Source organism: Scyliorhinus torazame, chromosome 29 (assembly GCF_047496885.1).
Source record: "Scyliorhinus torazame isolate Kashiwa2021f chromosome 29, sScyTor2.1, whole genome shotgun sequence".
NCBI classification, from domain to species: domain Eukaryota; kingdom Metazoa; phylum Chordata; class Chondrichthyes; order Carcharhiniformes; family Scyliorhinidae; genus Scyliorhinus; species Scyliorhinus torazame.
Genome location: NC_092735.1, coordinates 25,876,963 through 25,949,051, shown reverse-complemented (window position 1 = coordinate 25,949,051; position 72,089 = coordinate 25,876,963). Strand labels below are relative to the sequence as shown.

The following is a 72,089-nucleotide window of genomic DNA, read 5'->3' as shown; positions in this document are numbered from 1 at the left end:
GGGAAACTTCTTCAGAAGATGTAGGGAGATGATTACTTTAGGTAGATGGTTACTGTAGGTAGATAGTCTCTATAGGTAGATAATTACTGCAGGTCGATTGTCTCTGGAGGTAGATAATGGGTCTTGATGGGTATTGAAATGCAATGAAATGAAAATCGCTTATTGTCACAAGTAGGCTTCAAATGACGTTACTGTGAAAAGCCCCTAGTCGCCACATTCCGGCGCCTGTTTGGGGAGGCCGGTACGGGAATTGAACCCGTGCTGCTGGCCTTGTTCTGCTTTACAAGTAGAACAAGCCAGCTGTTTAGCCCACTGTGCTAAACCAGCCCTACCTTTGTAGGTAGACAATTACTGTATGTAGATAATTACTGTAGGTAGATGGTCACTGTAGGTAGATAATTACTGTAGGTAAATGGTTACTGTAGGTAAATGGTTACTGTAGGTAGATAATTACTGTAGGTAGACAATTACTGTATGTAGATAATTACTGTAGGTAGATGATTACCGTAGGTAGATTATTACTGAAGGTAGATAATTACTGTAGGTAGATAATTACTGTAGGTAGATGGTCACTGTATGTAGATGGTCACTGTAGGTAGATGATCACTGTAGGTAGATAATTACTGAAGGTCGATGGTCACTGTAGGTAGATGGTTACTGTAGGTAGATGTTTACTGTAGGTAGATAATTACTGTTGGTAGATGGTCACTGTAGGTAGATGGTTACTGTAGGTAGATAATTACTGTAGGTAGATGGTTACTGTAGGTAGATGGTTACTGTAGGTAGATGTTTACTGTAGGTAGATAATTACTGTAGGTAGATGGTTACTGTAGGTAGATAATTACTGTAGGTAGATGGTTACTGTAGGTAGATGGTTACTGTAGGTAGATGTTTACTGTAGGTAGATAATTACTGTAGGTAGATGGTTACTGTAGGTAGATGGTTACTGTATGTAAATGGTCACTGTAGGTAGATGGTTACTGTAGGTAGATGGTTACTGTAGGTAGATGTTTACTGTAGGTAGATAATTACTGTAGGTAGATCGTTACTGTAGGTAGATAATTACTGTAGGTAGATGGTTACTGTAGGTAGATGGTTACTGTATGTAAATGGTCACTGTAGGTAGATGGTTACTGTAGGTAGATGGTTACTGTAGGTAGATGTTTACTGTAGGTAGATAATTACTGTAGGTAGATCGTTACTGTAGGTAGATAATTACTGTAGGTAGATGTTTACTGTAGGTAGATAATTACTGTAGGTAGATCGTTACTGTAGGTAGATAATTACTGTAGGTAGATGGTCACTGTAGGTAGATGGTTACTGTAGGTAGATGGTTATTGTAGGTGGATAATTACTGTAGGTAGATGGTTACTGTATGTAGATGGTTACTGTAGGTAGATGGTCACTGTATGTAAATGGTCACTGTAGGTAGATGGTTACTTTAGGTAGATGATCACTGTAGGTAGATGGTCACTGTAGGTAGATGGTTACTGTAGGTAGATAATTACTGTAGGTAGATGGTTACTGTAGGTAGACAATTACTGTAGGTAGATGGTTACTGTAGGTAGATGGTTAATGTAGGTAGATGGTTACTGTAGGTAGATGGTCACTGTAGGTAGATAATTACTGTAGGTAGATGGTTACTGTAGGTAGATGGTCACTGTAGGTAGATAATTACTGTAGGTAGATGGTTACTGTAGGTAGATGGTCACTGTAGGTAGATGGTCACTGTAGGTAGATGGTTACTGTATGTAGATGGTCGCTGTAGGTAGATGGTCACTGCAGGTAGATGGTTACTGTATGTAGATGGTCACTGTAGGTAGATGGTTACTGTAGGTAGATGGTCACTGTAGGTAGATAATTACTGTAGGTAGATGGTTACTGTAGGTAGATGGTCACTGTAGGTAGATGGTTGCTGTAGGTAGATGGTCACTGTAGGTAGATGGTTACTGTAGGTAGATGGTCACTGTAGGTAGATAATTACTGTAGGTAGATGGTTACTGTAGGTAGATGGTTACTGTATGTAGATGGTTACTGTAGGTAGATGGTTACTGTAGGTAGATGGTCACTGTAGGTAGATGGTTACTGTAGGTAGATGGTCACTGTAGGTAGATAATTACTGTAGGTAGATGGTTACTGTAGGTAGATGGTTACTGTATGTAGATGGTCACTGTAGGTAGATGGTTACTGTAGGTAGATGGTCACTGTAGGTAGATAATTACTGTAGGTAGATGGTTACTGTAGGTAGATGGTTACTGTATGTAGATGGTCACTGTAGGTAGATGGTTACTGTAGGTAGATGGTCACTGTAGGTAGATGGTTACTATAGGTAGATGGTTACTGTAGGTAGATAATTACTGTAGGTAGATGGTTACTGTAGGTAGATAATTACTGTAGGTAGATGGTTACTGTAGGTAGATAATTACTGTAGGTAGATTGTTACTGTAGGTAGATAATTACTGTAGGTAGATGGTTACTGTAGGTAGATAATTACTGTAGGTAGATGGTTACTGTAGGTAGATAATTACTGTAGGTAGATAATTACTGTAGGTAGATGGTTACTGTAGGTAGATGGTTACTGTATGTAAATGGTCACTGTAGGTAGATGGTTACTGTAGGTAGATGGTTACTGTAGGTAGATGTTTACTGTAGGTAGATAATTACTGTAGGTAGATCGTTACTGTAGGTAGATAATTACTGTAGGTAGATGTTTACTGTAGGTAGATAATTACTGTAGGTAGATCGTTACTGTAGGTAGATAATTACTGTAGGTAGATGGTCACTGTAGGTAGATGGTTACTGTAGGTAGATGGTTATTGTAGGTAGATAATTACTGTAGGTAGATGGTTACTGTATGTAGATGGTTACTGTAGGTAGATGGTCACTGTATGTAAATGGTCACTGTAGGTAGATGGTTACTTTAGGTAGATGATCACTGTAGGTAGATGGTCACTGTAGGTAGATGGTTACTGTAGGTAGATAATTACTGTAGGTAGATGGTTACTGTAGGTAGATAATTACTGTAGGTAGATGGTTACTGTAGGTAGATGGTTAATGTAGGTAGATGGTTACTGTAGGTAGATGGTTACTGTAGGTAGATGGTCACTGTAGGTAGATAATTACTGTAGGTAGATGGTTACTGTAGGTAGATGGTCACTGTAGGTAGATAATTACTGTAGGTAGATGGTTACTGTAGGTAGATGGTCACTGTAGGTAGATGGTCACTGTAGGTAGATGGTTACTGTATGTAGATGGTCGCTGTAGGTAGATGGTCACTGTAGGTAGATGGTTACTGTATGTAGATGGTCACTGTAGGTAGATGGTTACTGTAGGTAGATGGTCACTGTAGGTAGATAATTACTGTAGGTAGATGGTTACTGTAGGTAGATGGTCACTGTAGGTAGATGGTTGCTGTAGGTAGATGGTCACTGTAGGTAGATGGTTACTGTAGGTAGATGGTCACTGTAGGTAGATAATTACTGTAGGTAGATGGTTACTGTAGGTAGATGGTTACTGTATGTAGATGGTTACTGTAGGTAGATGGTTACTGTAGGTAGATGGTCACTGTAGGTAGATGGTTACTGTAGGTAGATGGTCACTGTAGGTAGATAATTACTGTAGGTAGATGGTTACTGTAGGTAGATGGTTACTGTATGTAGATGGTCACTGTAGGTAGATGGTTACTGTAGGTAGATGGTCACTGTAGGTAGATAATTACTGTAGGTAGATGGTTACTGTAGGTAGATGGTTACTGTATGTAGATGGTCACTGTAGGTAGATGGTTACTGTAGGTAGATGGTCACTGTAGGTAGATGGTTACTGTAGGTAGATGGTTACTGTAGGTAGATAATTACTGTAGGTAGATGGTTACTGTAGGTAGATAATTACTGTAGGTAGATGGTTACTGTAGGTAGATAATTACTGTAGGTAGATTGTTACTGTAGGTAGATAATTACTGTAGGTAGATGGTTACTGTAGGTAGATAATTACTGTAGGTAGATGGTTACTGTAGGTAGATAATTACTGTAGGTAGATAATTACTGTAGGTAGATGGTTACTGTAGGTAGATGGTTACTGTATGTAAATGGTCACTGTAGGTAGATGGTTACTGTAGGTAGATGTTTACTGTAGGTAGATAATTACTGTAGGTAGATCGTTACTGTAGGTAGATAATTACTGTAGGTAGATGTTTACTGTAGGTAGATAATTACTGTAGGTAGATCGTTACTGTAGGTAGATAATTACTGTAGGTAGATGGTCACTGTAGGTAGATGGTTACTGTAGGTAGATGGTTATTGTAGGTAGATAATTACTGTAGGTAGATGGTTACTGTATGTAGATGGTTACTGTAGGTAGATGGTCACTGTATGTAAATGGTCACTGTAGGTAGATGGTTACTTTAGGTAGATGATCACTGTAGGTAGATGGTCACTGTAGGTAGATGGTTACTGTAGGTAGATAATTACTGTAGGTAGATGGTTACTGTAGGTAGATAATTACTGTAGGTAGATGGTTACTGTAGGTAGATGGTTAATGTAGGTAGATGGTTACTGTAGGTAGATGGTTACTGTAGGTAGATGGTCACTGTAGGTAGATAATTACTGTAGGTAGATGGTTACTGTAGGTAGATGGTCACTGTAGGTAGATAATTACTGTAGGTAGATGGTTACTGTAGGTAGATGGTCACTGTAGGTAGATGGTCACTGTAGGTAGATGGTTACTGTATGTAGATGGTCACTGTAGGTAGATGGTCACTGTAGGTAGATGGTTACTGTATGTAGATGGTCACTGTAGGTAGATGGTTACTGTAGGTAGATGGTCACTGTAGGTAGATAATTACTGTAGGTAGATGGTTACTGTAGGTAGATGGTCACTGTAGGTAGATGGTTGCTGTAGGTAGATGGTCACTGTAGGTAGATGGTTACTGTAGGTAGATGGTCACTGTAGGTAGATAATTACTGTAGGTAGATGGTTACTGTATGTAGATGGTTACTGTAGGTAGATGGTTACTGTAGGTAGATGGTCACTGTAGGTAGATGGTTACTGTAGGTAGATAGTTACTGTAGGTAGATAATTACTGTAGGTAGATAATTACTGTAGGTAGATGGTTACTGTAGGTAGATGGTTACTGTATGTAAATGGTCACTGTCGGTAGATGGTTACTGTAGGTAGATGGTTACTGTAGGTAGATGTTTACTGTAGGTAGATAATTACTGTAGGTAGATCGTTACTGTAGGTAGATAATTACTGTAGGTAGATGTTTACTGTAGGTAGATAATTACTGTAGGTAGATCGTTACTGTAGGTAGATAATTACTGTAGGTAGATGGTCACTGTAGGTAGATGGTTACTGTAGGTAGATGTTTACTGTAGGTAGATAATTACTGTAGGCAGATCGTTACTGTAGGTAGATAATTACTGTAGGTAGATGGTTACTGTAGGTAGATGGTTAATGTAGGTAGATGGTTACTGTAGGTAGATGGTTACTGTAGGTAGATGGTCACTGTAGGTAGATAATTACTGTAGGTAGATGGTTACTGTAGGTAGATGGTCACTGTAGGTAGATAATTACTGTAGGTAGATGGTTACTGTAGGTAGATGGTCACTGTAGGTAGATGGTCACTGTAGGTAGATGGTTACTGTATGTAGATGGTCACTGTAGGTAGATGGTCACTGTAGGTAGATGGTTACTGTATGTAGATGGTCACTGTAGGTAGATGGTTACTGTAGGTAGATGGTCACTGTAGGTAGATAATTACTGTAGGTAGATGGTTACTGTAGGTAGATGGTCACTGTAGGTAGATGGTTGCTGTAGGTAGATGGTCACTGTAGGTAGATGGTTACTGTAGGTAGATGGTCACTGTAGGTAGATAATTACTGTAGGTAGATGGTTACTGTAGGTAGATGGTTACTGTATGTAGATGGTTACTGTAGGTAGATGGTTACTGTAGGTAGATGGTCACTGTAGGTAGATGGTTACTGTAGGTAGATGGTCACTGTAGGTAGATAATTACTGTAGGTAGATGGTTAGTGTAGGTAGATGGTTACTGTATGTAGATGGTCACTGTAGGTAGATGGTTACTGTAGGTAGATGGTCACTGTAGGTAGATAATTACTGTAGGTAGATGGTTACTGTAGGTAGATGGTTACTGTATGTAGATGGTCACTGTAGGTAGATGGTTACTGTAGGTAGATGGTCACTGTAGGTAGATGGTTACTGTAGGTAGATAATTACTGTAGGTAGATGGTTACTGTAGGTAGATAATTACTGTAGGTAGATGGTTACTGTAGGTAGATAATTACTGTAGGTAGATTGTTACTGTAGGTAGATAATTACTGTAGGTAGATGGTTACTGTAGGTAGATGGTTACTGTAGATAGATCGTTACTGTAGGTAGATGGTTACTGTAGGTAGATGGTTACTGTAGGTAGATAATTACTGTAGGTAGATGGTTACTGTAGGTAGATGGCTCCTGTATGTAAATGGTCACTGTAGGTAGATGGTCACTGTAGGTAGATAATTACTGTAGGTAGATGGTTACTGTAGGTAGATGGTTACTGTAGGTAGATGGTTACTGTATGTAAATGGTCACTGTAGGTAGATGATCACTGTAGGTAGATGGTTACTGTAGGTAGATGGTTACTGTATGTAAATGGTCACTGTAGGTAGATGGTCACTGTAGGTAGATGGTTACTGTAGGTAGATGGTTACTGTAGGTAGATGGTCACTGTATGTAAATGGTCACTGTAGGTAGATGGTCACTGTAGGTAGATAATTACTGTAGGTAGATCGTTACTTTAGGTAGATAATTACTGTAGGTAGATGGTCACTGTGGGTAGATGGTTACTGTAGGTAGATGGTTACTGTAGGTAGATGGTTATTGTAGGTAGATAATTACTGTAGGTAGATGGTCACTGTATGTAAATGGTCACTGTAGGTAGATGATCACTGTAGGTAGATGGTCACTGTAGGTAGATGGTCACTGTAGGTAGATGATCACTGTAGGTAGATCGTTACTGTAGGTAGATAATTACTGTAGGTAGATGGTTACTGTATGTAAATGGTCACTGTAGGTAGATAATTACTGTAGGTAGATGGTTACTGTAGGTAGATGGTCACTGTAGGTAGATGATCACTGTAGGTAGATGGTTACTGTAGGTAGATGGTCACTGTAGGTAGATGATCACTGTAGGTAGATGGTCACTGTAGGTAGATGATCACTGTAGGTAGATCGTTACTGTAGGTAGATAATTACTGTAGGTAGATCGTTACTGTAGGTAGATAATTACTGTAGGTAGATAATTACTGTATGTAAATGGTCACTGTAGGTAGATGGTTACTGTAGTTAGATGGTTACTGTAGGTAGATGGTTACTGTAGGTAGATGGTTATTGTAGGTAGATAATTACTGTAGGTAGATGGTTACTGTAGGTAGATGGTTACTGTAGGTAGATGGTTACTGTATGTAAATGGTCAATGTAGGTAGATGGTTAATGTAGGTAGATGATCACTGTAGGTAGATCGTTACTGTAGGTAGATGGTTACTGTAGGTAGATAATTACTGTAGGTAGATCGTTACTGTAGGTAGATCGTTACTGTAGGTAGATAATTACTGTAGGTAGATAATTACTGTAGGTAGATGGTTACTGTATGTAAATGGTCACTGTAGGTAGATGGTTACTGTAGGTAGATGGTTACTGTAGGTAGATGGTTACTGTAGGTAGATGGTTACTGTAGGTTGATGGTTATTGTAGGTAGATAATTACTGTAGGTAGATGGTCACTGTAGGTAGATGGTCACTGTAGGTAGATGGTTATTGTAGGTAGATAATTACTGTAGGTAGATGGTCACTGTAGGTAAATGGTCACTGTAGGTAGATGGTTACTGTAGGTAGATAATTACTGTAGGTAGATGGTCACTGTAGGTAGATGGTCACTGTAGGTAGATGGTTACTGTAGGTAGATAATTACTGTAGGTAGATAATTACTGTAGGTAGATGGTTACTGTATGTAAATGGTCACTGTAGGTAGATGGTTACTGTAGGTAGATGGTTACTGTAGGTAGATGGTTATTGTAGGTAGATAATTACTGTAGGTAGATGGTTACTGTAGGTAGATGGTTACTGTATGTAGATGGTCACTGTAGGTAGATAATTACTGTAGGTAGATGGTCACTGTAGGTAGATGGTTACTGTAGGTAGATGGTTATTGTAGGTAGATAATTACTGTAGGTAGACGGTTACTGTAGGTAGATAATTACTGTAGGTAGATGGTTACTGTAGGTAGATAATTACTGTAGGTAGATGGTTACTGTAGGTAGATAATTACTGTAGGTAGATGGTTACTGTAGGTAGATGGTTACTGTAGGTAGATGGTTACTGTAGGTAGATGGTTACTGTAGGTAGATAATTACTGTAGGTAGATAATTACTGTAGGTAGATGGTTACTGTAGGTAGATGGTTACTGTAGGTAGATGGTTACTGTAGGTAGATCGTTACTGTAGGTAGATAATTACTGTAGGTAGATGGTTACTGTAGGTAGATAATTACTGTAGGTAGATCGTTACTGTAGGTAGATAATTACTGTAGGTAGATGGTTACTGTAGGTAGATGGTTACTGTAGGTAGATCGTTACTGTAGGTAGATAATTACTGTAGGTAGATGGTTACTGTAGGTAGATCGTTACTGTAGGTAGATAATTACTGTAGGTAGATGGTTACTGTAGGTAGATGGTTACTGTAGGTAGATAATTACTGTAGGTAGATGGTTACTGTAGGTAGATCGTTACTGTAGGTAGATAATTACTGTAGGTAGATGGTTACTGTAGGTAGATGGTTACTGTAGGTAGATGGTTATTGTAGGTAGATAATTACTGTAGGTAGATAATTACTGTAGGTAGATGGTCACTGTAGGTAGATGGTTACTGTAGGTCGATGGTCACTGTAGGTAGATAATTACTGTAGGTAGATGGTTACTGTAGGTAGATGGTTACTGTAGGTCGATGGTCACTGTAGGTAGATGATCACTGTAGGTAGATCGTTACTGTAGGTAGATAATTACTGTAGGTAGATGGTCACTGTAGGTAGATGGTTACTGTAGGTAGATGGTTATTGTAGGTAGATAATTACTGTAGGTAGATGGTTACTGTATGTAGATGGTTACTGTAGGTAGATGGTCACTGTATGTAAATGGTCACTGTAGGTAGATGGTTACTTTAGGTAGATGATCACTGTAGGTAGATGGTCACTGTAGGTAGATGGTTACTGTAGGTAGATAATTACTGTAGGTAGATGGTTACTGTAGGTAGATAATTACTGTAGGTAGATGGTTACTGTAGGTAGATGGTTAATGTAGGTAGATGGTTACTGTAGGTAGATGGTTACTGTAGGTAGATGGTCACTGTAGGTAGATAATTACTGTAGGTAGATGGTTACTGTAGGTAGATGGTCACTGTAGGTAGATAATTACTGTAGGTAGATGGTTACTGTAGGTAGATGGTCACTGTAGGTAGATGGTTACTGTATGTAGATGGTCACTGTAGGTAGATGGTCACTGTAGGTAGATGGTTACTGTATGTAGATGGTCACTGTAGGTAGATGGTTACTGTAGGTAGATGGTCACTGTAGGTAGATAATTACTGTAGGTAGATGGTTACTGTAGGTAGATGGTCACTGTAGATAGATGGTTGCTGTAGGTAGATGGTCACTGTAGGTAGATGGTTACTGTAGGTAGATGGTCAATGTAGGTAGATAATTACTGTAGGTAGATGGTTACTGTAGGTAGATGGTTACTGTATGTAGATGGTTACTGTAGGTAGGTGGTTACTGTAGGTAGATGGTCACTGTAGGTAGATGGTTACTGTAGTTAGATGGTCACTGTAGGTAGATAATTACTGTAGGTAGATGGTTACTGTAGGTAGATGGTTACTGTATGTAGATGGTCACTGTAGGTAGATGGTTACTGTAGGTAGATGGTCACTGTAGGTAGATAATTACTGTAGGTAGATGGTTACTGTAGGTAGATGGTTACTGTATGTAGATGGTCACTGTAGGTAGATGGTTACTGTCGGTAGATGGTCACTGTAGGTAGATGGTTACTGTAGGTAGATAATTACTGTAGGTAGATGGTTACTGTAGGTAGATAATTACTGTAGGTAGATGGTTACTGTAGGTAGATAATTACTGTAGGTAGATTGTTACTGTAGGTAGATAATTACTGTAGGTAGATGGTTACTGTAGGTAGATGGTTACTGTAGATAGATCGTTACTGTAGGTAGATGGTTACTGTAGGTAGATGGTTACTGTAGGTAGATAATTACTGTAGGTAGATAATTACTGTAGGTAGATGGTTACTGTAGGTAGATGGCTCCTGTATGTAAATGGTCACTGTAGGTAGATGGTCACTGTAGGCAGATAATTACTGTAGGTAGATGGTTACTGTAGGTAGATGGTTACTGTATGTAAATGGTCACTGTAGGTAGATGATCACTGTAGGTAGATGGTTACTGTAGGTAGATGGTTACTGTATGTAAATGGTCACTGTAGGTAGATGGTCACTGTAGGTAGATGGTTACTGTAGGTAGATGGTTACTGTAGGTAGATGGTCACTGTATGTAAATGGTCACTGTAGGTAGATGGTCACTGTAGGTAGATAATTACTGTAGGTAGATCGTTACTTTAGGTAGATAATTACTGTAGGTAGATGGTCACTGTGGGTAGATGGTTACTGTAGGTAGATGGTTACTGTAGGTAGATGGTTATTGTAGGTAGATAATTACTGTAGGTAGATGGTCACTGTATGTAAATGGTCACTGTAGGTAGATGATCACTGTAGGTAGATGGTCACTGTAGGTAGATGGTCACTGTAGGTAGATGATCACTGTAGGTAGATCGTTACTGTAGGTAGATAATTACTGTAGGTAGATGGTTACTGTATGTAAATGGTCACTGTAGGTAGATAATTACTGTAGGTAGATGGTTACTGTAGGTAGATGGTCACTGTAGGTAGATGGTCACTGTAGGTAGATGATCACTGTAGGTAGATGGTTACTGTAGGTAGATGGTCACTGTAGGTAGATGATCACTGTAGGTAGATGGTCACTGTAGGTAGATGATCACTGTAGGTAGATCGTTACTGTAGGTAGATAATTACTGTAGGTAGATCGTTACTGTAGGTAGATAATTACTGTAGGTAGATAATTACTGTATGTAAATGGTCACTGTAGGTAGATGGTTACTGTAGGTAGATGGTTACTGTAGGTAGATGGTTATTGTAGGTAGATAATTACTGTAGGTAGATGGTTACTGTAGGTAGATGGTTACTGTAGGTAGATGGTTACTGTATGTAAATGGTCACTGTAGGTAGATGGTTACTGTAGGTAGATGATCACTGTAGGTAGATCGTTACTGTAGGTAGATGGTTACTGTAGGTAGATAATTACTGTAGGTAGATCGTTACTGTAGGTAGATAATTACTGTAGGTAGATAATTACTGTAGGTAGATGGTTACTGTATGTAAATGGTCACTGTAGGTAGATGGTTACTGTAGGTAGATGGTTACTGTAGGTAGATGGTTATTGTAGGTAGATAATTACTGTAGGTAGATGGTTACTGTAGGTAGATGGTTACTGTAGGTAGATAATTACTGTAGGTAGATGGTCACTGTAGGTAGATGGTCACTGTAGGTAGATGGTTACTGTAGGTAGATGGTTATTGTAGGTAGATAATTACTGTAGGTAGATGGTCACTGTAGGTAGATGGTCACTGTAGGTAGATGGTTACTGTAGGTAGATAATTACTGTAGGTAGATGGTCACTGTAGGTAGATGGTCACTGTAGGTAGATGGTTACTGTAGGTAGATAATTACTGTAGGTAGATAATTACTGTAGGTAGATGGTTACTGTATGTAAATGGTCACTGTAGGTAGATGGTTACTGTAGGTAGATGGTTACTGTAGGTAGATGGTTATTGTAGGTAGATAATTACTGTAGGTAGATGGTCACTGTAGGTAGATGGTTACTGTATGTAGATGGTCACTGTAGGTAGATAATTACTGTAGGTAGATGGTCACTGTAGGTAGATGGTTACTGTAGGTAGATGGTTATTGTAGGTAGATAATTACTGTAGGTAGACGGTTACTGTAGGTAGATAATTACTGTAGGTAGATGGTTACTGTAGGTAGATAATTACTGTAGGTAGATGGTTACTGTAGGTAGATAATTACTGTAGGTAGATCGTTACTGTAGGTAGATAATTACTGTAGGTAGATGGTTACTGTAGGTAGATGGTTACTGTAGGTAGATCGTTACTGTAGGTAGATAATTACTGTAGGTAGATGGTTACTGTAGGTAGATAATTACTGTAGGTAGATGGTTACTGTAGGTAGATGGTTACTGTAGGTAGATGGTTACTGTAGGTAGATCGTTACTGTAGGTAGATGGTTACTGTAGGTAGATAATTACTGTAGGTAGATAATTACTGTAGGTAGATGGTTACTGTAGGTAGATGGTTACTGTAGGTAGATGGTTACTGTAGGTAGATCGTTACTGTAGGTAGATGGTTACTGTAGGTAGATCGTTACTGTAGGTAGATAATTACTGTAGGTAGATGGTTACTGTAGGTAGATAATTACTGTAGGTAGATCGTTACTGTAGGTAGATAATTACTGTAGGTAGATGGTTACTGTAGGTAGATGGTTACTGTAGGTAGATCGTTACTGTAGGTAGATAATTACTGTAGGTAGATGGTTACTGTAGGTAGATCGTTACTGTAGGTAGATAATTACTGTAGGTAGATGGTTACTGTAGGTAGATGGTTACTGTAGGTAGATGGTTACTGTAGGTAGATAATTACTGTTGGTAGATGGTTACTGTAGGTAGATCGTTACTGTAGGTAGATAATTACTGTAGGTAGATGGTTACTGTAGGTAGATGGTTACTGTAGGTAGATGGTTATTGTAGGTAGATAATTACTGTAGGTAGATAATTACTGTAGGTAGATAATTACTGTAGGTAGATGGTCACTGTAGGTAGGTGTTTACTGTAGGTCGATGGTCACTGTAGGTAGATAATTACTGTAGGTAGATGGTTACTGTAGGTCGATGGTTACTGTAGGTCGATGGTCACTGTAGGTAGATGATCACTGTAGGTAGATCGTTACTGTAGGTAGATAATTACTGTAGGTAGATCGTTACTGTAGGTAGATCGTTACTGTAGGTAGATGGTTACTGTAGGTAGATAATTACTGTAGGTAGATCGTTACTGTAGGTAGATGGTCACTGTAGGTAGATGGTTACTGTAGGTAGATAATTACTGTAGGTAGATCGTTACTGTAGGTAGATCGTTACTGTAGGTAGATGGTTACTGTAGGTAGATAATTACTGTAGGTAGATCGTTACTGTAGGTAGATGGTTACTGTAGGTAGATAATTACTGTAGGTAGATCGTTACTGTAGGTCGATGGTCGCTGTAGGTAGATGATCACTGTAGGTAGATCGTTACTGTAGGTAGATAATTACTGTAGGTAGATCGTTACTGTAGGTAGATCGTTACTGTAGGTAGATGGTTACTGTAGGTAGATAATTACTGTAGGTAGATCGTTACTGTAGGTAGATCGTTACTGTAGGTAGATGGTTACTGTAGGTAGATAATTACTGTAGGTAGATCGTTACTGTAGGTAGAAGGTCACTGTAGGTAGATGGTTACTGTAGGTCGATGGTCACTGTAGGTAGATGATCACTGTAGGTAGATCGTTACTGTAGGTAGATAATTACTGTAGGTAGATCGTTACTGTAGGTAGATCGTTACTGTAGGTAGATAATTACTGTAGGTAGATCGTTACTGTAGGTAGATCGTTACTGTAGGTAGATAATTACTGTAGGTAGATGGTTACTGTAGGTAGATGATCACTGTAGGTAGATCGTTACTGTAGGTAGATAATTACTGTAGGTAGATCGTTACTGTAGGTAGATCGTTACTGTAGGTAGATTGTTACTGTGGGTAGATAATTACTGTAGGTAGATGGTCACTGTAGGTAGATAATTACTGTAGGTAGATGGTTACTGTAGGTAGATGGTTACTGTATGTAAATGGTCACTGTAGGTAGATGGTTACTGTAGGTAGATGGTTACTGTATGTAGATGGTCACTGTAGGTAGATGGTTACTGTAGGTAGATAATTACTGTAGGTAGATGGTTACTGTAGGTAGATCGTTACTGTAGGTAGATAATTACTGTAGGTAGATGGTTACTGTAGGTAGATGGTTATTGTAGGTAGATAATTACTGTAGGTAGATGGTTACTGTAGGTCGATGGTTACTGTAGGTAGATGGTTACTTTAGGTAGATGATCACTGTAGGTAGATGGTTACTGTAGGTAGATGGTTACTGTAGGTAGATGGTCACTGTAGGTAGATGGTTACTGTAGGTAGATAATTACTGTTGGTAGATGGTTACTGTAGGTAGATGGTTACTGTAGGTAGATAATTACTGTAGGTAGATGGTTACTGTAGGTAGATGGTTACTGTAGGTAGATAATTACTGTAGGTAGATGGTTACTGTAGGTAGATCGTTACTGTAGGTAGATAATTACTGTAGGTAGATGGTTACTGTAGGTAGATGGTTATTGTAGGTAGATAATTACTGTAGGTAGATGGTTACTGTAGGTCGATGGTTACTGTAGGTAGATGGTTACTTTAGGTAGATGATCACTGTAGGTAGATGGTTACTGTAGGTAGATGGTTACTGTAGGTAGATAATTACTGTAGGTAGATGGTTACTGTAGTTAGATGATAGCTGTAGGTAGATGGTCACTGTAGGTAGATGGTTGCTATAGGTTGATGTTCACTATTGTTGATGCTCACTATTGTTGAAATTCACTATTGTTGAAATTCACTACTGTTGATGTTCACTCTTGGTGACAAATTGAGACACTGGAGAAGGTTACTTTCAAACAACTCAGCCTTTACTGAATTAGACTGTGCTACAGAATCGTAACGCAGAAAGAAAGAGAGAGGAATATCTTTCAACTGGTCTTGCAGCTGGATTTCGGGACATGGCGGTATTTTTTTATCAACACCATCATTTAGAACTTCAACTGAAACCACATTCTCGCAACAAGGAGACAGTTACATCTTGCGTGACCGGCTTGGTGTACTTTACATTTTTATATGCATGCCACGCGCCCCCCCGCCCCCCAAACACTTTGGCGGGGCAAAGATGAATCCACTGCTCAGCCCCTCCCACAACGAGCAGGATATCTTGATGTGTGAGGAACTTCGAGATGTGGCTCCGATTCTAGTTCTCGCTGCTTTTGGTTATATGTGCATGCGACCTTTTAAAAAAAATTAACAAAATTCATTGAGTGTAGAATTATAGAATCCCAACAGTGCAGAAGGAGGCCATTCGGCCCATCGAGTGTGCATCGACCTTCTGAAAGAGAACCCTACCTAGGCCCAATCCTCCGTCCTATCCCTATAAAACCACCTAATCCTTTTGACACCAAGGGGCAATTTAGTGCCGCCAATCCTCCTAACCTGCACATCTCGGGACTGCGGGGGGAAACCGGAGCACCCGGAGGAAACCCGTACAGGCACGGGGAGAAAGTACAAACTCCATACAGACGGTCACCCGAGATTGGAATCGAACCCGGGTCCGTGGTGCTGCGAAGCAGCAGTGCTAACCACTGTGCCACATGCCACCCCATTCATCATTGGTTACTGAGAGAATCAGAGTTCCACCTTTAGTTTCTCCTCTCTCTCCCCCTCCGTCAATTTTCATCTCCCCCATCCTTAATTGAAGAAATAACAAAGAAAGGTACAGCACAGGAACAGGCCCTTCGGCCCTCCAAGCCTGCGCCAACCATACTGCCCGTCGAAACTGAAATCCTCTACACTTCCTGGGTCCGTATCCCTCTATTCCCATCCTATTCATGTATTTGTCAAGATGTCCCTTTAACGTCACTATCGTCCCTGCTTCCACCACCTCCTCCAGCAGCAAGTTCAAGGCACCCACTACCCTCTGTGTAAAAAACTTGCCTCGTACATCTCCTCTAAACATTGCCCCTCGCACCTTAAACCTATGCCCCCTGGTAATTGACCCCTCTACCCTGGGAAAACATCTCTGACTATCCACTCTGTCTATGCCCCTCATAATTTTGTAGATCTCTATCAGGTCGCCCCTCAACCTTCGTCGTTCCAGTGCAAACAAACCGAGTTTATTCAACCGCTCCTCATAGCTAATGTCCTCCATACCAGACAACATCCTGGTAAATCTCTTCTGCACCCTCTCCAAAGCCTCCACATCCTTCCGGTAGTGTGGCGACCAGAATTGAACACTATACTCCATGTGTGGCCTAACTAAGTTTCTATACAGCTGCTACATTACATGCCAATTTTTATACTCAATGCCCCGGCCAATGAAGGCAAGCAATCCGTATGCCTTCTTGACTACATTCTCCACCTGTGTTGCCCCTTTCAGTGACCTGTGGACCTGTACACCAAGATCTCTCTGACTGTCTATACTCTTGAGGGTTCTACCATTCACTGTATATTCCCTACCTGTATTAGACCTTCCAAAATGCATGACCTCACATTTGTCTGGATTAAACTTCATCTGCCACCTCTCCGCCCAAGTCTCCAGACAGTCTAAATCCTGCTGTATCCTCTGACAGACCTCATCGCTATCCGCGATGAACACTCTCCCTCATTTCACTCCTCTTCTCCCTCTGATCCCCTCTCTCCCCCACTCTCTGTTACCTCTCTTTCCCTTCCTCAGTTACCACTCTCCCCCTCTCTTAGTTACCCCTCTCTCCCAGTTACCTCTCTCCAGCTCCATCAGTTACCCTTCTTTCCCTCTCTCAGTTACCCATCTCCCGTACCTCATTTAACCCTCTGCCCCTCCCTCAGTTACTCTCTTCCTCAGTTGCCCCTCCCCGTTACCACTCTCACCCGCCCTCATTTACCCCTCACCCCTCTCAGCTATCTCTCTCCTCAAATAACAAAGAACAGTACAGCACAGGAACAGGCCTTTCGGCCCTCCAAACCTGTACATACCATGCTGCCCGTCTAAACTACAACCTTCTACACTTCCGGGGTCCATGTCCCTCAGTTCCCATCCTGTTCATGTCTTTGTCAAGATGCCCCTTAAACGTCACTTTCATACTTGCTTCCACCACCTCCTCCGGCAGCGAGTTCCAGGCACCCACTACCCTCTGTGTAAAAAACATCCCTCGCACACCTCCTCTAAACTTTGCCCAAAACCTTAAACCTGTAGTCCCGTAATTGACTTTTCCACCCTGGGAAAAACATCTGACTATCCACTCTGTTTATGCCCCTCATAATTTTGTAAACTTCCATCAGGTCGCCCCTCAACCTCTGTTGTTCCAGTGAGAACAAACCAAGTTTATTCAACCTCTCCTCATAGCTAATGCCCTCCATACCAGGCAACATCCTGGTAAACCTCTTTGATGCCCTCTCCAAAGCCTCCACATCCTTCTGGTAGTGTGACAACCAGAATTAAACACCATATTCCAAGTGTGGCCTAACAAAAGTGCTATACAGCTGCAGCATGACTTGCCAATTTCTATACTCAATGCCCCGGCCAATGAAGGCAAGTGTGCCGTATGCCTTCTTGACTACATTCTCCACCTGCGTTGCCCCTTTCCATGACCTGTGGCCCTGTACACCCAGATCCCTCTGTCTGTCAATACTCTTAAGGGTTCTGCCATTTACTGTATATTCCCTACCTGTATTAGACCTTCCAAAATGCATTACTTCACATTTGTCTGGATTAAACTCCATCTGCCATCTCTCTGCCCAAGTCTCTAACTGATCTCTATCTTGTATCCTCTGACAGTCCTCATTGCTATCCGCAATTCCATCAACCTTTGTGTCGTCCGCAAACTTACTAATCAAACCCATTACATTTTCCTCCAAATCATTTGTATATACTACAAACAACAAAGTTCCCAGCATTGAACCCTGCAGAACACCACTAGTCACAGCCCTCCATTCAGAAAGCAACCTTCCACTGCTAACCTCTGTCTTCTATGACCGAGACAGTTCGTATCCATCTTGCCAGCTCACCTCTGATCCCGTGTGACTTCACCTTTTGTACCAATCCGCCATGAGGGATCTTGTCAAAGGCCTTACTGAAGTCCGTGTAGACAACATCTACTGCCCTACCTTCATCAGTCATCTTCATCACTTCCTTGAAAAACTCGATCAAGTTAGTGAGACACGACCTCCCCTTCACAATACCATGCTGCCTCTCGCTAATACGGCCATTTACTTCCAAATGGGAGTAGATCCTGTCTCGAAGAATCCTCTCCAATAATTTCCACTGACGTAAGGCTCACCAGCCTATAATTTCCTGGATTATCCTTGCTACGCTTCTTAAACAAAAGAACAACATGAGCTATTCTCCAGTTCCCTGAGACCTCAGCTGCAGCCAGTGAGGATACAAAGATTTCTGTCAAGGCCCCAGCAATTTCCTCCCTTGCCTCCCTCAGTATTCTGGGTAGATCCCATCAGGCCCTGGGTACGTATCTATCTTAAATGTTTTTCAAGACGCCCAACACCTCCTCCTTTTTGATCTCAATGTGACCCAGACTATCTACACACCTTTCCCCAGACTCATCATCCACCAAGTCCTTCTCTGTGGTGAATACTGATAGGTAATCATTTAATATCTCACTCATTTCCTCTGGTTCCTGGCTCCTTGTTTATGTTCCTTCCTACTTTCCTTATATTCCTCACGGGCTTCCTCTGTTCCCAGCCTTCTAGCCCTTACAAATGCTTCCTTTTTCTTTTGGACTGGGCTCACAATATCCCTCATTATCCAAGGCTCCCGAAACTTCCCATACTTATCCTTCTCCCTCACAGGAACACGCCGATCCTGAATTACTATCAACTGACATTTGAAAGCCTCCCACATGCCAGATGTTTATTTACCCTCAAACATCCGCACCCAAACTAGGTTCTTCAGTTCCTGCCTAATATTATTATAATTGGCCTTCCCCCAATTAAGCACCTTTACCCAAGGACTATTCTTACCTTTTTCCAACAGGACCTGAAAACTTACTGAATTATGGTCACTGTTCCCGAAATGCACTCCTAGTGAAACCTCGGCCACCTGGCCAGGCTCATTCCCGAATACCAGATCCAGTATGGCCCCTTCCCTAGTTGGACTATTTACATATTGTTTCAAGAAGCCTCCTAGGTGCTCCTTACAAACTCTGCCCCATCCACGCCCCTAGCACTGAGTGAATCCCAGTCATTATAGGGGAAGTTAAATCACCCACCACAACAATCCTCTTGACTGTTGGGAGGCCTGTAGTAAAGCCCAAACATTGCGTCTGCACCCTTCCTATTCCTGAGCTCTACCCATATTGTCTCGCTGTATGAGCCCTCCGAGGTGTCCTCCCGCAGTACAGCTGTGATATTCTCCTCCCTCAGTTACCCCTCTCCCTCTGTTACCCTCTTTCCCTCCCTCATTTAACCCTCTCCCCATTAGTTACCCCACTCCCCCTCCTTCATTCACCCCTCTCCCCCCTCAGCTACCCCCTCCCCCTCCCACAGTTACCTCGCTTCCCCTCCCTCAGTTACCCCTCTCCCCCTCCCTGTTACCCCTCTTGCCTCCTCCAGTAACCTCTCTCCCCTTCTCTCAGTTACTGCTCTCTCTCCCTCAGTTACCCCCTCCGTCTGTTACTCTTCTCTCCTTCCCTCAATTACCCCTCTCCCCCTCCCTCAGTTACCACTCCCCACCCCAGTTACCTCTCCCCCTCACTCAGTTACCCCTCTTTTCCACTCTCAGTTACCTCTCTCCCCCTCCGTCAGTTACCCCTCCTTCCCTCTCTCAATTACCCCTCTCCACCTCCCTCATTTACTCCTCTCCCCCATTACCTCTCTCCCCCTCCCTCAGTTACCCCTTCTTCCCTCTCTCAGTTACCCCCATTTTCTGCTCTCAGTTACCTCTCTAATTTGGACTCTTCTTTTTTTCCGATGCTTTAATGTACAACACATCCCGTTGCGGTTCGGATTTGGTACTGAGGTCGCCATGTCCAATGATGAAATCATCGTCTGAGTCGTAGTCTTCAAGGACTAAATCATCTCTTAGGGCGGTGCTCACTGCTTGTTGCAGGGTTCTGCAAGGTTACTTTCAGCTACTGGTCGAAGTTCAGGCCTTGTGCTGTCGTTCCAGGTTAAAGAATTGTGTTTTCTGGCGGTAAAAGTTTTTTTCACTATTTTCGGACATTTCCCCTTTAAGTGGGCGTGGTCCGGGGCCTCTGACATCATGACGCTTGTGATGTAGAGCGTAGGAATGGATTGCGCATGCACAAATCGCTTTTCCTTTACTGTGCGCTCTTTGTGCAACTGCGCATGCGCAAACGGACTTTCCTTTACTGTGCGCGTTTTTCGGAACTGCGCATGCGCGGCTTCTCGTGCATGCGCAAAACACTGGTTTGCCGGATCGCGTCTTCTCGGGAACAGCGCATGTGCGGCTCCTTGCGCAAGATGGCTGCCAATCAAAATTGCTGTTTGCTTCCGTTGCAAGCCTACCTTTGCCTTGTGGTGAGTATAGGCTCCAGTTTTACCGATTTCTGTTGTGTTCACCTCACAGTAGTTTTCAAACTTGTCCAGGACTGTCTGGAAGTCTCTCTTGTCCTGCCCTTGAAGGAGTTGAAGATTTCTGTTGCACTTTCACCTGCAATTGTGAGTAGAAGATCTATCTTCTCAGCATCGGCCACGCCATCTAGGTCGGATGCTACCATGTAAATCTCAAATCTCTTGAATGCACGCCAGTTGGCACTGAGATTGCCGTGGTATCTGAGCTGCTGAGGAACCGGAATCTCGATCATCTTGCCTGGGTGCTGTTGCTGGTAGTCACGAGTCTTGCTGAGTTGAACTATATAGATTCAACAGGCACTCACTGGTACCATGTCGCGTTATGTACTCTGGGATAACACAGGCTGCAACTTGATGCAGCTTTGACCAAAAGATACTCCAGACTTTGAAGTAAGTTAAATGTGATTTATTGAACCATTAGCACAGTTCTCTATGAGTTCGACTCTCCTGCTAATCTTGCTATAGTAACTCAGTCTAACTAACCAGTCTGCTCTAAGCCACGTGGTGGGTGTGATGCTTCTGATCTGCCCCTGTCCTACTCTCTAAGTGTCACCTGTGGAAAGAGAAAGAGCATGTGTGCCCTGTCCTTTTATATGGGTTGTGTAATGCCCCCTTGTGGTAGTGTCACCTCTGAGTGTCTTGACTGCCCATTGGTCATGTCCTATTCTATGTGTTAATTAGCTGTATGTCTGCATGTCATGACATCTCTGGTGCTCCCTCTAGTGTTTACTTATTTGTAGTGTATTTACATTAACCCTTGTGTGTATACAGTGATGCATATCACCACACTCCTCCCTCAGTTACCCCTCACCCCCCTCTCAGTTACCACTCTCCCCCTCCCTCAGTTACTCCTCTCCCCCAGTTACCTCTCTCCCCCTCCCTCTGTTACCCGCTCCCCCTCTCAGTAACCCTTACCCCCTCCCTCAATTACTCCTCTTCCCCAGTTACCTCTTTCCCCCTACCTCAGTTACCCCTCCTTCCCTATCTGTTATCCCTCTCCCCCTCCCTCAGTTACCCCTCCTTCGCTCTCTCAGTTACCCCTCTCCCCCTCCCTCAGTTACTCCTCTGCCCCAGTTATCCCTCTCCCCCTCCCTCAGTTACTCCTCTCCCCAGTTATCCCTCTTCCCTCCCTCAATTACCCCTCTCCTCCAGTTATTCCTCTCCCCTCCCTCAGTTACCTCTCTCCCCCAGTTATCCCTCTCCCCCTCCCTCAGTTACCCCTCTCCCCCAGTTACCCTCTCCCCTCCCTCAGTTACCCCTCTCCCCAGTTATCCCTCTCCCCTCCCTCAGTTACCCCTCTCCCCAGTTATCCCTCTCCCCTCCCTCAGTTACCCCTCTCCACCAGTTAGCCCTCTCCCCCTCCCTCAGTTACCCCTCTCCCCCAGTTACCCCCTCCCCCTCCCTCAGTTAACCCTCTCCCCCAGTTACCCCTCTCCCCCTCCCTCAGTTAACCCTCTCCCCCAGTCACCCCTCTCCCCCTCCCTCAGTTAACCCTCTCCCCCAGTTACCCCTCTCCCCCTCCCTCAGTTACCCCTCTCTCCCTGCTCATGATCACTTTCCTGGTTCTCGGAATTTCTCACGCTAACAGCGGCTGAAATGAAGCAACAGACCAGCACAGAGAGCCCAACCCATAGAGTAACATTGGCAGGTGTCACATGATGACCCACCAGGTGACCAACCGCCATTCCACCAGGAATGGCAGCCCTAAGTATGGCTTCTCTTCTGAGGATGGGATTGAAATTCACGTCGCGACTAAGCGGAGAGCTACTTGTCTCATTCTTTAATATTAACATCTGCCACCTCAATTGGTGCTGCTGTCAAGAGATGGCACAGGACGGGTGTGGGTATGGGCCTCTTAATTCAACTTGATTTGCTTGACACACGGGGAGCCTTGGGCAAGACTCCCTCACGACTGTTGGTTGACCTGTTAGATTTTCTTGGGTTTCCGTCCAACTTGGAAGTAATAGAAAACCGAGAAGGTCCCAAAAAATGCGTAACTTAAGAGCAAGACTCCCGCATCCTGGGAAAACAGGCCTTGATCCACAGCTGAAGCCAGAATGACTGTGTAAGGAAACAGGGAGAATTAAGAGTTAAAGGACTCACTGAATCTGGAAAATCCCACCCATTTCTTCACCAAACTTTTGCTTTTTGTATTAACTCTCTCAAAGGCCTTGATGGCTTAGTCAGTAACGTTCCGGGCGGGGAGCCGGATCAATGGTTCCTCCCCCATTCCAGCACCCCTAACACAAAATCCAGGCTGACACTCGGCGTGGTACGGAGGGAGTGCTGCTCTGCCGAAGAGGCATAGCTCGGGTGAGACCCTAAATTGAGGCCCCCGCCCCGTCTTGCATTTGCGTAGCGCCTTTCACAGCCTGAGGAGAGAACCCCACAGCCAATGAAGTGTGGTCACTGTTGTCATGAGAGAGACACAGGCTTCTGAGGACTTCAGCTGGAGATGATGCACCATCGCTATACATAGCTCCAGATTGGGAAAGACACAGGTTGCCATGGCGACCCGGACCCCACGTGGGGTGCATTGGCCTATTTGGGTGGGCGGCCGGTGTGGATGAGATTGGGGTTCAACCCCCATTCCGGCTGGGATGGACTTGGGAGCTGTCTCCTTGCCCTGCCGGTCTCGAGGCGCTGTGTGAGGGCCAGCCTGCCTTCGGACAGAGAATGCAAGAAGAGGAATTCTTCATGCTGACAGGATTCAGGTCTGTCTCTAAAAACCGTCTCAATAAATATCTCTGCACAGCAAGTATACCTGAGTGCTAACTGTGTTTAAAAGTGGATTGAGAGCTGAGATGGTTTGTTGTTTGAGTGGGAATAAAGATAGCAGTTAAGGGTTATCGTATCACTGTATTGATAAGCATTGTTTAAGGGGTCATTGTAAGCTATTTTCTGGGGCGATGATAAAGATAAATACTGTGTTAGTAATAAAGTTTGTTTTACTATACCATGGGCTGGATTCTCCGTAGCCCCGTGCCAAAATCGCATTCGGACCCCGGAGAATCGCTTGGGAATTGCTCGCGCGCGATCTACGCGGGTAGGGGGCCATTGACAGAGGCTCCCCTCCACACAAAACTGGCGGAGTTCCCGACGGTGTGTTTCTAACCACCAATCGGCTGTCGGGATCCTCGGGTGGCGGCTGCGGACTCAGTCCGTGGCTATCCTGGTGGGGGAGGGGCGTGATCGGTCACCGGGGGAGGAGGGGGGCCTCATGGATGGCCGGGGGAGCGATCGGGCATCACAGATCCGCGGGCGCACGCGATCTCGGGGGGGGGGGGTGCCTGCATTTTTGATACCGCTCCGCGATCCGGGTCCGCCATGTCCCGCGGGGCGGCCGCTGCAGGCCGCCACCGCCCTGCGCATGGGCGGACTCCTGACCGGAAGTGCGGGGTCCCGCAGCTGCGAGGAGCACTCCGGGGCCCTGCCAGCCCCCTGCAGGTAGGAGAATCGCTCAGGACTTTCTTCAGGAAAGTCCAGAGTGAAACGACAGCGTAAAGGACATCGCCCCATTTTTGGAGAATTCAGCTCCACGTCCCTATTTTGTGTGAAATCAGGGCTGGAGCGAGGCATCCTTTCCTCAGTCTTACAAAACTAAAATAAAATATTGGGGTTTCTGTTCAGTATCCTAGACACTGTTGGGGCCGGCTCCGAGATAGTAAATATGACCAATGTGCAGGGGTACGGAGAAAAGACAACGCAAATGGCCTTAAATCATGATGCTTGTTTGGAGGGCTGGTGCAGTCGCGATGGGCCAAATGTCCTCCTTCTGCGCTGCCACAGTTCTGTGATTCTGTGACAATGTGGCACTCCTTCAGTGCTGCAGTGGGAGTGTCGGCTTGGATTTTCTCCAGTCAACACTGACCGGGGAAACTTGAATCAACAATGTCGGTCTATGGGAGGTGCAGTTTTTTTCTTCTTAAGTGGGCCGACTGTCTTCACTCCAAGCGGAACATGAGAACACAGCGCATTAAGAAGGTGTGAGCGCTCACATATACCTACCCAGAAACTGCACAATGAAGTAGCATGTCTCCGACAGGAGTGTCCATCGAATGATTGTCTTCTCGGACGTGTGAAAGGCGCTCCATAGGATCAGAGAGATACCTTCACACAAAAATGAAAAACCTGTGTTATGCTTTGGAAACACTCCAAGTTTGGGGAATGAAACAATCCTGAGAAAGGCATGACTTTTATCGTGTCTCCTTTTATTTTGAGTGTGCTTTGGATGCAGAGGAGGTCTTCTGGTCTAGCGGGTCTGCCTCTGAGGTGAGGGTTCTGGGTTTGGATCCCACCCCAGGAACTGATGGTCAAGGAAGGTGCGTTCATACACGTGACCAAACAGGTTGAGTACCAACTTGTAAATCCTTCCAGGCACGCGGCAATGGCAGGCGGTGAGGGCAGGGAGAGACACCCCTGGTGATCCACCTGATGGAAAGAACGTTGGAGTCGCTACCGTCACTATCCACAGCTCCAGATTGGGAAAGACGCAGGTTGCCGTGGCGACTCGGACCCCACGTGCGGTGCGTTGGCCTATTTGGGTGGGCGGCCGGTGTGGATCAGATTGGGGTTCAACCCCCAATCCGGCTGGGATGGGCTTGGGAGCTGTCTCCTGGCCCTGCCGGTGGTCGAGGCGCTGTGTGAGGGCCAGCCTGCCTTCGGGCAGAGAATGCAAGAAGAGGAATTCTCCATGCAAAGGCGAGACAATACGCAGGAGCCGTACGGCACTCGTTGAAAATATATTGTGGCCTTTCCCTTCATGTAAAAATCCTGCTCCGGTACTACAACACAACTTGCGTTTGTACAGCACCTTTAACATAATAATAATTTTTATTAGTGTTACAAGTAGGCTTACACTAACACTGCAATAAAGTTACTGTGAAAAGTCCCTCGTCGCCACATCCCGTTCGGGTACACAGAGGGGGAATTCAGAATGTCCAATTCACCCAACAAGCACGTCTTTCGGGACTTGTGGGAGGAAACCGGAGCGCCCGCAGGAAACCCACGCAGACACGGGGAGAACGTGCAGACTCCGCACAGACAGTGACCCAAGCGGGAATCGAACCCGGGTCACTGGCGCTGTGAAGCAACAGTGCTAACCACTGTGCTACCGTGCCGCCCTGGTAGTCAAATCTTCACAGGAGTCACAGCGGGAGTTGCCATGAGGCCGGGTCAAAGGTGTGGTTTTAAAAACTGAGAGGCAGAAGGAGAGGTGGAGGGTGGAACTAGTTAGGGAGGTCGTTTCCAGGGTTTGAGACCTGGACAATGGAAGGCACGGCCGCTAACGCCAGAGTGAAGAGGATGGTCGAATCACGGGAGGTCTGAGCTTTGTACAAAGATAGAGTTCTCTGAGGGATACGGGGCTGCAGGAGGTTTTGGTGATGGGGGGAGTGAGGCCACGGGAGAGCGGGGGGGAAAGAATTTCACATTCGCAATGTCGATGGGGCACGTGTCAATTTGGGGAATGGGTATGGGGAGAGAATGGGTACAGGAGCCAACCCTGAAGCACACACAAACTCCAACACGTCAGATTCTTTCCTTTGATGCTATATGGATGTACTGCGCATGTAGGACGATAAAGACTGAGGTAGTTAGCTATGCAGCACTGGATGGGAGTGAATTGTTCTCTTATCTGATGAAAAAGATCAGCAACCGACGCTAATCTACTTCAGCCCAATGCCAGGCCCAACCCCACTTGGCACCACCTCCGTCTGAGGTGGGGCAGGGAGGCAGGCCTCAAATTTCCCCAAGCCAGAACAGGGATCGAAACCTGGGCTACTGGGACTGGTCTGACCCACACACCTTCCAGCCAACCGAAACAACCAACACCCCTAGAACTTTTTCCACGAATGTTGTTGACTGGAGTTACGGATAGTGATGGTCGAGCCCCCACCATGCTTTCCACCCCAATAATCTCCCTCACTCTTACTGCCTGCCATGTTATGAACGCTCCTTCCAGGCCATCAGGCCCCACAAGACCTCCTATTGCATCAAAGCGTCAGCCACGAAGGTTGGTAAACCTTGGTCCCAACCTTCACAGGCAGCATAACTTCAATAGGTGCCCGATGTGGCCTCAGGATCAACCAAACAATGGGCCTCCAGTCATAAACCGGGAAAACTGTGACCGCCCCGATGCCCCATCCTAGGGGCCCAGAGCAACCTTAGCTGGGATAGGTCCTGGGAAGACAAAGGAAGTGGTGCTGAATAAAGGGGTGAGGGAGAGATCGATATGGTTACCGTCCCCATCCAATAGGAGCATCTCCTGATCCCCTTGACTCCATTTTCAACTGAGAAAATGTCTGCAAGTTGGGCTGCTGTGTAACTTGTGGCGTGCAAAGTCCACCCAGATTTTGATCCAGTTCCGAGCAGCCTACTTAAATAAGCGTTAGGCTCGTGTTAAAGTATGGGAGGGTCTTAAGCCTGTTTAAGGCAGTGGCCAAGGATTACCGAATGTCGCCTGGGCCAATTCAACTTTGGATGGATTTCAGTCCCCTTGATTCACGGGACATAGCCCCGTGAAATTGGGTCAACTTTGCTCCCATTGTGGGCCTGCCTATGAGGTCCTCTAGGCATATCGGAACTCATTGGGTGCCACTTTGTTTCAAAATTTCTACCAGTGTAAAATAATTGCAGGTAAAGCAGTTCCTAAGAAACTAAATTTCACTGTTCTGAATTCTGTTATTTAACTATTTCGTTTCACGTGATGAAATTAGAAGTGGCCAACTGCATACAGACCCGTGTTCAGGGCGAGAGCGTGGGTGGGAGGCACTGGGTGTGGATCTGCCCAATTTGGCCGTCGCCAAACAGGGTGTGAGATGGCGACCTGCTCTGGCATTGACCCTGGTAAAGACTGATCAGCCAACGACGAAGAAAAGGATTTTCATCTAGTTTCATACTTTACCACCGAGCTTGGGGTCCATTTCTCAAAAGTTAGCATTTTGATTTGTGACTTACTGAGCAATGCGCCACCATGGAGTCGGAGAGATGCTTTACAGGACGGCCTGTACTCTTCCAGCAACAGCCAACCATGCAGCATCCTAGGAGACACCAGGGCCTAAAGCAGGAAGGAAGCAACAATATTGAGCCTCAGGCTGTGCAGGGGAAGGAACCATTTCATGTTCAGAGTGTCTCCTTTCTCTCTCCCTATGGTTCTGTGTCATTACCATCCTTGAGCACAATCCTCCACCCACTGCATTTTACTAAAGTATGACTGCCTTCATTGGGAAACGTTGCCGTAGTTTCGGTTGCGAGATCTATTTTCTGTAGTTCATAGAGGCTCTGTTGAAGTAGACACTGTTTGCTGAGTGAATAAACTGTTCGCAGTCGTGAACTGTTTAAGTAGACTCTGTTTGTTGAGTAAATAGACTTTATTTGCTGTAAGACAGACTCTGTCTGCTGGAACCCCTCAAGTTAGAGGTGGACGGCACGGTAGCACAGTGGTTAGCACTGCTGCCTCACAGCTCCGGGGTCCCAGGTTCAATTCCGGCCTCGGGTTACTGTCTGTGCAGAGTTTGCACTTATTCCCCGTGTCTGCGTGGGTTTCCTCCAGGTGCTCCGGTTTCCTCCCACTGTCCAAAGAACTGCAGGTTAGGTGGATTGGCCGTGCTAAATTGCCCTTATTGTCCAAAAGGTTACGTGGGGTTACTGGATTATGGGGATAGGGTGGAGGTGTAGGTTTAAGTAGGGTGCTCTTTCCAAGGGCCAGTGCAGACTCAATGGAACAAATAGCCTCCTTCTACATTGTAAATACTGTGATTCTATGACCCCACTGAAAAGTCAGTGACTGACATAATAGTGTCAGCATTTACTTCCTGGTTAGATTCCTGAATTCATATCTTATTGCTCCTGTGTACCCCCTCACGGACCTCTGGGCAGTGCTATCTGGGCAGTGCTATCTGGGCAGTGCTATCTGGGCAGGCCTCTGGGCTGTGCTATCTGGGCAGTGCTATCTGGGCAGGCCTCTGGGCAGTGCTATCTGGGCAGTGCTATCTGGGCAGTGCTATCTGGGCAGTGCAATCTGGGCAGTGCTATCTGGGCATGCCTCTGAGCAGTGCTATCTGGGCAGTGCTATATGGGCAGTGCTATCTGGGCAGTGCTATCTGGGCAGGCCTCTGGGCTGTGCTATCTGGGCAGTGCTATCTGGGCAGGCCTCTGGGCAGTGCTATCTGGGCAGTGCTATCTGGGCAGTGCTATCTGGGCAGGCCTCTGGGCAGGCCTCTGGGCAGTGCTATCTGGGCAGTGCTATCTGGGCAGGCCTCTGGGCAGTGCTATCTGGGCAGTGCTATCTGGGCAGTGCTATCTGGGCAGGCCTCTGGGCAGGCCTCTGGGCAGTGCTATCTGGGCAGGCCTCTGGGCAGGCCTCTGGGCAGTGCTATCTGGGCAGTGCTATCTGGGCAGTGCTATCTGGGCAGGCCTCTGGGCAGTGCTATCTGGGCAGTGCTATCTGGGCAGTGCTATCTGGGCATTGGTATCTGGGCAGGCCTCTGGGCAGGCCTCTGGGCAGTGCTATCTGGGCAGTGCTATCTGGGCAGTGCTATCTGGGCAGTGCTATCTGGGCATTGGTATCTGGGCAGGCCTCTGGGCAGTGCTATCTGGGCAGGCCTCTGGGCAGTGCTATCTGGGCAGTGCTATCTGGGCAGGCCTCTGGGCAGTGCTATCTGGGCAGCCCTCTGGGCAGTGCTATCTGGGCAGTGCTATCTGGGCAGGCCTCTGGGCAGTGCTATCTGGGCAGCCCTCTGGGCAGTGCTATCTGGGCAGTGCTATCTGGGCAGTGCTATCTGGGCAGTGCTATCTGGGCAGTGCTATCTGGGCAGGCCTCTGGGCAGTGCTATCTGGGCAGCCCTCTGGGCAGTGCTATCTGGGCAGTGCTATCTGGGCAGTGCTATCTGGGCAGGCCTCTGGGCAGGCCTCTGGGCAGCCCTCTGGGCAGTGCTATCTGGGCAGTGCTATCTGGGCAGTGCTATCTGGGCAGTGCTATCTGGGCAGGCCTCTGGGCAGTGCTATCTGGGCAGCCCTCTGGGCAGTGCTATCTGGGCAGTGCTATCTGGGCAGTGCTATCTGGGCAGGCCTCTGGGCAGGCCTCTGGGCAGCCCTCTGGGCAGTGCTATCTGGGCAGTGCTATCTGGGCAGGCCTCTGGGCAGGCCTCTGGGCAGTGCTATCTGGGCAGGCCTCTGGGCAGTGCTATCTGGGCAGTGCTATCTGGGCAGTGCTATCTGGGCAGTGCTATCTGGGCAGTGCTATCTGGGCAGTGCTATCTGGGCAGGCCTCTGGGCAGTGCTATCTGGGCAGTGCTATCTGGGCAGGCCTCTGGGCAGTGCTATCTGGGCAATGCTATCTGGGCATTGCTATCTGGGCAGGCCTCTGGGCAGTGCTATCTGGGCAGGCCTCTGGGCAGCCCTCTGGGCAGTGCTATCTGGGCAGGCCTCTGGGCAGTTCTATCTGGGCAGCCCTCTGGGCAGTGCTATCTGGGCAGGCCTCTGGGCAGTGCTATCTGGGCAGCCCTCTGGGCAGTGCTATCTGGGCAGTGCTATCAGGGCAGTGCTATCTGGGCAGTGCTATCTGGGCAGCCCTCTGGGCAGTGCTATCTGGGCAGGCCTCTGGGCAGGCCTCTGGGCAGTGCTATCTGGGCAGTGCTATCTGGGCAGTGCTATCTGGGCAGCCCTCTGGGCAGTGCTATCTGGGCAGGCCTCTGGGCAGTGCTATCTGGGCAGACCTCTGGGCAGTGCTATCTGGGCAGGCCTCTGGGCAGTGCTATCTGGGCAGGCCTCTGGGCAGGCCTCTGGGCAGTGCTATCTGGGTAGGCCTCTGGGCAGCCCTCTGGGCAGTGCTATATGGGCAGGCCTCTGGGCAGTGCTATCTGGGCAGTCCTCTGGGCAGTGCTATCTGGGCAGGCCTCTGGGCAGGCCTCTGGGCAGTGCTATCTGGGCAGGCCTCTGGGCAGTGCTATCTGGGCAGTCCTCTGGGCAGTGCTATCTGGGCAGGCCTCTGGGCAGTGCTATCTGGGCAGTGCTATCTGGGCAGGCCTCTGGGCAGTGCTATCTGGGCAGTGCTATCTGGGCAGGCCTCTGGGCAGTGCTATCTGGGCAGTGCTATCTGGGCAGCCCTCTGGGCAGTGCTATCTGGGCAGGCCTCTGGGCAGCCCTCTGGGCAGTGCTATCTGGGCAGCCCTCTGGGCAGTGCTATCTGGGCAGCCCTCTGGGCAGTGCTATCTGGATGCAAACCTCTGAGCGTCACTACAGCTGAACAATTTATATTCAGTGAACTAAATAAATCTGTAATAAGAAGTTTAGTATATTGGCGACCAAGAAACTAGTGGACGGTTCCATAAATCCATCTGGTTCCATAATGTCCTTTAGGGAAGGAAATCTGCCGTCCTTATCCGGTCTGGCCTACATGTGACTCCAGACCCCACAGCGATGTGGTTGACACTGTGTTGCCCTCTGCCTAGTGTCATGTGAGAGTACCTTTAAGACATGGATGTTTAAGCAATGTACCTTTAAGAAAACAGTGACAGTCCCGTAACAGCCTCCCCGAACAGGCGGCGGAATGTGGCGACTAGGGGCTTTTCACAGTAACTTCATTTGAAGCCTACTTGTGACAATAAGCGATTTTCATTTTTCATTTTCATTTTCAGTGATGTCAGAGAGTGGGTGGAGCTGAGGTCAGGCCAGCCATTTTGCAGTTTAGTTTTGCAGTTTGAAAAGAGCTTGGGGAGGGTCTGTGTTTGCAGTGAGCTGGATCTCTGCCATGAAAGACTATCTCTGGATCATTTGGGTGATTTAAACTCATAATTGTAAAGCCTTTAACCTGATGTGACTTTGTTTAAAGGTGTTAAGTCTCTTGGAAGTTTGAAGGAACATTTTAAGGAATTATTTACTGTTGCAATATTTTCTGAATTATCTTTGAAGTAAGGGGTGTTAAGAGATCCAATGTTTATTTAAGGGGTGGGATTCTCCGACCCCCCGCAGGGTTGGAGAATCGCCGGGGGCTGGCGTGAATCCCGCCCCCGCCGGTTGCCGAATTCTCCGGCACCGGATATTCGGCGGGGGCGGGAATTGCGCCGCGCCGGTTGGCGGGCCCCCCCCCGCGATTCTCCGGTCCTGATGGGCCGAAGTCCCGCTGCTGGAATGCCTGTCCCGCCGGCGTGGATTAAACCACCTCTCTTACCGGCGGGACAAGGCGGCGCGGGTGGGCTCCGGGGTCCTGGGGGGGGGGCGCGGGGCGATCTGGCCCCGGGGGGTGCCCCCACGGTGGCCTGGCCCACGATCGGGGCCCACTGATCCGCGGGCGGGCCTGTGCCGTGGGGGCACTCGTTTTCTTCCTCCTTCGCCGTGGTCTCCACCATGGCGGAGGCGGAAGAGACCCCCTCCACTGCGCATGCGCGGGGATGCCGTGAGCGGCCGCTGACGCTCCCGCGCATGCGCTGCCCGGCAAAGTCAGTTTCGCGCCAGCTGGCGGGGCACCAAAGGCCTTTCCCGCCAGCTGGCGTGGCGGAAATCAGTCCGGTGCGGGCCTAGCCCTCGAGGCTAGGGCTCGGCCGCTCAAGATGCGGAGGATTCCGCACCTTTGGGGCGGCGCGATGCCAGACTGATTCGCGCCATTTTTGGCGCTGGTCGGCGGTCATTGCGCCGATTGCAGAGAATTCCTCCCCAGGTGTTAAGTTGAGTTGATGGAATAAACATTGTTTAGTGTTTAAAAACCCACGTGTCCATAATTGTAATCCCACACCTAGGGAACAAGCCGTGTGCTCGGAAAAGTAACAAATCCATTAAAGGGGGAGGTTGGTTGAACTCCATGATACATTTTGGGGTTCTGAAAACGCCTCGCCCAGAACACTAGCAAACGCCTCCATAGACAAAGAGGTGATGAGTGATGGATCTAAATATTGGCCGTGCCAGCAATGCCAACATCTTGTGACTGAATAAAGAAACTTCTCTATCATATCCATCCTTCCACCCTTCTTTTTTAAAAGTAAATTTAGAGTACCCAATTATTTTATTTTCCAATTAAGGAGCAATTTAGCATGGCCAATCCACCTACCCTGGACATCTTTGGGCTGTGGGGGTGAGACCCACACAGACACGGGGAGAATGTGAAAACTCCACATGGACAGTGACCCGGGGCCGGGAGCGAACCCGGGTCCTCAGCCCTGTAGGCAGCAGTGCTAACCACTGTGCCACTGTGCTGCACCCTTTTTGCTTCTTATCACTTTGTGATGATATCAATTATATTATCACAGAGTTTGATAAGATCATTGCTAATGTTGCCTTCGACACCCCTGTATGTGCTGTGGTTAGATCTGACATTGTTATCAATACATATCCTCCCAACCAAATCACGTAGGACTGTTTGAAATGAGCCAAGCTATGCCTAAGATCTAAAAACCCTCAACAGGTCTGCACTCTATCTGTACGAGTTCATGTAAACCAGGGAGTTGATTTTATCTGATGACAGGGCAGTACGGTAGCATAGTGGTTAGCACTGTGGCTTCACAGCGCCAGGGTCCCAGGCTCGATTCCCCGCTGGGTCACTGTCTGTGCGGAGTCTGCACGTTCTCCCCGTGCCTGCGTGGGTTTCCTCCGGGTGCTCCGGTTTCCTCCCACAGTCCAAAGATGTGCAGGTTGGGTGGATTGGCCATGCTAAATTGTCCTTAGTGTCCAAAAATGTTAAGAGGGGTTATTGGGTTAGGGGGATAGGGTGGAAGTGAGGGCTTATGTGAGCCGGTGCAGACTCGGTGGGCCGAATGGCCTCCTTCTGCACTGTATGTTCTATGATGACGATCAATTTATTCAGGTTAAGTTTAGGAATTTCTTTTGACACATAATAGTCTTTGTTTTAGTCTCCATGGCAACCCGTGAATGGAGGTGGACATTGCATAACAAGAGTGGGAATGTGGGCAAGGCATTGGCTGATGATTCACATCGGGCCAACTTCCGCAAGGGGAAGAGTTGGAGGAGGAGATTCCAGGGGCGAGGGGCGGGGGGATGTGGGAGAGGTGGGGGGATTTTATCAGCTGCTTGGATGCAGTTTTGGGGGTGGGAGGAGGAGGAGACGTGCGGGATCTTGCCGGAGGCCGGGTGAGCCACCTGATCGGTAGGAGCGGGCAGTCAATTATCAACAATTAAATTACGCGCTTTGGAGCAATTTGGAGGCACTGTTGGGATCTTCCTGGTGACAGGCCGGGTGGACAAGGAGACCTTCCTTATTGTGGCCTCCCTGGAGCCGTGTAGCAGAGACGCACATCTCTGTAGCTGGCTCCCCCTCCACAATGACGGCCTGGCAGCAGTGGTCACAGGCCACCACCCAGCATTTAATAGCCTCCAGAGACCCTCCATCTTGAGGCACCCACTGTGGCCCATCTACAGCAGCAGCCTCCAACTCTCCAGTCGGGGCATTAGGGCCACCGCCCAGTTTCAGGAGCTCCCACTGGCCTTCCCGCTTGCCTGCTGCCCCTGATTAGCCAGTTAATTGGCGGCTTGGCAATTGGCGAGGATGGTACCAACCGGCCAGCCTCAGGAAATGTTGGCAAGACGAAGGCGGTAAGATTCAACCTGTCGATCTCCGACTTCGAAACAGAAGAACCTGCAGTGATTATAGTGTCTTCTGTGGTCTTGTGACACCCCAAATCAAGGTTCATTTTAGTACTTACAATAGTGGCAAGGGTGACATCAAACCCACCATTTCCCTGTGTTGACGTGGGCTTTGCCCTCCCTGTATTTGTCTAAAACAGCTGATGTTTGATGTGAAAGTGAAGAAAATGGAAGCTGTTTTCCTCCGCTTCTGAGTTGAGAATGAGGGAATAGTAGGGCGGGATTTTCTGGACTTCCTGCGATGTCTGGTCCGGCACAGAGGTGGCACTCCATTGGGCACTGGCGGGATCTTCCCATTCCGCCAATATCTATGGTGTTTAGCATGGCTTCCCGTCCCGCCACAGCGGCTGGGGGTGGGGGGGGGGGGGTCACCTTTGACGGGACTGCATGATCTGGCCACAGTATCGGGATAAGGGGTCACCCATTTAGGACTAAGGTGAGGAGAAATTTCTTCCCTCGGGGCTGTTGCGAGACTTTGGAATTCTCTATCCCAGAAGGCTGCGGGCCGGGATTCTCCGAAATCCCGGCCAAGTGTTGACGCCGGCGTAAACATCGGAGTGGTGTCCTGGCCCAGCGATTCACCGCTCTTCAGGGGGCTAGCACCGCGCGGAGGTGCTGCCCGCCGCTCCGACGCCGAAAGGCGGCCCTGCACGGGCCGGCGCGGGTCCGCGCATGTGCGTGGTTGCCGTCTCCGCGCCGGCACAGAGCAACATGTCGGGGACCTAACAGTGGGCTGTGCGGAAGGAGGTAGGCCCCCTCCAGATCGTGGCCGCCCGCCGATCGGAAGCCCCGATCGCGGGCCTGGACCTCCCCGGAGTCAAATCCCCTCCGACCAGGACGTCTGCGGGTCCGAACTCCCGCCAGGCGGTACCAGGTTGGAACCACGCCGGTGGGAGTTGGCGGGGGCTCAGCCGGCCGCCCGTGGAGAATCACCGGGGGGGGGGGGGGGGGACTTTTTCAGCAGCCCCCAACCGGCGCCGCGTCAACCGCGCGGGCGCGATTGCCGCTGATTCTCCGGTTGCCGGAGAATCGCGGCCCGGCGTCGGAGAGGCGTGGCAGGAATTTCCCGCGCCCCCGCCGATTCTCCGACCCGGCGCAGGTTCGGTCTCAGTCAAGGCTGAAATCATTAGAGTTTGTGAGATTAAAGGGGATTAAGGGACGTGGAGATAACATGAGGAAGTGGAACTGAGGTAGAAGATGAAGCATGTGCTTATTGAATGAACAAGCAGGTTCCGAGCGTTGAATGGACTAATCCTGTCCCTACTTCTTTTCCTGTTGGGTTATGCTGTGCGAATGGCCCATGGATCCTCAAGGCTTTGTACCAGATAGTTTTCATCCTGCCCTACCTTGCCCTGGAAATGTGGACAATGGATTTTTCCAACGGGAATTCTGTTTATTCAGCAGGGTAAGGATCACTCACTGTGTAACTGTGTGGACCTACTGTTTATTCAGCAGGGTAAGGATCACTCACTGTGTAAATGTGTGGACCTACTGCTTATTCAGCAGGGTAAGGATCACTCACTGTGTAACTGTGTGGACCTACTGTTTATTCAGCAGGGTAAGGATCACTCACTGTGTAACTGTGTGGACCTACTGTTCATTCAGCAGGGTAAGGATCACTCACTGTGTAACTATGTGGACCTACTGTTTATTCAGCAGGGTAAGGATCACTCACTGTGTAACAGTGCGGACCTACTGTTTATTCAGCAGGGTAAGGATCACTCACTGTGTAACTGAGTGGACCTACTGTTTATTCAGCAGGGTAAGGATCACTCACTGTGTAACTGTATGGACCTACTGTTTATTCAGCAGGGTAAGGATCACTCACTGTGTAACTGAGTGGACCTACTGTTTATTCAGCAGGGTAAGGATCACTCACTGTGTAACTGTATGGACCTACTGTTTATTCAGCAGGGTAAGGATCACTCACTGTGTAACTGTATGGACCTACTGTTTATTCAGCAGGGTAAGGATCACTCACTGTGTAACTATGTGGACCTACAGTTTATTCAGCAGAAAGGATCACTCACTGTGTAACTGAGTGGACCTACTGATAATTGAGCAGGGTAAGGATCACTCACTGTGTAACTATGTGGACCTACTGCTTATTCAGCAGGGTAAGGATCACTCACTGTGTAACTGAGTGGACCTACTGTTTATTCAGCAGGGTAAGGATCACTCACTGTGTAACTGTATGGACCTACTGTTTATTCAGCAGGGTAAGGATCACTCACTGTGTAACTATGTGGACCTACAGTTTATTCAGCAGAAAGGATCACTCACTGTGTAACTATGTGGACCTACTAATAATTCAGCAGGGTAAGGATCACTCACTGTGTAACTGTGTGGACCTACTGTTCATTCAGCAGGGTAAGGATCACTCACTGTGTAACTGAGTGGACCTACTGTTTATTCAGCAGGGTAAGGATCACTCACTGTGTAACTATGTGGACCTACTGTTTATTCAGCAGGGTAAGGATCACTCACTGTGTAAATGTGTGGACCTACTGTTTATTCAGCAGGGTAAGGATCACTCACTGTGTAACTGTGTGGACCTACTGTTTATTCAGCAGGGTAAGGATCACTCACTGTGTAACTGTGTGGACCTACTGTTCATTCAGCAGGGTAAGGATCACTCACTGTGTAACTATGTGGACCTACTGTTTATTCAGCAGGGTAAGGATCACTCACTGTGTAACTGTGCGGACCTACTGTTTATTCAGCAGGGTAAGGACCACTCACTGTGTAACTATGTGGACCTACTGTTTATTCAGCAGGGTAAGGATCACTCACTGTGTAACTATGTGGACCTACTGTTTATTCAGCAGGGTAAGGATCACTCACTGTGTAAATGTGTGGACCTACTGTTTATTCAGCAGGGTAAGGATCACTCACTGTGTAACTGTGTGGACCTACTGTTTATTCAGCAGGGTAAGGATCACTCACTGTGTAACTGTGTGGACCTACTGTTCATTCAGCAGGGTAAGGATCACTCACTGTGTAACTATGTGGACCTACTGTTTATTCAGCAGGGTAAGGATCACTCACTGTGTAACTGTGCGGACCTACTGTTTATTCAGCAGGGTAAGGATCACTCACTGTGTAACTGAGTGGACCTACTGTTTATTCAGCAGGGTAAGGATCACTCACTGTGTAACTGTATGGACCTACTGTTTATTCAGCAGGGTAAGGATCACTCACTGTGTAACTATGTGGACCTACAGTTTATTCAGCAGGGTAAGGATCACTCACTGTGTAACTGAGTGGACCTACTGATAATTCAGCAGGGTAAGGATCACTCACTGTGTAACTATGCGGACCTACTGTTTATTCAGCAGGGTAAGGATCACTCACTGTGTAACTGTGCGGACCTACTGTTTATTCAGCAGGGTAAGGATCACTCACTGTGTAACTGAGTGGACCTACTGTTTATTCAGCAGGGTAAGGATCACTCACTGTGTAACTGTATGGACCTACTGTTTATTCAGCAGGGTAAGGATCACTCACTGTGTAACTATGTGGACCTACAGTTTATTCAGCAGGGTAAGGATCACTCACTGTGTAACTGAGTGGACCTACTGATAATTCAGCAGGGTAAGGATCACTCACTGTGTAACTGTATGGACCTACTGTTTATTCAGCAGGGTAAGGATCACTCACTGTGTAACTATGTGGACCTACTGTTTATTCAGCAGGGTAAGGATCACTCACTGTGTAACTGTATGGACCTACTGTTTATTCAGCAGGGTAAGGATCACTCACTGTGTAACTGTGCGGACCTACTGATAATTCAGCAGGGTAAGGATCACTCACTGTGTAATTATGTGGACCTACTGTTTATTCAGCAGGGTAAGGATCACTCACTGTGTAACTGTGCGGACCTACTGTTTATTCAGCAGGGTAAGGATCACTCACTGTGTAACTATGTGGACCTACTGTTTATTCAGCAGGGTAAGGATCACTCACTGTGTAACTGTGTGGACCTACTGTTTCTTCAGCAGGGTAAGGACCACTCACTGTGTAACTATGTGGACCTACTGTTTATTCAGCAGGGTAAGGATCACTCACTGTGTAACTGTGTGGACCTACTGTTTATTCAGCAGGGTAAGGATCACTCACTGTGTAACTGTGTGGACCTACTGTTCATTCAGCAGGGTAAGGATCACTCACTGTGTAACTATGTGGACCTACTGTTTATTCAGCAGGGTAAGGATCACTCACTGTGTAACAGTGCGGACCTACTGTTTATTCAGCAGGGTAAGGATCACTCACTGTGTAACTGAGTGGACCTACTGTTTATTCAGCAGGGTAAGGATCACTCACTGTGTAACTGTATGGACCTACTGTTTATTCAGCAGGGTAAGGATCACTCACTGTGTAACTGAGTGGACCTACTGTTTATTCAGCAGGGTAAGGATCACTCACTGTGTAACTGTATGGACCTACTGTTTATTCAGCAGGGTAAGGATCACTCACTGTGTAACTGTATGGACCTACTGTTTATTCAGCAGGGTAAGGATCACTCACTGTGTAACTATGTGGACCTACAGTTTATTCAGCAGAAAGGATCACTCACTGTGTAACTGAGTGGACCTACTGATAATTCAGCAGGGTAAGGATCACTCACTGTGTAACTATGTGGACCTACTGTTTATTCAGCAGGGTAAGGATCACTCACTGTGTAACTGAGTGGACCTACTGTTTATTCAGCAGGGTAAGGATCACTCACTGTGTAACTGTATGGACCTACTGTTTATTCAGCAGGGTAAGGATCACTCACTGTGTAACTATGTGGACCTACAGTTTATTCAGCAGAAAGGATCACTCACTGTGTAACTATGTGGACCTACTAATAATTCAGCAGGGTAAGGATCACTCACTGTGTAACTGTGTGGACCTACTGTTCATTCAGCAGGGTAAGGATCACTCACTGTGTAACTGAGTGGACCTACTGTTTATTCAGCAGGGTAAGGATCACTCACTGTGTAACTATGTGGACCTACTGTTTATTCAGCAGGGTAAGGATCACTCACTGTGTAAATGTGTGGACCTACTGTTTATTCAGCAGGGTAAGGATCACTCACTGTGTAACTGTGTGGACCTACTGTTTATTCAGCAGGGTAAGGATCACTCACTGTGTAACTGTGTGGACCTACTGTTCATTCAGCAGGGTAAGGATCACTCACTGTGTAACTATGTGGACCTACTGTTTATTCAGCAGGGTAAGGATCACTCACTGTGTAACTGTGCGGACCTACTGTTTATTCAGCAGGGTAAGGACCACTCACTGTGTAACTATGTGGACCTACTGTTTATTCAGCAGGGTAAGGATCACTCACTGTGTAACTATGTGGACCTACTGTTTATTCAGCAGGGTAAGGATCACTCACTGTGTAAATGTGTGGACCTACTGTTTATTCAGCAGGGTAAGGATCACTCACTGTGTAACTGTGTGGACCTACTGTTTATTCAGCAGGGTAAGGATCACTCACTGTGTAACTGTGTGGACCTACTGTTCATTCAGCAGGGTAAGGATCACTCACTGTGTAACTATGTGGACCTACTGTTTATTCAGCAGGGTAAGGATCACTCACTGTGTAACTGTGCGGACCTACTGTTTATTCAGCAGGGTAAGGATCACTCACTGTGTAACTGAGTGGACCTACTGTTTATTCAGCAGGGTAAGGATCACTCACTGTGTAACTGTATGGACCTACTGTTTATTCAGCAGGGTAAGGATCACTCACTGTGTAACTATGTGGACCTACAGTTTATTCAGCAGGGTAAGGATCACTCACTGTGTAACTGAGTGGACCTACTGATAATTCAGCAGGGTAAGGATCACTCACTGTGTAACTATGCGGACCTACTGTTTATTCAGCAGGGTAAGGATCACTCACTGTGTAACTGTATGGAACTACTGTTTATTCAGCAGGGTAAGGATCACTCACTGTGTAACTGTATGGACCTACTGTTTATTCAGCAGGGTAAGGATCACTCACTGTGTAACTGTGTGGACCTACTGTTCATTCAGCAGGGTAAGGATCACTCACTGTGTAACTATGTGGACCTACTGTTTATTCAGCAGGGTAAGGATCACTCACTGTGTAACTGTGCGGACCTACTGTTTATTCAGCAGGGTAAGGATCACTCACTGTGTAACTGAGTGGACCTACTGTTTATTCAGCAGGGTAAGGATCACTCACTGTGTAACTGTATGGACCTACTGTTTATTCAGCAGGGTAAGGATCACTCACTGTGTAACTATGTGGACCTACAGTTTATTCAGCAGGGTAAGGATCACTCACTGTGTAACTGAGTGGACCTACTGATAATTCAGCAGGGTAAGGATCACTCACTGTGTAACTGTATGGACCTACTGTTTATTCAGCAGGGTAAGGATCACTCACTGTGTAACTATGTGGACCTACTGTTTATTCAGCAGGGTAAGGATCACTCACTGTGTAACTGTATGGACCTACTGTTTATTCAGCAGGGTAAGGATCACTCACTGTGTAACTGTGCGGACCTACTGATAATTCAGCAGGGTAAGGATCACTCACTGTGTAACTATGTGGACCTACTGTTTATTCAGCAGGGTAAGGATCACTCACTGTGTAACTGTGCGGACCTACTGTTTATTCAGCAGGGTAAGGATCACTCACTGTGTAACTATGTGGACCTACTGTTTATTCAGCAGGGTAAGGATCACTCACTGTGTAACTGTGTGGACCTACTGTTTCTTCAGCAGGGTAAGGACCACTCACTGTGTAACTATGTGGACCTACTGTTTATTCAGCAGGGTAAGGATCACTCACTGTGTAACTGTGTGGACCTACTGTTTCTTCAGCAGGGTAAGGACCACTCACTGTGTAACTATGTGGACCTACTGTTTATTCAGCAGGGTAAGGATCACTCACTGTGTAACTATGTGGACCTACTGTTTATTCAGCAGGGTAAGGATCACTCACTGTGTTACTGTGTGGACCTACTGTTTATTCAGCAGGGTAAGGATCACTCACTGTGTAACTGTGTGGACCTAGTGTTTATTCAGCAGGGTAATGATCACTCACTGTGTAACTGTATGGAGCCTCAGTTTATTCAGCAGGTGACAGTAGAGTTCGCCACAGTAGATGAGGTAGCAGCTCTGGAAGGCAGTGCTAACCTAGCAGAGAGGGACATACCTGGAGCATCCTGGCACTCTGCCCGTTTGGGTTCTAACCCATTGTGGAAGCAGTGACCCAACTCCAAGGTTAAGGTACGGGCATCGCCTGCAATTCCGACAGGGATGATGCTGAAATTCGAATTCCATAGAAATCGGGGATTTAAAGTCTAATAGATGGCCATGAAACCACTGTCGATTGTTGTAAGAACCCATCTGGTTCACTAATGTCCTTTAGCGGCAGGAAATCTGCCGTCCTTACCCGGTCTGGCCTACACGTGACTCCAGATCCACAGCAATGTGGTTGACTCTTAAATGGCCCAGCAAGCCGCTCAGTTCAAGGGAAATTAGGGCTGGGCAATAAATGCCAGCCCAGCCACAGACTCTCACATCCCATGAAAGAAGTTTTTAAAAATCACAAATCACACACGAAAGGTTTATGTTGAAGATCTTGAACTGACCAGAATTCCAGCGATGGTGAATGTGACGGCGGACGTGAACTGCCAGCATCTGAAACAAGACGAAATGTGGAGACTGTTAGGCTGCTCATTCTGGTCCCACTTGATTCCTGTTTATTCAGCAGGGCAAGGATCACTCACTGTGTAACTGAGTGGACCTACTGATAATTCAGCAGGGTAAGGATCACTCACTGTGTAACTGTGTGGACCTACTGTTTATTCAGCAGGGTGAGGATCATTCACTGTGTACCTATGTGGACCTACTGTTTATTCAGCAGGGTAAGGATCACTCACTGTGTAACTATGTGGACCTACTGTTTATTCAGCAGGGTGAGGATCACTCACTGTAACTGTGTGGACCTACTGTTTATTCAGCAGGGTAAGGATCACTCACTGTGTAACTGTGTGGACCTACTGTTTATTCAGCAGGGTAAGGATCACTCACTGTGTAACTGTGTGGACCTACTGTTTATTCAGCATGGTAAGGATCACTCACTGTGTAACTGTGTGGACCTACTGTTTATTCAGCAGGGTAAGGATCACTCACTGTGTAACTATGTGGGCCTACTGTTTATTCAGCAGGGTAAGGATCACTCACTGTGTAACTGTGTGGACCTACTGTTTATTCAGCAGGGTAAGGATCACTCACTGTGTAACTATGTGGACCTACAGTTTATTCAGCAGGGTAAGGATCACTCACTGTGTAACTGTGTGGACCTACTGTTTATTCAGCAGGGTAAGGATCACTCACTGTGTAACTGTGTGGACCTACTGTTTATTCAGCAGGGCAAGGATCACTCAATGTGTAACTGTGTGGACCTACTGTTTATTCAGCAGGGTAAGGATCACTCACTGTGTAACTGTGTGGACCTACTGTTTATTCAGCAGGGTAAGGATCACTCACTGTGTAACTGAGTGGACCTACTGTTTATTCAGCAGGGTAAGGATCACTCACTGTGTAACTGTGTGGACCTACTGTTTATTCAGCAGGGTAAGGATCACTCACTGTGTAACTATGTGGACCTACTGTTTATTCAGCAGGGTAAGGGTCACTCAATGTGTAACTGTGTGGACCTCCTGTTTATTCAGCAGGGTAAGGATCACTCACTGTGTAACTGTGCGGACCTACTGTTTATTCAGCAGGGTAAGGATCACTCACTGTGTAACTATGTGGACCTACTGTTTATTCAGCCGGGTAAGGATCACTCACTGTGTAACTATGTGGACCTACTGTTTATTCAGCAGGGTAAGGATCACTCACTGTGGAACTGGGTGGACCTACTGTTTATTCAGCAGGGTAACGATCACTCACTGTGTAACTGTGTGGACCTACTGTTTATTCAGCAGGGTAAGGATCACTCACTGTTTAACTGTGTGGACCTACTGTTTATTCAGCAGGGTAAGGATCATTCACTGTGTAACTGTGTCGACCTACAATTTATTCAGCAGGGTAAGGATCACTCGCTGTGTAACTATGTGGACCTACTGTTTATTCAGCAGGGTAAGGATCACTCACTGTGTAACTGTGCGGACCTACTGATAATTCAGCAGGGTAAGGATCACTCACTGTGTAACTGTGCGGACCTACTGTTTATTCAGCAGGGTAAGGATCACTCACTGTGTAACCGAGTGGACCTACTGGGCGGAATTCTCCCCCCCCCACGCCGGGTGGGGGAATCACCGGGGTGCCACGCGAGTCCTGCCACGCCGCACTGACGCCCGCACGCGATTCTCCCACACCCCCCTCAACCCCCCCCACCCAAACCGGCGCGGCGAGAATCACGGCTGGCCCATTGTAAGCGGCCAGGATGGGCCGAGAGGCCTGCCCAATACGATGGGTTCCCGCCGGCAGCCACCAGCTTTGGACGGAAGCTGGGTGGGGGTGAGTGGGGGGCAGCCTTTGGGGGGTGGGGGGTGGGAGGGGGGTACCTGCACCGGGGGGGGGTCTCAAATGGGGTCTGGCCAGCGATCGGTGTCCACCGATCAGCGGGCCGGCCTCTCTGAAGGAAGAACTCCCTTCCTCCACCGCCCCGCAAGATCCATCCGACATCTTCTTGCGGTGCGGCCTCGGGGAGGACGGCAACCGCGCATGCGTGGGTCACGTCATTTATGCGGCGCCGCTTTTACGCGGCGTCAAAGGACTGTCAAAGGCGCAGTGCAGAGGGAGTGCTGCACTGTCAGAGGGTCAGTACAGAGGGAGTGCTGCACTGTCAGAGGGTCAGTACAGAGGGAGTGCTGCACTGTCAATGGGGCAGTACTGAGGGAGCACTGCACTGTCAAAGGGGCAGTGCAGAGCGAGTGCTGCACTGTCAGAGGGTCAGTACAGAGGGAGCACTGCACTGTCAAAGGGGCAGTGCAGAGCGAGTGCTGCACTGTCAAAGGGGCAGTGCAGAGGGAATGCTGCACTGTCAGAGGGTCGGTACAGAGGGAGTGCTGCACTGTCAAAGGGGTAGTACAGAGCTAGTGCTGCATTGTCAAGAGGGCAGTACAGAGGAAATGCTGCACAGTCAGAGGGTCAGTACAGAGGGAGTGCTGCACTGTCAATAGGTCAGTAGAGAGGGGGTGCTGCACTGTCAATGGGGCAGTGCAGAGGGTGTGCTGCACTGTTAAAGGGGCAGTACAGAGGGAGTGCTGCAGTATCACTGGGGCAGTACAGAGAGAGTGCTGCACTGCCAATGGGGCAGTAGGAGGGAGTGCTGCACTGTCAATGGGGCAGTGCAGAGGGAGTTCTGCACTGTCAATGGGGCAGTACAGAGGGAGTGCTGCACTGTCAATGGGGCAGTACAGAGTGAGTGCTGCACTGTCAATGGGGCAGTACAGAGGGAGTGCTGCACTGTCAATGGGGCAGTACAGAGTGAGTGCTGCACTGTCAAAGGGGCAGTACATAGGGAGTGCTGCACTATCACTGGGGCAGTATAGAGGGAGTACTGCACTGTCAGTGGGGCAGTGCAGAGGGAGTTCTACACTGTCAATGGGGCAGTTCAGAGGGAGTGCTGCACTGTCAATGGGGCAGTACAGAGTGGGTGCTGCACTGTCAATGGGGCAGTAAAGAGGGGGTGCTGCACTGTCAATGGGGCAGTACAGAGTGAGTGCTGCACTGTCAAAGGGGCAGTACAGAGGGAGTGCTGCACTATCACTGGGGCAGTACAGAGAGAATTCTGCACTGCCAGTGGGGCAGTATGGAGTGAGTGCTGCACTGTCAATGGGGCAGTACAGAGGGGGTGCTGCACTGTCAATGGGGCAGTACAGAGGGAATGCTGCACTGTCAATGGGGCAGTGCAGAGGGGGTGCTGCACTGTCAATGGGGCAGTACAGAGGGAGTGCTGCACTGCCAATGGGGCAGTACAGAGAGAGTGCTGCACTGTCAATGGGCCAGTACAGAGGGAGTGCTGCACTGTCAATGGGCCAGTACAGAGGGAGTGCTGCACTGTCAATGGGGCAGAGCAGAGGGAGTTCTGCACTGTCAATGGAGCAGTTCAGAGGGAGTGCTGCACTGTCAATGGGGCAGTACAGAGGGGGTGCTGCACTGTCAATGGGGCAGTTCAGAGGGGGTGCTGCACTGCCAATGGGGCAGTACAGAGCGAGTGCTGCACTGTCAGACGGTCAGTACATAGGGAGTGCTGCATTGTCAATGGGGAGAGGGGATGTTGCACTGTCAATGGGGCAGTACAGAGGGGATGTTGCACTGTCAATGGGGCAGTACAGAGGGGATGTTGCACTGTCAGAGTGTCAGTACTGAGGGAGTGCTGCACTGTCACAGTGTCAGTACTGAGGGAGTGCTGCACTGTCAGACGGTCAGTACAGACGGAGTGCTGGACTGTCACTGTGGCAGTACAGAGGGAGCGCTGCACTGTTACTGGGGGAGTACAGAGAGGGTGCTGCACTGTCAATGGCGCAGTTCAGAGGGGGTGCTGCACTGTCAATGGGGCAGTACAGAGGGAGTGCTGCATTGTCAAGAGGGCAGTACAGAGAGAGGGCTGCACTTTCAATGGAGCAGTACAGAGGGAGTGCTGCACTGTCAGAGGGTCAGTACAGTTGGAGTGCTGCATTGTCAATGGGGCAGCACAGAGGGGATGTTGCACTGTCAATGGGGCAGTACAGTGGGAGTGCTGCACTGTCAATGGGGCAGTACAGAGAGGATGTTGCACTGTCAAAGGGGCAGTACAGAGGGAGTGCTGCATTGTCAAGAGGGCACTACAGAGGGAGCGCTGCACTGTTACTGGGGCAGTACAGAGGGGATGCTGCACTGTCAATGGAGCAGTTCAAAGTCAGTGCTGCACTGTCAATGGGGCAGTTCAGAGGGGGTGCTGCACTGTCAATGGGGCACTACAGAGGGAGTACTGCATTGTCAACAGGGCAGTACAGAGGGAGCGCTGCACTGTCAATAGATCAGTAGAGAGGGGGTGCTGCACTGTCAAGGGGGCAGTACAGAGGGAATGCTGCACTGTCACTGGGGCAGTACAGAGTGAGTGCTGCACTGTCAATGTGGCAGTACAGAGCGAGTGCTGCACTGTCAGACGGTCAGTATATAGGGAGTGCTGCATTGTCAATGGGGAGAGGGGATGTTGCACTGTCAATGGGGCAGTACAGAGGGGATGTTGCACTGTCAATGGGGCAGTACAGAGGGGATGTTGCACTGTCAATGGGGCAGTACAGAGGGGATGTTGCACTGTCAGAGTGTCAGTACTGAGGGAGTGCTTCACTGTCACAGTGTCAGTACTGAGGGAGTGCTGCACTGTCAGAGGGTCAGTACAAACGGAGTGCTGGACTGTCAATGGGGCAGTACAGAGGGAACGCTGCACTGTTACTGGGGGAGTACAGAGAGGGTGCTGCACTGTCAATGGCGCATGTACAGAGGGGGTGCTGCACTGTCAATGGGGCAGTACAGAGGGAGTGCTGCACTGTCAGAGGGACAGTACAGTTGGAGTGCTGCATTGTCAATGGGGCAGCACAGAGGGGATGTTGCACTGTCAATGGGGCAGTACAGAGGGGATGTTGCACTGTCAATGGGGCAGTACAGAGGGGATGTTGCACTGTCAGAGTGTCAGTACTGAGGGAGTGCTTCACTGTCACAGTGTCAGTACTGAGGGAGTGCTGCACTGTCAGAGGGTCAGTACAAACGGAGTGCTGGACTGTCAATGGGGCAGTACAGAGGGGGCGCTGCACTGTTACTGGGGGAGTACAGAGAGGGTGCTGCACTGTCAATGGCGCAGTTCAGAGAGGGTGCTGCACTGTCAATGGGGCAGTACAGAGGGAGTGCTGCATTGTCAAGAGGGCAGTACAGAGAGAGGGCTGCACTTTCAATGGAGCAGTACAGAGGGAGTGCTGCACTGTCAGAGGGACAGTACAGTTGGAGTGCTGCATTGTCAATGGGGCAGCACAGAGGGGATGTTGCACTGCCAATGGGGCAGTACAGTGCGAGTGCTGCACTGTCAGACGGTCAGTACAGTTGGAGTGCTGCATTGTCAATGGGGAGAGGGGATGTTGCACTGTCAATGGGGCAGTACAGAGGGGATGTTGCACTGTCAATGGGGCAGTACAGAGGGGATGTTGCACTGTCAGAGTGTCAGTACTGAGGGAGTGCTGCACTGTGAGAGGGTCAGTACAGAGGGAGTGCTGCATTGTCAATGGGGCAGTACAGAGGGAGTGCTGCACTGTCAAAGGGGCAGTACAGAGGGAGCGCTGCACTGTCAATAGATCAGTAGAGAGGGGGTGCTGCACTGTCAAGGGGGCAGTACAGAGGGAGCGCTGCACTGTTACTGGGGGAGTACAGAGAGGGTGCTGCACTGTCAATGGCGCAGTTCAGAGGGGGTGCTGCACTGTCAATGGGGCAGTACAGAGGGAGTGCTGCATTGTCAAGAGGGTCAGTACAGTTGGAGTGCTGCATTGTCAATGGGGAGAGGGGATGTTGCACTGTCAATGGGGCAGTACAGAGGGGATGTTGCACTGTCAATGGGGCAGTACAGAGGGGATGTTGCACTGTCAGAGTGTCAGTACTGAGGGAGTGCTGCACTGTGAGAGGGTCAGTACAGAGGGAGTGCTGCACTGTCAGAGGGTCAGTACAGAGGGAGTGTTGCATTGTCAAGAGGGCACTACAGAGGGAGCGCCGCACTGTTACTGGGGCAGTACAGAGGGGGTGCTGCACTGTCAAAGGGGCAGTACAGAGGGAGTGTTGCATTGTCAAGAGGGCACTACAGAGGGAGCGCCGCACTGTTACTGGGGCAGTACAGAGGGGGTGCTGCACTGTCAATGGAGCAGTTCAAAGGCAGTGCTGCACTGTCAATGGGGCAGTTCAGAGGGGGTGCTGCACTGTCAATGGGGCAGTACAGAGGGAGTACTGCATTGTCAACAGGGCAGTACAGAGGGAGTGCTGCACTGTCAATAGATCAGTAGAGAGGGGGTGCTGCACTGTCAAGGGGGCAGTACAGAGGGAATGCTGCACTGTCACTGGGGCAGTACAGAGTGAGTGCTGCACTGTCAATAGATCAGTAGAGAGGGGCTGCTGCACTGTCAATGGGGCAGTTCAGAGGGAGTGCTGCACTGTTACTGGGGCAGTACAGAGAGGGTGCTGCACTGTCCATGGAGCAGTTTAGAGGGGGTGCTGCACTGTCAATAGATCAGTAGAGAGGGCGTGCTGCACTGTCAAGGGGGCAGTACAGAGGGAATGCTGCACTGTTACTGGGGCAGTACAGAGAGGGTGCTGCACTGTCAATGGAGCAGTTCAGAGGGAGTGGTGCACTGTCAATGGGGCAGTTTAGAGGGGGTGCTGCACTGTCAATGGGGCAGTTTAGAGGGGGTGCTGCACTGCCACTGGGGCAGTGCAGGGGGGTGCTGCACTGTCAATGGAGCAGTTCAGAGGGGGTGCTGCACTGTCAATGGAGCAGTTCAGAGGGGGTGCTGCACTGCCACTGGGGCAGTACAGAGTGAGTGCTGCACTGTCAATAGATCAGTACAGAAAGGGTGCTGCACTGTCAATGGAGCAGTTCAGAGGGGGTGCTGTACTGTCAATGGGGCAGTTTAGAGGGGGTGCTGCACTGCCAATGGGGCAGTTTAGAGGGGGTGCTGCACTGCCACTGGGGCAGTGCAGGGGGGTGCTGCACTGTCAATGGAGCAGTTCAGAGGGGGTGCTGCACTGTCAATGGGGCAGTTTAGAGGGGGTGCTGCACTGTCAATGGGGCAGTTTAGAGGGGGTGCTGCACTGCCACTGGGGCAGTGCAGGGGGGTGCTGCACTGTCAATGGAGCAGTTCAGAGGGGGTGCTGCACTGTCAATGGAGCAGTTCAGAGGGGGTGCTGCACTGCCACTGGGGCAGTACAGAGTGAGTGCTGCACTGTCAATAGATCAGTACAGAAAGGGTGCTGCACTGTCAATGGAGCAGTTCAGAGGGGGTGCTGTACTGTCAATGGGGCAGTTTAGAGGGGGTGCTGCACTGCCAATGGGGCACTTTAGAGGGGGTGCTGCACTGCCAATGGGGCACTTTAGAGGGGGTGCTGCACTGTCAATGGGGCACTTTAGAGGGGGTGCTGCACTGCCAATGGGACACTTCAGAGGGGGTGCTGTGGTGTTGGATGAGGTGTTGTTAATAATGTAAAGCAATCCATTTTTTTCTGTGGAATTTACAATCTGAGTTTTGTGAAATTTTATTTCATTACCTGAGACCGTACGGCTCATGAAGAGCAAACTTGAATTCATTTCCCAACATCTGACTGATCTGCAGGAGGAAATTAAAAATATTAATTTGGATGCATTATCTACAGCACGATTGACTCTCAACTGTGTCACAGAAGTGGCCAAATTAGCTTAATTGTATCAAACCACTGCCCCTGCCGAGGTTTAAGAAGATGGTTTAATATCACTTCTCAGGATGGATGATAATTGCCAGTCTTGTTAATAATGCCCACATCCTGAGATCAATAATAAAAATGTAATCCTGTGTGGGATGTTCTTCAAAACATTCAACTAAACACACACCCAAATACATGAACAGACAGACACGCACAAACACATACATTCACACCCATGCACTTACATACACACATGAACACACACTCAAAGATACATTACATGCACACTTACAAACACGTGCATACAAACACATACATATATACACACACTTACACACAGAAACATGCACATGTTTAAATACACCTAGAGACACAAGCACATGTGCATACAAACACCCATATGCATACATATACACACACGTGTACAAACACACATATTTAACCACACTTAGAGACACAACCACACATGCATACAAACACACACATGTATACACCCATTTACACATAAACGCAAGCATTACACTCATGCACTTACACACGCTCTCAATCGCACATGAACACGCTCAAAAACACGTGCACACAAACACACATGCACGCAATTACAGTCACGCCGGTTCATGCACACTTACAAACATGTGACTGTGCACTCACATTAATGCACAGGTACAGACTTGCAAGCTCACAACGGCACACACATACTGTACTCGCACACACACACGTACACACACAGGCACACACATACTGTACTCGCACACACACACACGTACACACACAGGCACACACATACTGTACTCGCACACACACGTACACACACAGGCACACACATACTGTACTCGCACACACACACGTACACACACAGGCACACACATACTGTACTCGCACACACACACGTACACACACAGGCACACACATACTGTACTTGCACACACACGTACACACACACACAGGCACACACATACTGTACTCGCACACACACACGTACACACACAGGCACACACATACTGTACTCGCACACACACGTACACACACACAGGCACACACATACTGTACTCGCACACACACACGTACACACACAGGCACACACATACTGTACTCGCACATACACACATACACACAGAGAGACACACACATACTGTACTCGCGCACACACACGTACACACACAGGCACACACATACTGTACTCGCACACACACACGTACACACACAGGCACACACATACTGTACTCGCACACACACACGTACACACACAGGCACACACATACTGTACTCGCACACACACACGTACACACACAGGCACACACATACTGTACTCGCACACACACACGTACACACACAGGCACACACATACTGCACTCGCACACACATACACACACAGGCACACACATACTGCACTCGCACACACACACACACACACAGGCACACACATACTGCACTCGCACACACACACAGACACACACATACTGTACTCGCACACACAGACACATACACACTGAGAGACACACACATACTGCACTCGCACACACACACATACACACACAAGCACACACATACTGTACTCGCACACACACACAGGCACACACATACTGCACTCGCACACACACACATACACACACAAGCACACACATACTGCACTCGCACACACACACAGGCACACACATACTGCACTCACACACACACACGTACACACACAGGCACACACATACTGCACTCGCACACACACACATACACACACAGGCACACACATACTGCACTCGCACACACACACGTACACACACAGGCACACACATACTGTACTCGCACACACACATGTACACACACAGGCACACACATACTGCACTCGCACAAACCCACACGCACACACACATGCCCACACATGCACACTTGCAGAAACCCGCCAAACCCACGCAAGCCAAAAGCCGGCTGCTGAAACCACGGCAAATAAAATAAAGAAGGCTAACAGTTAATGTTACTGATGTAGCTCTGGGCTAGACCAGGCTGTGCACCCAGCTCATTGCAATCTCAGGCGCTGTTCAATCTTTTCTCTCTTTCCAAAGAACTTTTTTCAATGTGAAATGTTCTACTCGATGAAAAAAAAATCCATTATAATCCCAGAGAGTGGAACACTCTCCTCTCTGGCGACCCAATTATCAAGGTGAATCGAACTGGACCAAGATGTAGAATGATTAGATGCAATGTGAAAATACCCTTACTTTCCAGCTCAAAACTGAGCCTTGCGTAGCTGAGAGAGTTTGTCCAGCGTCAACCCTCCTCACAGTCGCCCAGTGTCCCAGCTATCCCCTATTTACATGTGTTCAAATATCCATCATCCTTCACATGCAATTGATCCCAACAAGCCTGAACAATGTAATTGACATCAACAAACCGGAACAATGTGATTAACAAGACACTGACCGGTCCGGGCGACAGAACAAAAATTCAGGAGAGAAGTTGGGAAACATTTCTTCAGGCAAAGGCTGGTGGAAGTGCGGAACCAGCTCCCGCAAAAGGAAATAGATGTTAACTCAATTCATTTTCAATCTGAGATCAGTAGAGTTTTGCCAGGCAAGAGCATAAAGAGATACGGAGCCAAGGGGGATGGGCGGAGTCAGGGTGCCACAATTTCATTGGATGCTGGAATAGGCTCAGGGAACAATGGGTGAAGGGTCGACCCATGTTTCTGACTCAGAATGAGGAGCCGGGACAGAGTGGATGGGGGAAAGGCTGTCCCCCTCCCCCACCGGTGGAAGGATCGAGAACGAGAGGGACTCCACAGATTGAAGGTAATTGGAAAAAGAGGCGACGAGGACACGAGGAGAACCTTTTTCACCCAGCGAGCGGTTAGGATCTGGGATGAGAGCCAGGGTCAATTGGGGCTTCCCAGAGGGAATTGGATTAATATCTGTAAAGGAAGAAAGTGCAGGGTTACGGGGAGAAGGCGGGGGAGACGTGGCACAAGGCAAAATGCTTATCCGGCGAGCCGGTGGGGACACGATGGGCAGAGTGGCCTCTTTTTCTGGGGTGACAATTCTGCTATTCTGTGAGGAGCACTGGTGCGACGTTCTACAATTCCTCACACCATCTCTGAGGCTGCAGCTTATCTGAGGAGATGCCAGTCTAGAGCGGACAGAGGTGGTTGCGGAACTGGGATTGACCAAACTCATATTGCACGGGTCCCTTACAGAGAGGGAGCATAATACAATCCCAGTCTGGAACCCAACAATGGCTAGGATACTAGGGTACTAGGATATTTTAATTTATTTTAAGACTGTGCGGAAAGAATGATTCACTCCAGGCGTGAGTGCATGAAAATAAGGGATTTGGTATTTCCAAAACAAAACTTTATTATGAATACAATATTATTAATTTCACATTCAAAAAAGTGCAGCTTACAATTACCCCTTAACATTACTATACAATTTCCATAAAACAACAAGAAAATAAACATACAGCTGTCAATTCAGCTTTGAAATCAGCAGGGCATAGAATAATACTTCCTTTACAGAACAGATGTGGTCCCAGGTTAGAACCCCTGGAAATTCTGGCTAGATATCTACAAAAAGCTGCTTCACCTGGATTGGTGTCTGCTCCTTCCTTGCCCTCAGACAAGACTGCTCTGCTTTAAATATTATTACTCCTTTTGTAACTATCCTACTGTGAGAGAAAATTGCTTTGAATTGTGGTCAAAACATGGACTGCCACGTCAGACTGCAACTCTTTTCCCAAAAGCTTTTTCAAAATGTCTCTCTGAATCCCTTAGCTCCACCCAGCAATGACATAATCTGCCCAAGCTGAAAGAAAGAAACCAAATGAACTCTCCAGGGCCTTCCCCAGTCAAACCACAGTGCATTCGCCCAGACTGAAAAACACATCCCTCTGGCCAATTTCACCTGCCTCCCAAAAGCTCCCTGCAAAAACAAGATTATTTTTTTTAAAAACATGATCACTTCGGTCAAACACACTATCACTTTGGGCTTTCAACCCATAAATTTCCCAACTCTTAGATTCCAATATTCCTAAAATCCCCCATTCGTCACGAGAGGAAGAGTCAGGTACAACCAGTCGAACCCGAGTTGGCAGAGGACGAAAGACTGGTGGCTCACCGTCAAAAACTACTATTATTTTTTTGTCCCCCAGGAGGTCAACTTTACCTTCGAGCGGTGAACTTCCCCCTCGTCGTCTTCCCCGCCGACTCCAAGGATTTTCCTGCTCTTCAGTCGGCTCACCAGGTCAGTCTGGCTGTGTTTCTTCAGCAGGGAATTGTGCGATTTGACAGCCATCATGGTCCTCCACAACCTGACTCTCCTAACTCCCAGAAAACCGTCGTCCTGTCACAACGCAGTCCTGAAACAAAAAGGCAAAGAGGGAGCTCGCCGCTTTCATTCTGAGGTGCAGCTGAAATGGAGAGTGGATTTATTATTGAACATCAAATTAGTCTATTATTTATAATACTTAGGCACTAAAACCACTTCAGGCTTTCAGCTACCAACCCCTGAAGTAATGTATTTGCCTTAAAGTGTGATTAAAATCACTGTAGCTTTGTAAGCAACTCATTGTTATTGACTTGCATTTACGTAGCGTCTTTCTCGACCCCGGGACTTGGCAGCGAGATGAAGTGTTTCTGAAATATAAACAGGAAGTGCTGAAAATACTCAGCAGGTCGGCGGAGATTGAAACACAGCTGTGCTTCAGATCCATCAGCTTATCATCAGAATTGCCAGTCCTGCCAGAAAGTCACAGATCTTAAACATTCGCCGTTTCCCGCGTCCCCCTCTCCCCTCAACCCCCAAATGCCCCCTGATCTGTTCAGCATTTTGAGGTGTAGTCGCCGTTTCGGTGTCAGAAAAGCGGCAACTGATTTGCAAACAGCAGGATCCCACAAAGGGCTCTGTGATGGTCGACAGTGATGTCAGTTTGGGTAGGGGGGCGGGAGGGGGGGGGCGATCAGTATTGGTCAGGTCACCGGGTAGCCGATGAGTAGCCCCAGGAGGGCAGATGAGACACGGTTCAAAAGATGTGGGACAAGATTCCACGTTTCCCGACGGCAATTTCGTAATCGGCGTTCGGGCGGAGAATCCCTTTTCTCGAAGGAAACGGGGGCGGTGCCTGTTTTACGCAGGTTGCGTATGCTCCCCCCGCCCCGAAACGACATCATGGTGGTGCGCGGCGCACGCCGTTGGGACAGCCTCAGTTCACAACGGCGCTGTGGGCGTGTGGTCCCAGGCGTGCGGGAGCGCGGCGTGACGGCTGCGGACTGTGTCCAGTGCCGCCAAAGTCGGGCGGGAGCCGTGCTGCTGGCTGGGTGGTGGGGGGTCTTCGGCGGGGGCCGGGGGTACTGGTGGGGGGTGGCGAGGGGATGCCTAGGGGGTGCACGGCCGGTGCCTTTTTGTACCGCTGCAGGTCGTCACCGTGCGTATCCACGGCCACGGACCCAGCAATTCTCCGGCTATTTCGCAAGGACGGGTGTTTTCCGTGGCGCGGCTGTTAGCAGCATCGGTGAGGGGGCGCCGCCGTCTTTTTCCACGTTGAACAGCACGGATCCTCCGCGCTTAGCCTCAGAATTGGGGAATCTCGCCCATCATTTCCGACAGTTCAGCGCTCCCTCGGTGCTGCAGTCAGTCTGGATTCTGTGATCGAGGCTGCTCAAATAGAATTGGTGAACACCCAGCCTTTTTCAGAAGGCAACAGTGAAAAAGAACACACAGGAGGAGAAATCATCTTGGCTCCAAGTCAGCAAAGCGCCTTTGAAAGCCAGCAACATGAAGGTCCTAGGAGACATAATTTAAGCCAGGGAGTTCATACTAAAAATTGCGGTCCCTTCTTGCTTCACATCTGAAAAATGAGAGGGCGGATTTTTGAATTGGAAACACAGATGACTCAAATCGATCTCACATTGAATTCCAGAATAAAGACACTGAGGAGCTCAGATTAACTCCATGGGACCCGGCAATACCTGCTGGCTTCAGCCTCACAAACGCCGCCATCAATAATCGTTTGTGGGTTTTATTTCCATTCGTGAATTTGTTTCTAAATGTCATGACTCCGGAGTGATAAGAGAGAAAGAAAATCCACAGCTCTGTGCGCTTAATCACGCCTTGGGGAACGTCGGTTAAGTGGCAGAATCAGTCACACTGCACAGCTGCGGGGGTGGGGGAGTGGGGGGTGGGAGGGGGGGGAAGGGTGGGGGTGACACACGTCCAAATCAAATTGCAGCTTTTTGCTAAACTCCCGAATGTTCTCACTTTGCCTTCCCCAATTTACGGCCTGTGTCTCCCTCTTTTTGCCACAGGCATCATTCCACATAACTTGTTTCAAAACTACTTAATTCGCCCACACCCATTATCAACAATCTGGGGGTGGGCAGCACGGTGGCGCAGTGGTTAGCACTGCTGCTTCACGGCGCCGAGGTCCCAGGTTCGATCCTGGTCCCAGGTCACTGTCCGTGTGGAGTTTTCACATCCTCCCCGTCTCTGCGTGGGTTTCACCCCCACAACCCAAAGATGTGCAGGGTAGGTGGATTGGCCACGCTAAATTGCCCCTTAATTGGAAAAAAAAGAATTGGGTCCCCGAAATTTATTTTAAAAAACAAAAACAAACAACATCCTAGGGGTTCCCATTGACCTGAAACTGAACTGGACCAACCACTGTGGCTACCAGAGTAGGTCAGAGTCTGGGAATCCTGTGAGTAATTCACCTCCTCAATCCCTGTTCATCACCTACAAGCGACAAGTCAGGAGTGTGATGGAATACTCTCCACTTGTCTGGGTGAGTGCAGCTCCAATAACATTCAACACCATCCAGGACAAAGCAATCGATTGCTTCCCCTTCCATAAGCATTCAATCCCTCCACCATCCCTTCACAGCGCCAGTGTCCCAGGTTCGATTCCCCGTTGGGTCACTGTCTGTGCGGAGCCTGCACGTTCCCCCCCTGTGTCTGCGTGGGTTTCCTCCGGGTGCTCCGGTTTCCTCCCACAGTCCAAAGACGTGCAGGTTAGGTGGATTGGCCGTGCTAAATTGCCCTCAGTGTCCAAAAAACGATTAGGAGGGGTTATTAGGATAGGGTGGAAGTGAGGGCTTAAGTGGGTTGGTGCAGACTCGATGGGTCGAATGGCCTCCTTCTGCACTCTATGTTCTATGTATCTATGTATGTATTGATGCACAGTGGCAGCCCCAAGGTGCACTGCACAAACTCCCCAAGGCTCCTTCGACAGCACCTTCCAAACCCACGACCACCGCCATCTACAAGGACAAGGGCAGCAGACACATGGAAACACCACCACCTGGAGGTCCCACCCCAAGTCACTCACCACCCTGACTTGGAAATATATCATCGTTCCTTCACTGTCAGTGGGTCAAATTCCTGGAATTCCCTCCCTCACAGCAGAGTGGATGTACCTACACCTCAGACTGCAGTGGTTCAAGATGATAGCTCAACACCGCCTTCTCAAGGGCAACTAGGGATTGGCGGTAAACGCAATGCCCACATCCTGTAAATGTATGAAAAAAATGAATGGTATGAAACTCTCTTTTCCCTGAAGGCTCACCGAGCCAGCCCAGATGGGCGGGATTCTCCGATATCGGCGCGATGTCCGCTGACCGGCGCCAAAAACAGCACGAATCAGTCCGGCATCGCGCCGCCCCAAAGGTGCGGAGGTCTCTGCATCTTGAGGGGCCGAGCCCTCACCTTGAGGGGCTAGGCCCGCACCGGACTGATTTCCGCCCCGCCAGCTGGCGGGAAAGGCCTTTTGGTGCCCTGCCAGCTGGCGCGGAAATGACTTTGCCGTGCGGCGCATGCAGCGTCAGCGGCCGCTCACGGCATCCCCGCGCATGCGCAGTGGAGGGGGTCTCTTCCGCCTCCGCCATGGTGGAGACCATGGCGAAGGCGGAAGGAAAAGAGTTCCCCCACGGCACAGGCCCGCCCAGGGATCGGTGGGCCCCGATCACGGGCCAGGCCACCGTGGGGGCACCCCCCCGGGGCCAGATCGCCCCGCGCCCCCCCCAGGACCCCGGAGCCCGCCCGCGCCGCTGTGTCCCGCCGTCCCAAAGGTGGTTCAATCCACGCCGGCTGGCGTGGGTTGACAGCGGCGGGACTTCGGCCCATCGCGGACCGGAGAATCGGCGGGGGATTCCCGCCGACCGGCGCGATTCCCGCCCCCGCCAGTGGCGGAGAATTTGCGACACGGCGGGGGCGGGATACACGCCGGTCCCCGGCAATTCTCCGACCCGGTGGGGGGTCGGGGAATCACGCCCCCTGTTTCTTGTCACACATTAGCCCATTCATACTTCATCATTTAAGGGTAAGATTAAGGGTAAGATCCTGGCAGGGATAGAGGATTGGCTGACTGACAGAAGGCAGAGAGTGAGGATAAAGGAGTCTTTTTCAGGATGGCAGCCGGTGACTAGTGGTGTGCCTCAGGGGTCGGTGCTGGGACCACAACTTTTCACAATGTACATTAATGATCTGGAAGAAGGTACTGAAGGCTCTGTTGCTAAGTTTGCAGATAATACAAAGATCTGTAGAGGGACAGGTAGTTTTGAGGAAGCAGGGGGGACTGCAGAAGGACTTGGACAGGCTAGGAGAGCGGGCAATGAAGTGGCAGATGGAATACAATGTGGAATAGTATGAGGTTATGCACTTTGGAAGGAGAAATGGAGGCTTAGACTACTGTCTAAATGGGGAAATGCTTCGGAAAGCAGAAGCACAAAGGGACCTGGGAGTCCTTGTTCGTGATTCTCTTAAGGTTAACATGCAGGTTCAGTCGGCAGTTAGGAAGGCAAATGCAATGTTAGCATTCATGTTGGAAGGGCGAGAATACAAGAGCGGGGATGTACTTCTGAGCTCAGACCCCATTTGGAGTAATGTGAGCAGTTTTGGGCCCCGTATCTAAGGAAGGATGTGCTGGCCTTGGAAAGGGTCCAGAGGAGGTTCACAAGAATGATCCCTGGAATGAAGAGCTTGTCGTATAAGGAACGGTTGAGGACTCTGGGTCTGTACTCGTTTAGAAGGATGAGGGGGGCTCTTATTGAAACTTACAGGATACTGCGAGGCCTGGATAGAGTGGACGTGGAGAGGATGTTTCCACTTGTCGGAAAAACTAGAAGCAGAGGACACCATCTCAGACTAAAGGGACGATCCTTTAAAACACAGATGAGCCCCGGTGGCAAGTGTGATTACAAATAGGCAACGATCTGACCACTTCCGACTATATAGGGGCACAAGACAGGGATGTCCCCTGTCCCCGTTACTGTTTGCGTTGGCAATTGAGCCACTGGCCATAGCGCTGAGGGGCTCTAGGAAGTGGAGGGGGGTACTTAGAGGAGGAGAAGAGCATCGGGTGTCATTATACGCGGATGATTTGTTGTTGTATGTCGCGGACCCAGTGGAGGGGATGCCTGAGATAATGCAGACACTCAGGGAGTTTGGAGAATTTTCAGGATATAAACTGAATATGGGGAAGAGTGAACTGTTTGTGATGCACCCCGGGGAACAGGGCAGGGGAATGAATAGACGATTTAACGTTGAGGAGGGTAACAAGGGATTTCCAGTATTTAGGGATCCAGGTGGCCAGGAACTGGGGAACCTTGCATAAGCTTAACTTGGCACGACTGGTAGAGCAGATGGAAGAGGACTTTAGGAGGTGGGACATGGCGCCCCTGTCATTGGCGGGCAGGGTGCAGGCGGTTAAAATGGTGGTCCTTCCGAGGTTTCTTTTTGTGTTCCAGTGCCTCCCTGTACTGATTACAAAGGCCTTTTTTAAGAAGGTGGACAAGAGTATTATGAGCTTTGTGTGGGCTGGAAAAACCCCAAGAGTAAAGAGGGGGTTCCTGCAGCGCAGTAGGGACAGAGGGGGACTGGCACTGCCGAGTCTAAGTGATTATTATTTGGCCGCCAACGTGTCAATGATATGTAAGTGGATGAGGGAAGGGGAAGGAGCAGCGTGGAAAAGACTGGAGATGGCGTCCTGTAGGGGAACTAGTCTAAAAGCACTGGCGACGGCGCCGTTACCGTTCTCCCCGAAAAAATACACCACAAACCCAGTGGTGGTGGCAACTCTGAAAATTTGGGGGCAGTGGAGACGACATAAGGGAGCGACGGGTGCCTCAGTGTGGTCCCCGATAAGGAAAAACCATAGGTTCGTCCCGGGAAGGATAGATGGGGGATTTAAATCTTGGCAGCGAGCAGGAATTGCGAAATTGAAGGACTTGTTCTTAGACGGGACGTTCGCGAGTCTGGGAGCACTGACAGAAAAATATGGGTTGCCACCTGGGAATGCATTTCGCTATATGCAAGTGAGGGCATTTGTGAGGCAACAGGTGAGGGAATTTCTGCAGCTCCCGGTGCAAGAGATCCAGGACAGAGTGATTTCGGGGGCATGGGTGGCTGATGATAGGGTGTCAGATATATATATAGGGAAATGAGAGACGAGGGGGAGACGATGGTAGAGGAGCTGAATGGTAAATGGGAGGAGGAGCTGGGGGAAGTGATTGAGGAGGGGCTGTGGGCAGATGCCCTTAGTAGGGTAAAGTCTTCGTCCTCGTGTGCCAGGCTCAGCCTGATACAATTCAAGGTTCTGCACAGGGCGCATATGACTGGAGCAAGGCTGAGTAGATTTTTTGGAGTGGAGGATAGGTGCGGGAGATGCGCGGGAAGCCCGGCGAACCACACCCACATGTTTTGGTCCTGTCCGGTATTGCATGGGTTCTGGGTGGGTGTGGCAAAAGTGATTTCAAAGGTGGTGGGGGTCCGGGTCGAACCAGGCTGGGGTTGGCTATATTTGGGGTTGCAGATGAGCCGGGAGTGCAGCAGGCGAGGGAGGCCGATGTTTTGGCCTTTGCGTCCCTAGTAGCCTGGCGAAGGATTCTACTTATGTGGAAAGGAGCTAAGCCCCCGGGTGTGGAGGCCTGGATCAATGACATGGCACGGTTCATAAAATTGGAGCGGATAAAGTACGCACTAAAAGGTTCGGCTCAAGGGTTCACCAGGCGGTGGCAACCGTTCCTCAACTATCTCGCAGAGCGATAAGGGAAAATAGGAAAGGTAGCAGCAGCAACCCAGGGGGGAGGGGGGTGGGGGGAGGGCTCATTTGGGTCCTCAGGGGTTTTATGTGTGTGTTTATATATTAGTTATTTATATTAGATGTTACGAAGTTACTATTTTAGTTACTATTTCTGTTGTTTCTTATTTTGTTGTTGGCAGTTGTCGTTAGTTAGCATATTATTTATTTTTAAAACGATCAATGTATATATTATTACAAAGTTGTAAAATGGGAAATTATTGCTTGATCAAAAAACTTTAATAAAATATATTTATTAAAAAAAACAGAGATGAGGAGGAATTTCTTCGGCCAGAGGGTGGTGAATCTGTGGAACTCTTTGCCGCAGAAGGCTGTGGAGGCCAAATCACTGAGTGTCTTTAAGACAGAGATAGATAGGTTCTTGATTAATAAGGGGATCAGGGATTATGGGGAGACGGCAGGAGAATGGGGATGAGAAAATATCAGCCATGATTGAATGGAGGAGCAGACTCGATGGGCCGAGTGGCCTATTTCTGCTCCTATGTCTTATGGTCTGATCATAGGTTTGTGACCAATTGAGAAGCATAAAATCGGGCGGGGTGAGGAGTCAGAGATCCCAGTGTGGGGAGAGGCCCAGGCTAGTGCTCTGGAAGCCTGGGTTTGAATCCCACCAAGGCAGCTAGTGGAATCTTTGTTCAATTAAGAAATCTGGAATAGAAAGTTAGACAACAATCACCGGTTGTTGTAAAACCCCCGACTGAGGGAGGGAAATCTGCCGTCCTTACCCGGTCTGGCCTACCTGGGACTGGAGACCCACAGTAATGGCCTAGCAAGCTCAGGAGCAACTAGGGATGGGCAACAAATGCTTGCCTTTGCCAGCGATGTCTTCCATGAAAGGTAAAGGGGGAAAAAAAGTAGGAATGTTAGGCTGATGCTTTTGACCTTCAGGTGCCTTGTTGGGGTAAGGCAGAAGGAGCTTCATGGGGGAAGGGTGTAGTTTATTTTTCATGTTGCGGAGAATTGTCTGGTGTTGAACCAGGGGAGGGGAGGGTTTAATCATTGGGGTGTTGTCCAATTATAGGGATCTGTCCAATCTTCAGAGGGACTGGGAAGTGCCCATTCTTTATGCGTGGCCCCACTTCATTGTGGCGCCAACTATTTGACCATGGTGTGCTTCACAGAACATTCCAGTTTTGTCATCGCCTGACGCCCAATCACTATTTCCAGCAAAGGTCACCTGATAATGATCAGAAGTGGACCCCCCCCCCCCCACCCCAGCTTCCCCTCCCCCATCCACCCTACTGTGCCCAGACTCCATCTCCTCAGGGTACTGAGGCAAGCTGTAGCACCCAGCAGCTACCTGCACCAAGAATCAAACCTACGACATTCCTTGTCCCGGCTTGGCACCACGCTGGACGGTGAGAAACATTTTTGCATTTACCTAGCGCCTTTTAACAACCCAGGCTACCCCACAGTGCTTTACTGATGCAATTTGAATTGCAGTCACCGTTGTGATGTGGGAAACCCGGCCGCCGACTTGCGCACAGCAAGATCCCACAAGAGAGCAAAGTGATAAAGACCAGATTCAAAATAGTGCCAGGGGTATTTATTGTGCGCCCGCCTGTGAGGGGTCCCGGTTGACCACTTCATCCGAAAGACGGCACCCCCGACAGTGCGGCACTCCTGCAGTGCTCCATCAGAATGTCAAAGGGCTGATTTTTCAGACATAGAACATACAGTGCAGAAGGAGGCCATTCGGCCCATCGAGTCTGCACCGACCCACTTCAGCACTCACCTCCCCCCTATCCCCGTAACCCCACCTAATTGTTTGGGTCACTAAGGGCAATTTAGCATGGCCAATCCACCTAACCTGCACATCTTTGGACTGTGGGAGGAACCCGGAGCACCCGGAGGAAACCCACGCAGACACGGGGAGAACGTGCAGACTCCACACAGACTGTGACCCAGCGGGGAATCGAACTGGGACCCTGGCGCTGTGAAGCCACCGTGCTAATCACTTGTGCTACCATGCTGCACTGGGTATGTGCACACGACTTATATCGAGGGCACGAGTGAGGCACGGCGCCCTGCATTATTCAGTGGCGCCGAGTTTACTAAAACGCCACCAATCCCCTATCACCTACTTTCTGCTGGCTCACCGGGAGGAGTTGCCAAAGCTTGCGATAAAGTGGGAAGCTTTTATTTCAAATCGACAACAAAAACAGGAAAGAAATTAAAAAGGTTCTCCCACTGGGAGCTCTGCTGGCACTCGCCAGGGATAACAATTAACGTAAATAATTCAGGAGAATATCGAAACATTCTGTCCGTACCTTTTTACTTGTGGTCAGGGTTCATGCTAAAGTTCCAAGATTTAAGGTGCTGCAATTTCTCCTTTGCTCTGTTTCCAATGGCTGGTCTTGCTGTGGGTGTTATGTGTGTTCGAGGCAGAGAGATAGCACGAGAGACAGGCAGAGACACAGCCTTACCTTAATGTGTGGAATAGAGGTGCAGTTCAAGATGCAGTTGAGTGCACACGTCTCTTTGCCGAAGTTAATCTTATTAAAGGTTCTTGACGCGCATGCTCCATCTTTCTCTGTGGCGCCTGGTTCCCATGTTCACAAAGGGACAATGTATATGGCATTGGGTTCGAATCATGCTGTCCGGCAGGTCAAGCTTTCGCTGCAATAAATAAATGAGACAAAGTCTAGTCTGTGCTCGTTAAACTGACATTGGGTCCTAGTTGATGAAATTCTTATCTGTCGGTTCAAATCTTTCCACCATTTTGTCCTCTCTATTTCTGCCACCTCTTCTAGCCCTCTAACCCTCCGAGATCTCTGTGCTCACCCAAATCTGGCTCTTAGCGCATTCCCCAAATTCCATCGGCCCACCACTGCCGACCACGGCCCTAAGCCCTGGAATTCCCTCCCGAAAACTCTCCCCGTCTCTCTCTCTCCTTCTTGAAGAAGGTCCTTCAAACCTGCCCCGTTGACCGACAATTCGGTCACCTGACCTCACGTCTTGGTGTCAAATGTTGTTTGAATATACCCCTGCGGAATGCCTTGGGTGGGTTGGGGGAGCGGGGTGACGTTTCACTGCAGTAAAGGTGCTATGCGAATGTAAATTGTTGTTGGGATTGGACTGCAAGGGCCTGTTCAAAAAGGCATTGTACACCGCACTTCCTCATTCGTATGTTATAAGGAAATGTGCCTGAGCATGTTGCAATGTTTTGAGATACTGTAGGATTTGTAAAGAGCAAACAGTTTGTCTCATGTCCTCTCTCCTTGAACCCCTCCCTCATTCCACTTTTGTGTGTTTTACTCTTTATCTGCAGTTATTGACTCTCACTGGGTTACAGCTGCATAGGCATCCACCACCCCATAGTGTGTTGTTCAACCCTGGGTAAGTTGCATAGCCTGGGCCACTTACTGACCCACTGCTGTCTTTGCAATGCAGAAGGAGGCCAATCGGCCCGTCAGGTCTGCGCTGGCCCTTGGAAAGAGAACCCTACCTAGGCCCACTCCCCCTATCCTATTCCCATAACCCCACCTAACCTGCATGTACCTGGACACTTAAGGACAATCCACCTAACCTGCACATCTTTGGACTGTGGGAGGAAACCGGAGCACCCGGAGGAAACCCACGCACACACGGGGAGAACATGCAGACTCCGCACCGAGGGTGCAATCTAAAGAAAAGGTTTTGCCTGTGGCCGGTTTTGCTGGGAGTTCCTCACCGCTATCTAACCGCACTTAGTCACTTTTTTGGGCCCCAGGGAGTTTCTCACCTGTTTGGTGCACACTTCAGCCAGATCTTCCCAAAAGGGGTTGGAACGGGGAACACACGGCCGAGGCCACATATAGCCCCATTTTGTACGGTGGGGAGCCAGGGTGGCAGTGTCAAGGTGCAAAATTGGCACTGGCAAGGTCCAAAACTGGCACTGGCAAGGTGCAAAACTGGCACTGGCAAGGAGCAAAACCGGCACTGGCAAGGTCCAAAACCGGCACTGGCAAGGAGCAAAACCGGCACTGGCAAGGAGCAAAACCGGCACTGGCAAGGTCCAAAACTGGCACTGGCAAGGTGCAAAACCGGCACTGGCAAGGAGCAAAACCGGCACTGGCAAGGAGCAAAACCGGCACTGGCAAGGTCCAAAACTGGCACTGGCAAGGTGCAAAACCGGCACTGGCAAGGTGCAAAACTGGCACTGCCAGGGTGCCCAAAGGGCATGCAGCTGGGGAGCCCCGTTTGTGGGGATCAATCCCAAACGGCACTCGCCCGTGGTCCCCAAGGCAAAGGCATTGAACACCAAAGCCTCAGGCACCTCGGGAATCCACACATGAGAACGGGACTTACTGCCTCGCTCTAATATGCAGATTTGCCAAAATCTGATCCCGCCCATTGTGGCTGGGATTCACCTCGCAACGTCTCGCGGGATTACGTTGAATCGCGCGAGGCATTGCGAGCCGAATTGATCCTGGAAAGCGGGGGTCTCCCGGCTCTCACCGGCCACGCTGAGCTGCTCTTCCGGTGCAGTGCGACCGGACAATCGCCCCCTTTGAATTTTATTCAGCACCGTGGAGCAGAGCTCAGAGATTGGGCCGCCATTTTGAAAAAGTGCCCCGATCTCTAAGTGAGTTTGTGGGTCCCCCGCACCCCCCACCCATGGGCATTACACCACACACCCTCAAGTAGGGACTCTCCGTTATGGGGTCCATGGCCCCCCCCCCCTTCAGGCCCCCCCACACCCTCTTAGAGGCCCCCACCCTTCCAGGACCCCACCCGTCATCCCACCAACCTCCCAGGGGTCCCTTCGTACCTGCCCTACATCATCCATATGCCTCCTCCACCCACCTTTCATGGGTATGGCCCGCCTCAGGCCCCGACACTTGGCTGTACCAGCCTGGCACCTGGGCACCCTTGCACTGCCACCCTGGCATTGCTTCTGCCAGCTTGGCACTGCCACCCAGGCACATTGGCAGTGTCAAGTTGCCAGCCTGGCAGTACCAAGGAGCCCATGTTCCAGGGGGATGACCAGGGTGCCACCCTACCTCAGGCCTGACCACCCAGGGGCCTCCAATAGCCTGGGAGACCTGTCGGGTGTCGTTACTTCTGGACCAGATTTGTGTGGACCAGCACTGACCGCTAACAGGTTGGGGACTACCTCGGGAGGCCGTTAGATCCCAGGTGAGTAGGCCTTAGTAGGTTTAACGCTTACTTACGACAGTTGCCGAAGGCTGGAATTGTACCCGGGTCCCTGGCGCTGTGAGGCAGCAACGCTAACCACTGTGCCGCCTTGATCAGCATCCTTTTGCGATCACGTCAACTGTGGCACAGTTGGTCGCGTCTCCACTTTCTGTCTGCAGGCTGTGGGTTCAGGTTCACCTCCAGCTCTCCGGTGCTGCAATCTCGTCACCAGTGCAGTGCTGAGGGAGGTGCTGCACTGTTGGAGGTACTGGCCTTTCAGATCAGACTGAACCCAGCTCCCGCCTGCCCTCCCTTAGGGTGGATGTCAGAGGTCCAACAGCGTTATTTGGGTGAAGGACAGAGGGAATTCTCTCTGGTGTCCAGGCCAATATTCACCGCTCAGTCGACATTGCAAAGACAAATGGTCCAGCCATTAATGTCATAATATACACCAGTATATCATGCTGCAGACACACACACTGATGGACATGCAGTGGGACCAATCAGCATACACAACACCGCAGCCAATCGCTAGTGAGAGCACACGCACCATAAAGGCAGGGGACAGGAGAGTTCCCGTTCGTTCTAGTAGCAGCCAGCTCGGAGCACAGAGCTCACAGCCTGCAACACAGACATTCACTATGTGCTGAGTGCATCACCTGGTTAGGACTAGGCAAGGGTCAACAGTTAAAGCTGGTATTGCATTTACCCACAGTTCAAGTATGTTAATATAGTTAACCTAATAATAAAATAGAGTTGCACCACTTCCAATGTTGGTGACCTGTTTGTGATCCAGAACACCCAACACATCAATTACCACACTGCTGCTCGTGGGATCTTGCTGTGTGCAAATTGGCTGCCCCGTTACCTGGAGCACACCAGAGACGGCGTCTCAACAAGGGAAGTGCTTCATTGGTTGGAACGTGCTTTGTGGCAGCTGGTCTTGTGAAAGGCGCTAAATAAATGCAAGTTTCCCTTCTCACTATTGAGAGACTGCCGGTTCTTTGAGGGTGGCTTATCTCTGCGGTTTGCAAATGAAGCTTTCTGTTATATACAGGGTGGTGTCCTTCCTGATCTTTTGCTGCTGATAGAAGCATAACAAAAATACCCTGGAGCCCGCAGTGCAGCACGATGGGGGTGTTGTCCTGTCTGCTGCGCTGGCTTCCAGGTGGGGCGTCAAACCGTGACCCCGCCGGCCCCCTCACATCGATGTAAAAGATCCCAAGGTTAAGGTTCAAGGAGGCAGCTCACCGCCAGACTCTCAAGGGGGTGGGGGTCTTCTGGGAGCCTGTTTTACGAAAATTCCCTGGCGTGTTTCCTATATCACAACAATGACTACAATGGTTGGGGGAGTCCAGAACTAGGGGTCATCGTTTGAGGATAAGGGGTAAATCTTTTAGGACTGAGTTGAGGAGAAATGTCTTCACCCAGAGAGTGGTGAATCTGTGGAATTCACTACCACAGAAAGTAGTTGAGGCAAAACCTTGTGTCATTTCAAGAAGGAATTAGATTCAGCTCTTGGGGCTAAAGGGATCAAGGGGTATGGGGGGAAGGCAGGATAAGGGTATTGAACTTGATGACCAGCCATGATTCGAGGGGCCGAATGGCCACGATGGCACAGTGGTTAGCACTGTTGCTTCACAGCGCCAGGGTCCCGGGTTCGATTCCCCGCTGGGTGACTGTCTGTGCGGGGTCTGCACGTTCCCCCCGTGTCGCCGTGGGTTTCCTCCGGGTGCTCTGGTTTCCTCCCACCAGTCCCGAAAGACGGGCTGAGGGGCTGGTTTAGCTCAGTGGGCTAGACAGCTGGTTTGTGATGCAGAACAAGGCCAGCAGCGCGGGGAGAATTCTGTACTCTCCCTCTGTGTACCCGAACAGGCGCCAGAGTGTGGCGACTAGGGGCTTTTCACAGAAACTTCACTGCAGTGTTAATGTAAGCTGACTTGTGACAATAATAAAGATTATTATTATTAAAGATCTTTGGGACGTCCTGAAGCTGCCCACGGCTTTTTGCCTTTTAAACTCGCTGCCAGACCCAATGAAGGCTGCACTATCTTTTGGCTTACAAACCATTCAACGCAATCGATTGCCAAGCTGCATAACTCAGCTTTCAGCATCAAAAGTGTTTGAACAGAACAGGCAGCAAGATAATTTGTTTTTCTTTTTCCAAAAAAAACCCCCAGCCTCCTGTTTCTCAGCCACCTGCTCGTGATGTTTATTCCTTGTTCATTATTGTCTCTGCGTGACTCGGATCCACAGCTGCGGACTCGTGAGGGGGGTCTGACAGCGAAAATGGCAGTTGAGGGAACACCGAGAGTGATCGGGAATGGAGGGGCTGAGATTGGATATCTGGGTCAATGCCGGGGGGGCGTGGGGGGGTGGGGGGGGGGGGCAGTGCCCGCAGACGTCCTGGGGCTGAACCGGATTGGAATTGTCTTCGTTCCCGTCGGAAAATAAATAAAGCAGTCGGGAGCTCAGTGAGGGAGCAGATCATTTTCTCAGTAGTAATTTTCACATGCTTCACTTTGTGTCATAGAACATAGAACAGTACAGCACAGAACAGGCCCTTCGGCCCTCGATGTTGTGCCGAGCATTGTCCGAAACCAAACCAAGAAACCGAAAACAAAGTATTTAATGCAGCACCTTTAATGTAAATAAAATGACTGGAGAAGCTTCACAGAATTGCTCTCCAACAAGATTTAACTCACCTCAGCTGGCAATTTAGATTGCTGAGCAGAAGCTTGTTCAAAGATGTGGGGCGTCATTCTCCAACCCGGCACCGGATATTCGGCGGGGGCGGTAATCGGGCCGCGCCGGTTGGCGGGCCCCCCCGCTCGATTCTCCGGCCCGGATGGGCCGAAGTCCCGCCGATAAATTGCCTGTCCCGCCGGCGTGGATTAAACCACCTTTTGAACGGCGGGACAAGGCGGCGTGGGCGGGCTCCGGGGTCCTGGTGGGGGCGCGGGCCGAACTGACCCCGGGGGGTGCCCCCACGGTGGCCTGGCCCGCGATCGGGGCCCACCGATCCGCGGGCGGGCCTGTGCCGTGGGGGCACTCTTTCCCTTCCGCCTCCGCCACGGTCTCCACCATGGCGCAGGCAGAAGAGATCCCTCCACTGCGCATGCGCGGGAAACTGTCAGCGGCCGCTGACGCTCCCGCGCATGCGCCGCCCGGAGATGTCATTTCCGCGCCAGCTGGCGGGGCAACAAAGGCCGTTTCCGCCAGCTGGCGGGGCGGAAATCCCTCCGGCGCCGGCCTATCCCCTCAATGTTGGGGCTCGGCCCCCAAAGATGCGGAGCATTCCGCACCTTTGGGGCGGCGTGATGCCCGTCTGATTGGCGCCGTCTTGGGCGCCAGTCGGCGGACATCGCGCCGTTTTGGGAGAATTTCGCCCGTGGGGCGGGATTTTCTGTCGGCCGACACCGGAATCGGGAATGCGAATGGGGCGGAGAATGGCACGTGAGGCGCAAATTGTGGCCGGCGCCGGATGCCCGACGGAGCGCCATGCTCCGAGTGCCTCGACGGCGGCGTCGGTGCGTTCGACTCCGCACGTACAGTAAACGCCATTGGCATATCATTAGCGGGGCTGACCCGGTATTCTCCAGGGCCTCCGCGATGCTGCGCTTCCGCCAACAGGAATTACTGATGGCGTGGTTCACTTGTGCTTTCGAAACTTGGGAAACAGGCGCCATGACTGCTGAGGGAGGGATAGCGGGTACGGAGAGTGTCCGATGTCACCATAGTGTGCGGCAGCTGTGCTGCTGGCCAGGGGGGGGGGGCCTCTGCCAGGGCCGCGGGGCGTAGCAGGGGACAGCTAGGAAGTGGGCCATGGGGTTGGGGTGGACGGGCCGTGGGGTTGGGGTGGACGGGCATGGACTGACAATGCCGCAGCCGGTAAGGCAGCCATGCAGCTGCGCCCACCGCTGACTACCCACTGTGAGCTTAGTGCCACGGGTCATATGGGTGCCCCCCCCTCCCACACAAACCACCCCCCCTAGGTAGCCTTCGGCCCCAGCAGACCCATCAACGGAATGGGCGCGCTCCAGCGCAACCAGTGCCGTCTTGTTGGCTGGGGTGAGTGTGCGCGCGGAGTGCTCAGATGCGGCTACAGCTTGGCAGACTCTCGAGTGGTAATCCCGACTCTGGCGAATCGAACACCGTTTTTCATTGGAATCGCTCGTGATCTGCGTGGCGCCGGCACTAGCCCATTAACGGTTTCGGAATTGCTCCGGGACCGGTGCCAATTTTGCTGTCGTAGAAATCCACCGTTTCTGACCCGGCGTCAGGTCTCCGGGAAACAGGCAAGGAAGGCGTAAAGCTGGTGTACAGCACATGCTCCCCCTCATAGAATCGTAGAACATACAGTGCAGAAGGAGGCCATTCGGCCCATCGAGTCTACACCGACCCACTTAAGCCCTCACTTCCACCCTATCCCCGTAACCTAATAACCCCTCCTAACCTTTTTGGTCACTAAGGGCAATTTAGCATGGCCAATCCACCTAACCTGCACGTCTTTGGACTGTGGGAGGAAACCGGAGCACCCGGAGGAAACCCACGCACACACGGGGAGAACGTGCAGACTCCGCACAGACAGTGACCCAAGCCGGGAATCGAACCTGGGACCCTGCCGCTGCGAAGCAACTGTGCTAACCACTGTGCTACCGTGCTGCCCATGTCCAGGGCCACCCGGCTGTGGAGTAAGCATGGTAGAGGAGCAGACAATTGGGTCGGATGATCCCCTCGACCGCCTGCTGCCTGGACCTGTTGATGGCCACACAGGCCAGGATTATATGAGCACAGACATCTTGGAGGATCTTTGAAGAAAGAGACGTTTCGGGAGAGGCTTGGTGTTTTCTAACAAGGTGAAGGGTAAGGGAGGCTAAAACAGGGTTCCTTGGATGGCAAGGAAGGCCTGCACAGGAAGGCCTGCACAGGAAAACCTGCTCACGTACAATAGGTTGAGAGGAGAGGTGATGAGGAAAAGAAGACAGGCAAAGAGAGAGTGGGTAGATAATGCTTATGGTAGATAAGTCACCTGGTCCGGATGGCTGGCATCCCAGGTTACTAAAGGAAATGGGGATGGAGATTGCAGAAGGCTTTGCCATAGCCTTTAAAGCTTTAAAGATATGGTGGAGGTGTGTGAGGATTGGAGAGTGGCAAACGTAACATCTTTATTCAAGAAACAGTATAAGGACGCTCTTGGCAAGCCAGTTAGTTTAACGTTAGTGGATTTTGTAATTGGGGAAAAATATCAACGGGCACTTGGAGAGGTTTGAGTTAGCACAGGGCTAAATCGCTGGCTTTGAAAGCAGACCAAGGCAGGCCAGCAGCACGGTTCAATTCCCGTACCAGCCTCCCCGAACAGGCGCCGGAATGTGGCGACTAGGGGCTTTTCACAGTAACTTCATTTGAAGCCTACTTGTGACAATAAGCAGTTTTCATTTCATTTCATTTCATTTCATTACGGAGAGCTAGGATGATTTGTGAAAAACAGCTCGAGCTTGACAAATCCAATTTGTTACTGGTTGTACTATCATTAATCCCTTGGCAAGGTAAACTATTCCGTCAAACTTATTGTAAGCTTAGAACCTCAACAGAAAGAATTCTCAAATCATTAAAGGAGCATCATCCACTCGATCAGCTATAGAGCGGGTCCTGAAATAAAAAGTCATTTTCCCCAGGAGCTTCCAGCCTCGCAAATAGTGTAGAATATAGATAGATGTATATTATATCGTTAAATCTCCTAATATCAGGGCGGCACAGTGGCGCAGTGGTTAGCACTGCTGCCTCACGGCGCCAAGGACCCGGGTTCGATCCCGGCCCTGGGTCACTGTCCGTGTGGAGTTTGCACATTCTCCCCGTGTCTGCGTGGGTCTCACCCTCACAACAGATGTGCAGGCTAGGTGGATTGGCCACGCTAAATTGCCCCTTAATTAAAAAGATAATAATTGGGCAATCTAAATTTATTTTAAAAAGAATTTGCCAAAATCTGCTTCTAGAATTCTAACTTGGAATTCGAGGATATTGTTATTATAAGCGGGCTCATGAGAAAAGATGGAAACATGGAAAATCGGAGCCGGAATAGGCCAGACGGCCCTTTGATCTGCTCTGCCATTCGATACGACCATGGTTGAGCCTCTATCTCAATGGCACACCCACGCGCTCTCTCCAAACTCCTTGAAGCCTTTAGAGTCAAGAAATCTATCTTTTTCCTCCGTCAATATATCCAGTGACCCAGCCTCCACAGCCATTTGTGGTCGAGAATTCCACAGCTCACCACCATCTGAG

At 49.1% G+C, this 72,089-nt stretch overlaps 1 protein-coding gene across 2 annotated transcripts; it reads right to left on the bottom strand.

Annotated features, from left to right (window-relative positions):
• Positions 1–22,136: 22,136 nt before the first annotated feature.
• On the bottom strand, positions 22,137–63,189 carry LOC140403955 (tumor protein p53-inducible protein 11-like). 2 transcript variants are annotated; one of them, XM_072492244.1, is made up of 7 exons: positions 63,110–63,189; positions 53,760–53,952; positions 49,480–49,538; positions 41,832–41,880; positions 27,573–27,672; positions 24,624–24,725; positions 22,137–22,676 (listed from the first exon to the last, which is right to left on the bottom strand). In XM_072492244.1, exons 2-7 carry the CDS (start codon positions 53,889–53,891, stop codon positions 22,543–22,545), a joined length of 576 nt encoding a protein of 191 aa, XP_072348345.1. In that variant the 5' UTR covers positions 53,892–53,952; positions 63,110–63,189; the 3' UTR covers positions 22,137–22,542. The 2 variants fall into 2 exon arrangements, with proteins under 2 accessions (XP_072348345.1, XP_072348344.1); XM_072492243.1 differs by lacking the exon at positions 63,110–63,189 and adding an exon at positions 62,954–63,073.
• Positions 63,190–72,089: the final 8,900 nt, after the last annotated feature.

Excerpts from the sequence above, each read along its gene's own strand:
- LOC140403955 (XM_072492244.1), bottom strand. The coding sequence starts at position 53,891 with ATGATGGCTGTCAAATCGCACAATTCCCTGCTGAAGAAACACAGCCAG. Across the intron at positions 49,539-53,759 it reads GGGAAGTTCACCGCTCGAAG|ATCAGTCAGATGTTGGGAAA; the intron begins GTAAAGTTGACC and ends TTCCTCCTGCAG. Across the intron at positions 27,673-41,831 it reads TCACCATCGCTGGAATTCTG|GCCCTGGTGTCTCCTAGGAT; the intron begins GTCAGTTCAAGA and ends TTCCTGCTTTAG.